At 45.1% G+C, this 72089-nt stretch overlaps 1 protein-coding gene across 1 annotated transcript; it reads left to right on the forward strand.

Annotated features, from left to right (window-relative positions):
- The first annotated feature begins 18020 nt into the window (after nucleotides 1-18020).
- Nucleotides 18021-34333, forward strand: LOC134934508 (gap junction alpha-1 protein-like). The gene is made up of 3 exons (XM_063929938.1): nucleotides 18021-18054; nucleotides 27584-28381; nucleotides 30314-34333. The coding sequence occupies exons 2-3, from the start codon at nucleotides 27600-27602 to the stop codon at nucleotides 30498-30500; spliced, it is 969 nt and encodes a 322-aa protein (XP_063786008.1). The 5' UTR covers nucleotides 18021-18054; nucleotides 27584-27599; the 3' UTR covers nucleotides 30501-34333.
- The last annotated feature ends 37756 nt before the right edge of the window (nucleotides 34334-72089 follow it).

Here is a 72089-nt window from a genome sequence, read left to right on the forward strand (position 1 = left end):
TGAGTGCTGATATCTGTGCCTATATTCCCTATCGACTATGTGTGTCATTACCTGAAGGTTGTAGAGATGAAGATAAGAAGCAATTATGGTAAATGCAGTGATAAACTATGTGAGTTTAATATACATTTGCCGATTGAGGTCTTGTCTTGTGTCTTGTCTTGTCTTGTTTCGATGTACATGTTGACTGTAGTCTCCTTAGGCTTTTGCCAACAATGCAAGCAAAAGCTTTCTCAATGTCCATAGACTTACAAAAAATGTTGGGCTAGCGTAAAATTAAAGGTACTAGGGATATGGGGGGTCTATGGCATAGTCCATCAGTTGTCTGTGTAAAAGGTTGTCAAATTCTTCTTCCAAGCGGATGTCTTTGTACCTTGGAGGAAAACAAAGGAGAAACGGGTGAAGGAAACGGACCGTGGAATCACATTTTCATCACAACATTGTCTCTATCGTTGGGTCATAAACCAAATCAGTCGTTGTTATTACAGTATCTTCACTTCTTAAACTCATCACTCGGGCGCTACGTTTACACTTTGTTAAAACCCGAACGCATCTAAATATCAGACCGACCAATATGATGATACCCAGAATACACAAAAGAAATTTCCCTACATCCATGATAATTCCTTGAGTCCTTTCTCCTAAACCAGAGAACCAATTTCGTGGGTTCAACCATGACACCCAACTGGTCAGCTCATTACCCACAGCGGCAAGGGTGAGATTGTGTTTCCTTCGGAACTCCCATTTTAATTGCAAAATGTCATCCATCTTTTGGTCTATGACCTCGGCCGGGTCCTCGGTGCTGTTTGTAATATATGTGCAGCACTTTATTCCATACTGAGTCGCTAGGGTAACACAATACCCGCCTGTCACAGCTGTGAGATAATTGAGAATCATCCTATGCTGAACCAGTTCTGTTTTATAAGCTTGGAGCTCCCTTCCGGTATACCTGAATGTGTCATCATACATTTCAGTGATATTGTCTAATAAATTTGCAAGCGCAGATATATATTTATAATTTATCACTCCTCTGGCGGTACGAGTGATATCTAACGCGATTAGGAATTGAATCCCGGTGGATTCATGGATCAGGTCAGAGGCCGGATGCTCTGTTCTTTCTATCAGGTGCCGTTTAACGATGTGCTCGTAATGAGTGTGAGTATAAGGAGCTTGGGCACTGCAGTGAATATCCTTCATTTTAGTGTGGGATACGGTCATTACTTCAGGCAGTACTTTTCCAATATAACACAACCCTTCTGAGTTTGGGGCAAGCCACTTATACGCCTTCCTCCCGCATATGAAATATGTATCATCGGGGAGAACATATGGGACGGAGTAGGACATTACCATATTACACACTTTCCATATGAAATCTCCTAACCCTAATTCTCCCATCTGTTTAGTACACGTATCAGTTTGTACGATATGTGCACAGTATCCTGGTGATACCTCTCCAACTCTCATGGTCCTACTTCCTAGGGTATACCTATATCGGAAATATTTTCCGCTACCGGCTATGTGGCGTATAAGTTCTGTATCTGTAGGCATTCTATCGGCTCTGTATGAAAAGGTCATGGTTTGGTTATTCCATGACACTTCCCAATTTCCCGGCTTTCGGGGATTGGAAATGTTAAAACATACTAGGGATCTATCCACATGATATTGGTGGAGCTTCAAACTAGGAGGACTGGAGATATTAAACCTCCTGTCCACCGGCCTCCCACCACTTAGCTCAAGTACCTCCCATATAGTTAAAGGGAAGGGCACTAATCCTGATTTGCTATGGCCTTGAGGTACTTGAGAGCATACCCAACAATCTGTCTGATTTAACACTTTACCCACTAAGGAGTGATAGTCACTCAATGGATGCCGGTCCATGTGGATATTAAAACTGGATTGGCATTTCTTGATACACCCATCCTCAACTACACTGTCACAGAGTCTACAGATACAGTTCTCTTCAGCTAACAATCCTTCACAATTTCTTCTATTGTCAATGCTACCAGATCGTTTTCTGATACTCGCCTTTACTCGGTGATTATGTTGTTCTTGGAAATCTACGCCTCCATCTCTGTCATCAGAACCCATTCCAGAACCTCTCTCGACCTCCATGGTACTCTCGCCGGAACAGACTGCTCTGGTCAACATCATGGTCAACAGGAAAATCCGGATCACAGTCTTTTGGGGCAAGTCCATCTTATAGGAGGAAATGGAGAAGAATGAGAAGGGGGAAAGAAACAATTGAGGGAGATGGGATGGGAAGTGAAGAAAAACAATAAAAGGGAACAGGGAATCGACAACTGCCTCCGATCTTATTATTCTCAATGCTCAGGTGCCGTCTCAGTCCTCCTGAAACAGACACTCCAGTGATACAACTTCCTCTACCGTCTGTTCCTTATCACGGGACCTCTCTGGATCAGCAACCTTCTTACAATGGGACGAATGAACCCAAGTCTCTCTCTCGGCAACCTTCAATGCTGTCGTGCTAATCAATAAGACTTGGTATGGTCCTTCCCATCTGTCAATAAGGCAACCTGAGCGTAGAAAATTCCGTATCATTACATAATCCCCAGGTTCAATGTCATGACAATTACTATCTGGCAGATCAGGAATCACTAACTTCAAATTATCATTCTGATTCTTTAGCTGTTTACTCATCTTAACCAAATACTTTACAGTCACTTCATTGTTACACTTTAAATCATCCTGAGGGTTAATCATGACATGTGGTTGTCGACCAAACAGAATTTCAAAAGGGGACAGATTAAGAGGGGACCTGGGAGTGGTTCTGATGCTGTATAATACAATGGGTAAAGCTTCTGGCCATGTTAATCCTGTTTCCGCCATAACTTTGCTCAATTTATTTTTAATAGTGCTGTTCACTCTTTCTACTTTCGCACTCGCCTGGGGGCGGTACGGAGTGTGCAGCTTACTATCAATTCCCATCAACTTACACATTCCTTGAAAGACATCACCTGTAAAATGGGTACCCCTATCACTTTTAATTATTCTAGGGATACCGTATCTACACACAAATTCCTGTACAATTTTCTTAGCAGTAAACATTGCGGTATTTGTGGCCGCAGGAAATGCTTCGACCCAATTTGAAAACACATCTATACAAACTAGTACATACTTCAAATTTCGACAAGGGGGTAATTGTATGAAATCAATCTGTATTACCTGGAAAGGACCGCCTGTAGGTGGGATATGAGATGGTTCTGTTGGTATTGCCTTTCCGATATTCTTCCTCAAGCAGGTGAGGCATGACATTGCTCTCTTTCCCGCATGGGAAGAAAATCCTGGGGCGCACCAATATGCTCTTACCAACTTGCACATCCCTTCCTTGCCTAGATGAGTCAGCCCATGTGCTGCTTCAGCCAAACTTGGAAGGTATGCTCTGGGTGCCACTGGTTTACCCTGTCCATCTGTCCAGAGTCCTGAGGACTCCTGGCTATATCCCTTTGCCCTCCAAACTGCCTTTTCCTGTGTGGAACACAAATTTTGCATTTCACACAATTTCTGTGTGTTGACGGTATTAAATACCATCAGTTGTGTGGTGTCTGTCTGTCTGGGGGTACCAGCTGCTAACTTAGCAGCCTCGTCTGCTCGGCTGTTACCAAGTGATATTGGGTCTTGGCTATATGTATGTGCTTTACACTTGATAACAGCCACTCTGTCGGGTTCCTGTATCGCTGTTAGAAGCCTTTTGATGTGAGCTGCATGCGCTACCGGTGTACCAGCTGCCGTCATGAAATTTCTGAGACGCCATAGGGCTCCGAAATCATGGACTACCCCGAAGGCGTATCTAGAATCAGTGTAGATATTGGCTGACTTGCCCTTAGCCAATTCACATGCTCTGGTCAGGGCAACCAGTTCAGCAACCTGGGCTGAGTGAGGTGGGCCTAGCGGTTCTGCTTCTATGGTGCCTTGGTCATCTACGACTGCGTATCCAGTACACAAGTCTCCCGAGTCCGTCTGTCTGTGACAACTACCGTCAGTGTAGAAAGTAAGATCTACATCTTCCAGTGGGTTGTCACTGATGTCAGGCCTTGCCGTGAAATTTTGGGTCAAATACTCCATACAATCATGCATGTCATCTCCTGTATAAATCCTCCTTCCCCATCACTCTCATCCTCCACCCTTTGTGCCTGTCCAGGCACACCTGGGAGATACGTTGCAGGATTTAATGCACTGCATCTCTTTATGGTGATGTTTACGGGGGCCATTAATGCCAATTCCCATCTTGTAAACCGCGCTGATGAGACGTGCCTGGTTTGGGCAGAATTCAGCAAGGCTGACACTGCATGTGGTGTATGGATTGTGAGGTTGTGTCCTAGCACTACATCTTCGCTTTTTGTAACTAGCAATGCTATCGCTGCAACACTTCGCAAGCATGTGGGGAGGGATCGCGCTACCGTATCTAGCTGAGCGCTGTAGTATGCTACCGGCCTGCTGGCATCACCGTGCTTTTGGGTTAGGACGCCTGCCGCGCAACCAGCACTTTCTGTTCCGTACAGCTCAAAGGGTTTCCCATAGTCTGGCATACCTAATGCTGGTGCCTGCATTAGGCACTGTTTAAGTCTCTCAAATGCCATCTCGGATTCGTCTGTATGCGAAATCCGATCAGGTTTGTTTGATGAGACCATCTCCTGCAAAGGTAATGCTAGAATGGAAAAACCTGGGATCCAGTTACGGCAATACCAACACATTCCTAGAAATGTTCTGATCTGTTGCTGGGTTTGTGGCAGAGTCATGTCTCGAATTGCTTGAATTCTATCAGCGGTCAGGTGTCTCAGTCCTTGTGTCAGACAATGTCCCAGATATTTTACTTTAGTCTGGCATAATTGCAACTTGTCTTTGGAAACCTTGTGTCCTGTGTCTGAAAGATGAAACAGGAGCTGTTTCGTATCTTTCAGGGACGCTTCCAGTGAATCTGAACATAGTAGTAAATCATCCACATATTGGATCAATACTGATCCACTCTCTGGTTGGAAAGACTGTAAACAATCATGCAAAGCCTGTGAAAATATACTTGGGCTGTCTATGAAACCTTGTGGTAATCGAGTCCATGTGTATTGGACTCCTCTGTATGTGAATGCAAACAAATATTGGCTGTCAGGGTGTAGAGGTACCGAGAAGAAGGCGGAGCAGAGGTCAATAACAGTGAAAAATTTCGCAGTGGGAGGGATTTGCATAAGGATGACAGCTGGATTTGGCACTACGGGGAACTGACTCTCAACTATTTTATTAATCCCCCTTAGATCCTGCACTAGCCTGTAACCCCTCCCCCCACTCTTTTTCACAGGGAAGATGGGACTATTGGCAGTGCTGGATGTTCTTACCAGAATGCCCTGTTGTAGCAAGCGCTCTATTACGGGGTATACTCCTAACTCCACCTCTGGCTTCAGAGGGTATTGTGGGATTTTTGGAGCTATCCTACCATCTTTTACTTGCACAACTACTGGAGCTACGTTTGCCATTAATCCAGTGTCTTGTCCATCTTTAGTCCAAAGTGACTCTGGTATTTGGGATGTCATTTCTTCTACCTGGGATGAACTCCTATTTATCATAACGGTCTGTGACATTAATTTTGATGGGGAGTCTAGCATGTCTCGCACTTCCTGAGCGTGATTCTCAGGTATGTCTAAGAATACACCTTCAGGAGTACAATAAATGACACACCCCATTTTACACAATAAATCTCTTCCCAGGAGATTAGTCGGTGCCGATGCAGCCAGCAAAAAGGAATGCTTGGTATGCAAAGGCCCTATTGTAATCTCTGCTGGTTTGCTAACAGGGTAGTGTTGTACTACTCCCGTTACTCCCATGGCTGGAATTGTTTTACCAGTGGTTCTCATGCCCACTGTCGAATTTATCACTGATTTGGCCGCCCCCGTATCTACAAGGAAATTTAATGATTTACCAGCTACATCAATTGTGATCTCGGGTTCACTTCCAAGACTTGCAATCAATTTCACTGGCTGCAGATTACAGGTGTGGCCACACCCCTATTGGGTATGGTGACCTCCCTGAATCGCGCTGACAGCAATTACTTGTGGTGGGGGTAGATGGGAACTATCAGAGATTTGCCAGTCTCTTCTTGGGGGATACCTTTTTGTTTCCCCTGCATGTGGCTCATAGCTCCGCCCCTTCGGTCCTTGATCCCAATGTCTCGTGTCAGATCGTTATCTAGGGGATTGATATGAATTTTGTATTTGTCTTGTTTTACAATCACGTGCTATGTGTCCCTCTCTGTGGCAATAATAACATTTTATACCTGTTGACTTACCCACAGGGGTCACAGTTCTGGGCTGAGGTGGCCGGGTAGTGAGGGCCTGTATGCTTACAGCCATTAACTTATCACTCTGTGACTCCCTGTGTCTGATGATATTCCGATCATGCCCAGCAGCAGCCTCTCCCAATGCATCCACCGACATACCTCTCCAATCAGGCCTAGTGGTTTGTATTCTATTCCTTAAAACCTCTTTTAGACCGTCCATTAATACTGAAACAGCTACTTCCCTGTGGTGTACATTTGTTTTAATGTCATCTATACCAGTGTACCTAGCCATATCCTGCAGAGCCCGGTGAAAATACTCTGGTGTGGATTCACCTTCTTTTTGTTTTATTGTAAAGATTTTATTCCACTTTACTACTGCAGAAAAATATACCCCTAACTGTAAGTTGATTCTCTTTACATTATCCTGATTATACTCGTCTGTTAGTGGTACTTCCTCATCTAACTTGCAATCAGCGATAAACTTTAACGGATCAACACTGGGGGGTAAACATGCCCTCAAAACTGTCCTCCAATCTTTGTTATTTGGCTCTGCAGAATTTCCTAGTTCCCTAATATACTTTTGACATGCAACTAAGTCTTTCCTAGGATCAGGGAATTCAGACATCATTGACCTTAATTCCGTTCGGGAAAAGGGACAGTGCATGGCGATGTTCCTGACAGGAGTTGCTCCTGAAGCTTCAGTTTTCCCATTTGGCACTGCTATTACCCTAACGGGATTAAGTCCAATAACATCATTCTGAGTAGATTCTACAACATGTGGTGAAATGGTTTCAGCATAGTGTATGGTGCCGTACTTACCAGTCGATACGACCTCACCTGTCCCTCCGCTAGGGGCCTTTGATACTAATCTTACGGGTTGAGTCGTGCCTACTGCTGTTTCTGATATGGTGGCTGCTAGGGAGAGTGCTGATATTGTTGTGGGCTCATCCTCTTGGTCACAATCCTGGGGAAAGTTCAAAACAGGGTACAACTTGCACGGATTAGTGTTAGCATTAATTACTTTGGTTACATTATCCTTAACTTCTACACATTTAACATGACCCTGAGTGCCATTCTCTGCAACCAATTTCTCTCCAGGTATGTATGGTGGTGGGGGAGCAGTGGCTATCAGTTTCCTGATAGGGTTAGATCCAGTGGCTTGCGCCAACCCCCTTTGTATTTCACCTTCCTGTTGCCACAATGTTAAATAATCATAATGTCTAATACGCCTTTTTGAAGACTTAATCAGACAAACTCTTCTCCTTAAATTCTGTAACACTTCTGGGTTAAAACTACCTACCCGGGGAAACTTTTCCCCGTCATGCACAGTCATCCTTTCCCATTCATTGCACAACATTTCTGTGTGATGACCATATTTCTCACACATGATATACCTTGCCGACCCGATTGGTCGGTTTACGAAATCAACCTGAACCTGGGTTGATCGCCCCTTACCTGAACAAGTGGCCCCCATCTCTGCAGGCGTTGCTTTCACTACCTCTGACTTCCAATCAGGGTCTCCGGCAACCCTCACAGAAAACCAAAATGTCCGGGGTAAGGCTGTGGTGGGGGTTTTGCCTTGAGGTCCGCCCACTTAACTCCGCCCACGCTGGCCAATACGGCGACCAAAGTTCCCAGAGGTTCCGTACCCAACCTAGGGCCCCTAAGTACGTCTACTTGCTCGGGCATGTGGGAGTGTCTTACCCTCCCCAGCAAGTGTCAGTCGCTGGAATGTCCCCGAGTGATCAGGCTACTTCCCTTAAAATAAAAAAAATTACACAAATCACGTTAACAATGTGCAAGTAGCGTTCTTTTGAATTTAAGACACGCTAATGCACACAATCACATGCGGTACAATCGTATCTGCACATAAGCAACTAATCTTATGTGCGGAACGATCAGTGGAATCGAAAATTTCGGCTGCGAATTCCTTCAGCAATGAGCTTCTTTGGCCTATATGGGTCTAGCACCAACCCTCTTCGGTTGTGCTTCTCTACTTCTAGTCTGCTGTACCTGAACCTCCTGTTCTGTGACCTCCTGGTCTGTGACCTCCTGGTCTGTTATGTACAGCAGACTCTACTGCTCATAAATGTGTCGAGTCTAACAAGGGACGCCTCCCAAGCCACCCCACGATATCACTCTCGCTGGTGTATCTCTTTCTACTGGCCTATGGTTCCCACTTCCGTAATAAAAGATAAATCTTATATATACACACACTCTTACCACATGTACACTTTAATTTTTATTTCTGCGCAGAAATCCTTTCATTCAGTAATAGTCTAACCCAGAAGAATTGCAACAGAGAAAGTCTTTTTCTTTTAACTTTTAAACTTTTGGATTTGAGATAAATTTGTGTTATTTTTCGCGTTAATTCCTTATCGCTTACTAAACAATACTATCGTGCGGTTTGTATCATGTGGGCGTATCCGTACGCTCCGTTGCGTAATACACGCTCCGTGCGTCGACCCTTGCTGCGTACGCCCTGCCCTTGTAAGGACACGTGTACACAGACCAAGTACGTCCACAGTTACACACTACACGTTTATCAATGTGAATGATCTTTAACAGTAATCCTTCACTGACCACCACTCAAATCTCCCTTGTATTCTAGGCGAGATTGTGTGCGTGCCTTTTACAATTATTCCCTTAAATATTACTTTTAACTATTAATAACAACAAATGTCTCAACACACGTGGCAATCAGGAGAATGAGGCACGAAAACAATACTAAACAAGAAATACAGATGTGTATGCTTATTGCTTACGTTCGCAAAACAGAAACTAAACAGGTTTTAAAAGACAATAACGTACTGTTCCTACCTTTTGGTTCCGGATTCCTTCAGCACCCTTTACTAAGCGAAGCAGACGCTTATCTGGTCAGCACTACGAGGAATATTACCTCCCGCCTTTTGCTGACCGATAATGTCTGCTGGAATTACCTAGTGCAGATATGTGAAGAGCGGGCGAGTCCCCAATTGACAATACCTATTCTATACCTTGTATAAAACACTCTAAAAGGTTAAAGAACACAGTACGCAATTGGCGTATGGAATACCGTATGAGTACGCACGTAGCGTAACGAACGCTTAGCCATGGACGAGACGCACGAGCGTCGCGTTTGCTCACGGCTTAGAGCGTAAAGGCAAGCACGCTATAGGCTGCCGACTAACGTAATGATACGCTATCAACGTAGCGGACGCTCAAGACCAAGAGGAGATCACAAGCGGCGCTGACGCTCACAGAGTTAAACCTTTAAAACAATACCATAAACAAACTACTTATACTGTAAACCCTTGTGCAGTGATAAGGTGTAAATGCAACACAGTGTAACCTTGTTAGTTAGAAAGCTGTATGAGCGATTCTTACGCTCTGAGAACCCCTTAGCAATATAATAAACACTCAAATACCGGTCTAAGGGTCTAACGCCTTTTAAGGAAATGAATGAACGTTCAATCGCAAAAAGAATAATACAATACAAGTTATACACTACCAAGATAACATAAAATACCTAACCAAATCACTACACATAAAATACAATAAAGATACAATTACATTTAAGGGGGGAAGGAGAGAGAGAATGGCTTATAACATTAAATAAGAGACAATATGGTTGCAGACAACTTACGCACCAGGGGAAACAATCGCGAGCGCCTTTCTGGATATCCAGCTCCCGATTATCAGCAATGAGAACCGTTGAAGAGAGTAGAGAGCTGGCCCAGATCGGCTTGTCTTTATATACACTTACACACAGTACAGTACAATGGTCCCTACATTCTTATTGTTCATTGGACACAGGAATTCGTCTCTGCATTATAACAAAAGGTCATAGGTTGGTTCATACAGGTGGGCTGTGACTATTTCAAACTGCTCAGGTGGGAGGGAAACTGGGTTTCCCGCCGCATGGGTAATAAAGTGCAAATATAGTAAATGTCCATAAACTTCTTATGTCCATAACTATACGCACGAGCGAGTAATCCGCTTCAAACCAACACCGGAATATTGCTAATTATATTCTCTTCCGATGGATACTAAACACCACTGTGTAACCCCTGTCTGACCCTTCGTATCAAACAAAGAGGAATCTCTTTGTCCCCGAACATGCTATATTAACTAAACTTTCAGATTCTATCAAAGGGACCATAATCTACAAAATACATTATATGACTAAAATATGTTACGATTGAGTCGCCCGCTAGACGCACATAAACTCTACCGTAAATGCGCATACCGTGCGCCTGCGGGTGCACGCTACTGTGAGTATGCGCACGCACGGGAGACCTCATGCACACGCAGCAGGCACTCGCATGAGGTGCATATATGGCAGTGTGTAGCGTGATATTTTTCTGACTTTGACAATTGCTACCGCATTGGACCCTAGATTCAAGGACCTCAAGTGTATACCCAGAGCTGAGAGGGGTGAGGTGTGGGCCTTAGTCACCAACTTACTAAAGGAACAGAGGTTTGTTGCAGAGAAACCTGTGGAAGCAACATCAGAGCCACCAACTACGGGTGGGGTTGGGAAGGAGGGACATGTAAAAATCTATAGTTTTCGGGGATGCGGTGATAAATAGTGACACTCCCGATGCTGTTTAAGTCCAGTTCAGCCCCGGGGTGAGCAGGGGTGAAAAATAAAATGTCAAAATGACTGACATTAGTGTCAAAGTATTCTGACACTGTAGGCATCAAACTGACAAGTATATATCCCAGAGGCCCATTACATAGTGACCCCTGGGGGAACAGCTCCCGCGTAGACTACACCCGGCTCGGGTGATGAAACAATGACAGCAGTCGGCAGTGTGTGCAGGGCCTGAGGGTGAGGGACGGGGCAGCCCTGCTGCTGCTGCTGCGTCCATGCTTACCCACATCAACAGACTCTCACACAGATCCACCCGGTCCAGACTCTCCACGTTTAACATCCTCCTTCTGCTCCGCTACTCGCTTTCCGCCAACTGATCTACAGCAGCGCGATGCGGCTCCATCCCCGGCTACACAGCGGCAGCGATGATAAATCACATCAGGGTCATTACTCCCTGTGACCACCCCCCGGCACAGCCGCTGCTGCTATAACTATTACTATCACTGTACAGGCCACTGACACTGGTGGGCACGGCGGCCCCCCTCCTGGGTAATGCAGATGTCACCCCGTCGGTGTACCTGGTGCTGGCTGCTGTGTCCGGCTTGGGGAGAGGGTGATCCCGGGAGGTTCCCAGCAGCAGGCATCTCCTCCATCTCTGGGCTGCTCCCTCCGGGTACTGCTGGCTACTGCCTTGCTGTGGGATGGGTGGTCTTAGTTTACCAGGAAGTCCTTCAAAATGAAAGTTATACACACGGAAATACTTGAAGTTCCATAGCGAAGCACGGGTATTCAGCTAGTGTAAAATATTCATCATTAGATGGCACTACTGTCTTTGTAAAATGAGTTCCGCTGAGCAATAACAGACATACATGCAAGAGAATCCACCGTGAGCACATAGGGCCTTATTTAGTAAGGATCTCTATTGAGACTGAAATTGCAATCGTCTGATACTGCTAAAAATCGCACGTGAAGAACCACCCTGAATGGTAAAAGACGCCCACCAATACAATCACAAATCTGCGTATGCATCTGCAGAATTGCGATCCATACGCAGAAACTGAGTACCATCGACAGTTGAGGTTGACCCGGGGCTACTCAGGATTATGCGGATGCAGTCGAATCAGCACCATGTTTTTAATCTCAAGGATTGCAACTGACGTCAGATACACGCCCAGAAAACAGCCATGACCTGACTGCGTTTTTCCAACCACTCCCCACAAATGCCATGTTAACACCAACGAATGGTCACTTCCTGTCAATAAAATTGCAATCACTTTTCACTAAAGCTGCTAATAATAGCCCAATTTGCGATTTTGCAGTTTAGCATACACATTGGACGATTTAGTGCATACACATTGCAAGATTTAGACGATTTGACGTTCCAATCTGTAGGAATTGGCTAAATCGACAAAAATATAATCTAGTGTGAACCCAGATTAATTGCGGGGAGCTAGCTGCGGGGACCTGGGCCTGGAGAGGGCTGCACAGGTCTGTGTGGGGTACGGGGAGGTCTGTCTTACCCCACTAGAGAGGCACAGCACTGGTGAGTAGGTGTGCCACAGTGTATGGCTGCAGTACATACATGGTGCCTGCTGGTTATACTGCCCTTCTGGGTCTCTTCTTATCCCCATACAGCCTGTAATCACTATATACCCCTATATACCTTCTATCTATATACATACACCTCTCCTGAGGCTTTGCTTATCCCCACAGAGCCTGTGACTGCCATTACCCCCTATATACAGAGGCAGAACTCTGGGAGGCAACGGAGTCAACTGCCGCCAGGCTCCTGCTTTGAAGGGGGGCACTTCTCCGGTTCTGTGTGTTCAGCGTCATTAATCAATTAATTTAATTGACAGCAGCTGGTATCTTTTCCATAGCCGACTTCCCCTCTAGTCACTACACCTTACAAATCACACCCTCTTTATTATAGATATACTGGAAGCAGACACCTTACCGATGAAGCTATTTGCTCCTATAAAGGAAGCATGAGAATTCTAACTATATGAAGTTATTTCTCTGACAATTACAAGTAACTTCATATAGAATTCTCATATTTCCTATGCAAGAGCAAATATCTCCACCAGTGTAATGGGTTGTGGGTTCTAATCCTGGATATGACACTTGCAAATTAATTGTCAGAGAAATAATCAGCATTGTGAGTGACTGAGCAGATCTATGTAGTGTGTGGCTGGACCCCTACAAAGATCTGCCTAGTTGCAACGGTTTTGTAGTAGCTTCATATAGTTAGAATCTGCAGGCTTGCTATGCAGGAGCAAATACATACCTCCCAACTGTCCCGATTTCGGCGGGACAGTCCCGTTTTTCACGGTCTGTCCCGCTGTCCCACCCGCGGGTCGCAGTGTCCCGCGGGTGGGGGGGGGCAGTTGGAAGATCCCCCCCTGTCACTCGCTGCTCTGAGCAGAGCAGCGGTGAATAGATGCTGTGCGCATGCGCACAGCGTCTATTCACGGCAGAGAGGGAGAGGGGGCATGACCAGCAGCTCTCACAGTGCTGTTCATGCCCCCATAATGCCGAAAACGGGGGCGTGGCTTGCGATCGCGGCACTTGCCGTGAGGCCACGCCCCTTTACGTTAGGCCACGCCCCCTAAAATCACCTGCGCACCTTCGGCGCGCAAAAGTGTCCCTCCTCAGATGAGAAAAAAGTTGGGAGGTATGCAAATATATATATAACACACCTCTCCTGGGCCTTTTGTTCCTGTCTACTAGATAGGAAAAAACAGACTCCCAACAATTGAATACCCCTAGTCTCTTTCTCATAAACAAGTTATGTGACTAGTTCTTGGGAAGTTGGATCCTGTCCGGCCCTGTCAGCAGGCTTAACGTATCAATACAGACAGAAGCATCTCTCTGGTTAGGTTTGTTACAGTGCCCCAGAACAAACATCAGGTGCTTGGTTTTTTATTAGCACAGCTATAACGTCCATAGTCCAATCCTGATACCTAACGGTTTCGTAAATCAAGCAGAAACCTCTTAAAGGTAAATTGACACACTTACTGAGAATGATTTCAAATTGGAAAACAGTTCATTAGGAGAATACCAGAAATTCATAATTATATAAGGAGACAATACAGATAGTGGGTGGGGTGTAATGCCATCCGAGTTTGCCAAAGGTGCTGGATTCCAGCTGAACTCTGACTTTTTTTTAAAGCGCCAGTCGTGTTCAAAGTATGGTTTGCCTTGCCTTGTAAATGACTGGAGCTTTAAAAAAACATCTGAGTTAGGCCGGCATCCCACACCTCCAGCAAACTCGGATGGCATTAAATCCCGATATATCTGCCTATCCAGGCCCAGTGCCACCCGCTCAGCAAAGGGATGCAGTGCATGGAGGTGCCAGGCTGGAGAGGCGCTCTCCCTGCTCTGCATCCCTGCTGCTGAGGCATCGGCGTCAGCAGCTTTGAGTGTCTTCTCCCCTCCCTTGCTGTGTGATTGTGCGCAGTATGCACTGTGCAGGATAACCCAAAAGGGGTGGAGCTACACATAACAGAGGGGCGGAGCTACACAGGACCGGCCACGCTGATCATGATGAGGAGGAACAGGAGGATGGACAGCCCCAGCCAGCCAGACTTCCTTTGGTAAGAAGATGTAAAGAGAGTGAGTGAGCTTGAGAAAGTGTGTGTGTGTGTGTATATGTGTGTGTGTATATGTGTGTGTGTGTAAGTGTGTATGTATGTGTATCTGTGTGTAGGTGTGACTGTGTGGGCAAAATGTGTGTAAGTGTCACTACTAAGGGGGCATTTTGTATAAGCGGCACTACTACAGGGGGGATGTTGTGTAAGTGGCACTACTACAGGGGGGATTTTGTGTAAGCGGCACTACTACAGGGGGGATTTTGTGTAAGCGACACTACTACAGGGGGGATTTTGTGTAAGCGACACTACTACAGGAGGGATTTTGTGTAAGCGACACTACTACAGGGGGGATTTTGTGTAAGCGACACTACTACAGGGGGGATTTTGTGTAAGCGACACTACTACAGGGGGGATTTTGTGTAAGCGACACTACTACAGGAGGGATTTTGTGTAAGCGACACTACTACAGGGGGGATTTTGTGTAAGCGACACTACTACAGGGGGGATTTTGTGTAAGCAACACTACTACAGGAGGGATTTTGTGTAAGCGACACTACTACAGGGGGGATTTTGTGTAAGCGCTACTACTATATGGGGCATGTTGTGTAAGCAGCACTACTGAGGAAGCATTTTGTATAAATGGCACTTCTACAGGGGGGATTTTGTTTAAGCGGCACTACTACAGGGGGGATTTTGTGTAAGCGACACTACTAAAGGAGGGATTTTGTGTAAGCGACACTACTACAGGGGGAATTTTGTGTAATCGGCACTACTACAGGGGGTATTTTGTGTAAGCAGCACTACTAAGGGGGCATTTTGTGTAAGTGGCACTACTACGGGGGGATTTTGTGTAAGCAGCACTACTACAGGGGGCATTTTGTATAAGCGGCACTACTACAGGGGGGATGTTGTGTAAGCGGCACTACTACAGGGGGGATTTTGTGTAAGCGGCACTACTACAGGGGGGATTTTGTGTAAGCGACACTACTACAGGAGGGATTTTGTGTAAGCGACACTACTACAGGGGGGATTTTGTGTAAGCGACACTACTACAGGGGGGATTTTGTGTAAGCGGCACTACTACAGGGGGGATTTTGTTTAAGCGGCACTACTACAGGGGGGATTTTGTGTAAGCGACACTACTACAGGAGGGATTTTGTGTAAGCGACACTACTACAAGGGGGATTTTGTGTAAGCGACACTACTACAAAGGGGATTTTGTGTAAGCGACACTACTACAGGGGGGATTTTGTGTAAGCGACACTACTACAGGGGGGATTTTGTGTAAGCAACACTACTACAGGAGGGATTTTGTGTAAGCGACACTACTACAGGGGGGATTTTGTGTAAGTGACAGTACTACAGGAGGGATTTTGTGTAAGCGACACTACTACAGGGGGGATTTTGTGTAAGCGCTACTACTATATGGGGCATGTTGTGTAAGCAGCACCACTGAGGGAGCATTTTGTATAAATGGCACTTCTACAGGGGGGATTTTGTTTAAGCGGCACTACTACATGGGGGATTTTGTGTAAGCGACACTACTACAGGAGGGATTTTGTGTAAGCGACACTACTACAGGGGGGATTTTGTGTAATCGGCACTACTACAGGGGGGATTTTGTGTAATCGGCACTACTAAAGGAGGGATTTTGTGTAAGCAGCACTACTAAGGGGGCATTTTGTGTAAGCGGCACTACTACGGGGGGATTTTGTGTAAGCAGCACTACTACAGGGGGGATTTTGTTTAAGCAGCACTACTACAGGGGGGATTTTGTGTAAGCGGCACTACTACAGGGGGGATTTTGTGTAAGCAGCACTACTACAGGGGGGATTTTGTGTAAGTGGCACTACTACGGGGGGATTTTGTGTAAGCAGCACTACTACAGGGGGGATTTTGTGTAAGCAGCACTACTACAGGGGGGATTTTGTGTAAGCAGCACGACTACAGGGGGATTTTGTGTAAGCGGCAGTACTACAGGGGGGATTTTGTGTAAGTGGCAGTACTACAGGGGGGATTTTGTGTAAGCGGTACTACTACAGTGGGGATTTTGTGTAAGCGGCACTACTACAGGGGGGATTTTGTTTAAGCGGCACTACTACAGGGGGGATTTTGTGTAAGCAGCACTACTACAGGGGGGATTTTGTTTAAGCGGTACTACTACAGTGGGGATTTTGTATAAGCGGCACTACTACAGGGGGGATTTTGTGTAAGTGGCACTTCTACAAGGAGCATTATGTGTTGTGTTATGTGAATAAGATTGTGCTACTTTGGCGTAATTTGAAATGGGAGTACTATTGTGTGGCCATGCCCCTACCTTGTAAGACCACACCATATTTTGGTGTGCACCAAAGGCGCATGCTGTCCCTTTGTAAAGTGTGGGAGGGCGTAAATTTATAGTTTGCAGGGGGGCACCAAACACCCTAGCACCGGCCCTGTATCTATCTATCTATCTATCTATCTATCTATCTATCTATCTATCTATCTATCTATCTATCATGTGGGGCACATAGAGTCACTAGTTACATGTGGGTCACACAGGGTCACTAGCTACATGTGGGGCACACAGGGTCACTAGTTACATGTGGGGCACACAGGGTCACTAGTTATAGAAGGAGGCACACAGCTACTCTGACCCTCTCTATGCAACATTAAAGTAAAGACCCCACCAACCCTGCACACACTACTGCACCCTTACCACATAACCCTGCACACACTACTGCACCCTTACCACATAACCCTGCACACACTACTGCACCCTTACCACATAACCCTGCACACACTACTGCACCCTTACCACATAACCCTGCACACACTACTGTACCCTTACCACATAACCCTGCACACACTACTGTACCCTTACCACATAACCCTGCACACACTACTGTACCCTTACCCCCCTAACACTGCACACAGTAATGTACCCTTACCACCTAACCCTGCACACAGTACTGCACCCTTACCACCTAACCCTGCACACAGTACTGCACCCTTACCACCTAACCCTGCACACACTACTGTACCCTTACCCCCCTAACCCTGCACACAGTACTGCACCCTTACCACCTAACCCTGCACACAGTACTGCACCCTTACCACCTAACCCTGCACACACTACTGTACCCCTGTACACATGTTGTACAACAGGGGAAATATTTATATGTGCACTAAATGTTTTAAGATTGGGGCAAGTCCTTTACCATGAAGGAGGTCCCTCTAAATAGTTCCATATTGAAAAAGCCTTTCATTTTTTATTAGTTAATTTTATGGCTGATAATATATGTCCCACTGTATTATAATTAACTTACTATAAACAATAATGATTATACATTGCACCACCAAACAGTTTATTTAGAACCTAAACAAAGCTATAAATGAACTTTTTCCTAGCTAAATGGATATCTAATACTGCCCATTAGCACCCACTAGTTGAAAGTCTGTAGCAAAACAGGGTGTTGTTTGGAGGTTATTAGGATTCATCATTTACCAGACCTGAAATATATATGATGTCACAGTGAGAGGGGGATAAATAGCCAGGTTCAGTCCTTTAGTTTATTCACCACCTGGTTACTGACCTGTACACTGGGGATTTGCCTCTATTTAAAGTAAGTTAAAAACATTATTTATAAATGTCACTCAGTACTCTGATGTTCTGCACTATGGCCCTCATTCCGAGTCGTTCGCTCGGTAATTTTCTTCGCATCGCAGTGAAATTCCGCTTAGTACGCATGCGCAATATTCGCACTGCGACTGCGCCAAGTAATTTTACAATGAAGATAGTATTTTTACTCACGGCTTTTTCTTCGCTCTGGCGAACGTAGTGTGATTGACAGGAAATGGGTGTTACTGGGCGGAAACACGGCGTTTTCGGGGCGTGTGGATAAAAACGCTACCGTTTCCGGAAAAAACGCAGGAGTGGCCGGAGAAACGGGGGAGTGTCTGGGCGAACGCTGGGTGTGTTTATGACGTCAAACCAGGAACGACAAGCACTGAACTGAACGCAGATGCCGAGTAAGTCTGAAGCTACTCTGAAACTGCTAAGTAGTTTGTAATCGCAATATTGCGAATACATCGGTCGCAATTTTAAGAAGCTAAGATACACTCCCAGTAGGCATAGGCTTAGCGTGAGCAACTCTGCTAAATTCGCCTTGCGAGCGATCAACTCGGAATGAGGGCCCATGTTTTGTATTTCTACAGATATAAGAATTTAAAAAATGTCAGTTTGCTATTAGTGACAATAACTTTTTGAAAATGCATTAATTAATTTAGTGTAACACACTAAACTAAGCCGTAATTCAAATAGATAACGGATAAAAAGCTTGTCTACCCACTATTCAGTAGGTTATATATTTTTTATATATATATATATATATATATATATATATATATATATACATACATGTTTGTTATATAAAATAAATGGAGGCACAGATAGTGAGGTATCGTTTAAAATCTGAATTGCTTTACTTAATAGTCGCACGTACATGCATTAAAACAATTCAAGACTTATCACAGTGTAGACCGTCTAAGTGGGGCACATCAGGTCTCACAGGGCACTATTATGGTGCCCATACACTTGTGCGATGCCCCGCAACGCGGCATCGCGGGGCATCGCACCGGCAGTTTATGTGCGACTAAATCGCACCTGAACTGCCAAAGTGATTACCATGCGATCATACGATAGATCGCATGGTAATCACGTGATGGGCACATCACCGCCAAGTGGGAGTGGCCTCCATCCGCTCCTGGCGGGTGCCCATCGCACATCGCAGTGCGATATATAGCATGTGTTTTTAAAAACACATGTGATCGCACTGCCATCCGATACATATTAAGTGCCGCACATACTATCTTGAGATGTGAGATTCGACTGGCGTGCCCGCGCATCGTGTCGAAAGGTACCTAAATGTGCATACAATCCTTCGATTTCTCTCACAGATGCGGTCGAAATCGAAGGTTAGCACCGATTATCTCACAAGTGTATGGGCACCATTAGTCCCAGACATCTTTGTCTCCAGTCTCCGGCTCTTTCCCTTGCTCGGCTCTTCGCTCTCATGTCTCGCCTCCCGGTCACTTCACCGCGATCATATAACACAGCACTGGTACTCTCATGTCACTCTCCCAGCAGCTTCAGTATGCATCTCCCAAACGTGTTTCGGCGCTAGCCTTCGTCAGTGGTGCCCCCTGTTCATTTTATTTTTCAGGAATACCAGTTACCCTTGAGGAAAGGGTTTATAGGGGAGCAGCGACGGCTGCAATCAAAGTGGATAACATTTGGATTTTTTATATGGACTTTATTAAAAGATTAAAATTTGCGCATGAGATTTCTGCGCTATACATGGTTGTTATATTTATATTTATATTGTTGGTGGGATATATAGTGTTCACAACACTATCTATTATATATATATATATATATATATATGTAAAAGGGGGGGTAGGGGTACTAGCGACTATCAATGTCTACACTTAAAGGATAAATATATGAAGAATGCTAAAATACGTATTTCTAAAAGGGGTATTTATTGTAAAACAGACAATTTAATAAAAGATATTTGAGAATAAAAAATAGGGGGGGGGGAATAAAAGGGTGGATTTAATCAATTAAGACATAAATTCAGGCTGACTAGCATATAAAAACACATCTGGAACAATAAAAACATAAAAATATATTTGAGATAAGAGAAAGGTGCTTATCTTTAAAATGGAAGGTCACTTGAGGTACATCCAACGCGTTTCGTCCGTCTGACTTCATCAAGGGGTAAAGGGCTACTGAGCAATGATTCTATTTATAGCCAAGGTAATTAGCAAGGTAACTATGACATCACTTCCTTCTAGGGCTACTTGGTAATACAGTTGAATACAACATTATAAAATTCAGATAAAAACAAATGTCAGGGGTAGGTGTTACATAGATAGTTTCACCAAGCTGAATCTGATATAAAAACGAGTAACAGAGCTTGCAGTAAAGGAAAAATAAGTCCGGGGGCGCATTTAGCATCACTTCCGCCCCGCTTCCTGTGTCCGCATTTGAACACTGCGCATGCGCACGGTGCCCCGCTTCCGGAATTAGCGTCCATGTTCAGGCGCGATGCTGCCCCACTTCCGGCTAGTTCTTTCTGTTAGGCATGCCACACTTCCTGTTGCGGCGGGGCGCGGCCTGGAGTTTCTATTGATAGGATGGATTATATTGTCAGTCATCCCGGCGGCCATCTTTTTGAAGCCATGAAGTGCTGGACACATTCCTATAGTGCAGTGGTTTCCAAACTTTTTTGAATCACGGCGCCCTAGAATATCAGAATTTTTTTCACGGCACCCCTAGGCCAAAAATTTCTTATTGAGAAATTTAGAAAGAGATATTACATTAAGTAGATTGCGTTTATAATGTCATCCTTAGGGTCAGTTGTGTGGTGAGGGACAAGATTTGCTTCTGTTTAGCCACATATTTTATGACTGGCAGCCACCAGCACTGGTTTTGCCTATTATATTGACCATGAATAATTTTAATTGGTCCTGGACCACCAACCCAGGGCACCCTTGCAAGTGTCCCGAGGCACCCCAGGGAGCCACGGCACACAGTTTGGGAACCTCTGCTATAGTGTCATATTCAGCTTACACGGAGATGCATACAAAAAACAGATATAAAACGAGGATTAATACCTTGAAAGTGTTTAGTTAGTTTATAAGTATATAGTTGGAGCAAAGGGGATAATTAAGGGAAAAGAGTTCATATTGCGAGGAAAATGACATTAAAAACAGATACTTATAAGTATCGTGAATTATGAAGCTGACTATCATGTTAAATAATTATTACTCAAAGGGGCGCATATTCTGTATATATAAACTATTTCTGTATCTCTTAAAAATATAATACATGAGGTAGCACCATACAATAAATGGTGCTAATTAGCGTATAAGAATATTTATCTCAGGCTATAAGACATCTTTGGAGTAGTTAGTGATAGCTTATGGTGTCTCTTTAAATATAAGTGTAGGACATGTGCTCATATTGGGGGTCATTCCGAGTTGTTCGCTCGTTATTTTTTTCTCGCAACGGAGCGATTAGTCGCTAATGCGCATGCGCAATGTCCGCAGTGCGACTGCGCCAAGTAAATTTGCTATGCAGTTAGGTATTTTACTCACGGCATTACAAGGTTTTTTCTTCGTTCTGGTGATCGTAATGTGATTGACAGGAAGTGGGTGTTTCTGGGCGGAAACTGGGCGTTTTATGGGTGTGTGCGAAAAAACGCTACCGTTTCTGGGAAAAACGCGGGAGTGGCTGGAGAAACGGAGGAGTGTCTGGGCGAACGCTGGGTGTGTTTGTGACGTCAAACCAGGAACGAAACTGACTGAACTGATCGCAGATGCCGAGTAAGTCTGGAGCTACTCAGAAACTGCTAAGAAGTGTCTATTCGCAATTCTGCTAACCTTTCGTTCGCAATTTTGATAAGCTAAGATTCACTCCCAGTAGGCGGCGGCTTAGCGTGTGCAAAGCTGCTAAAAGCAGCTTGCGAGCGAACAACTCGGAATGACCCCCATTGTCCATTCCATGTGCACATATTATTCATTTTAATACCAGTGAGGGATACGTATTAAATATACCGTGTGTACATGCAGTGCATGAGAGGTGAAAGGTGTGTGTATATGAGTGAGAGACTTAGTTTAATATAGTGACATATGAGGCATAATAAGTGGGGGAAGGAGTGCTATTTAGCAATATTCTATGGTACTATAGTTTGTCTATATAGTGTAGGTTGTTAGATCTTTGATTTAAGAAGGACTAACAGTGGCCAATTAGCCTATCCTTGTATTAATATTGTACATCGCAGGTATGCCATAAGTCTGCCGTATATATTCTTATTTTGTTTTATTAACCACTTGCCTGGCATGGCCACAGTGCCAGTTACATTGCCCCACAGTGCCAGATACAATGCCCCACAGTGCCAGATACAATGCCCCACAGTGCCAGTTACATTGCCCCACAGTGCCAGTTACATTGCCCCACAGTGCCAGTTACATTGCCCCCCAGTGCCAGATACAATGCCCCACAGTGCCGGATACATGCCCCACAGTGCCAGTTACATTGCCCCACAGTGCCAGATACAATGCCCTACAGTGCCGGATACATGCCCCACAGTGCCAGTTACATTGCCCCACAGTGCCAGTTACATTGCCCCACAGTACCAGATACATGCCCCACAGTGCCAATTGCATTGCCCCCCAGTGCCAGATACAATGCCCCACAGTGCCGGATACATGCCCCACAGTGCCAGTTACATTGCCCCACAGTGTCAGATACAATGCCCCACAGTGCCAGATACATGCCCCACAGTGCCAGTTACATTGTCCCACAGTGCCAGTTACATTGCCCCACAGTGCCAGATACAATGCCCCACAGTGCCGGATACATGCCCCACAGCGCCAGTTACATTGCCCCACAGTGCCAGTTACATTGCCCCACAGTACCGGATACATGCCCCACAGTGCCAATTGCATTGCCCCCCAGTGCCAGTTACATTGCCCCACAGTGCCAGATACAATGACCCACAGTGCCAGATACATGCCCCACAGTGCCAGTTACATTGTCCCACAGTGCCAGGTACAATGCCCCACAGTGCCAGTTACATTGCCCCACAGTGCCAGTTACATTGCCCCACAGTGCCAGATACAATGCCCCACAGTGCCAGATACATGCCCCACTGTGCCAGTTACATTGTCCCACAGTGCCAGATACAATGCCCCACAGTGCCAGTTACATTGCCCCACAGTGCCAGATACAGTGCCCCACAGTGCCAGTTACATTGCCCCACAGTGCCAGTTACATTGCCCCACAGTGCCAGTTACATTGCCCCACAGTGCCGGATACATGTCCCACAGTGCCAATTGCATTGCCCCCCAGTGTAGGATACAATGCCCCACAGTGCCGGATACATGCCCCACAGTGCCAGTTACATTGCCCCACAGTGCCAGATACAATGCCCCACAGTGCCAGATACATGCCCCACAGTGCCAGTTACATTGTCCCACAGTGCCAGATACAATGCCCCACAGTGCCGGATACATGCCCCACAGTATCAGTTACATTGCCCCACAGTGCCAGATACAATGCCCCACAGTGCCAGATACAATGCCCCACAGTGCCAGTTACATTGCCCCACAGTGCCAGATACAATGCCCCACAGTGCCAGTTACATTGCCCCCCAGTGCCAGATACAATGCCCCACAGTGCCGGATACATGCCCCACAGTGCCAGTTACATTGCCCCACAGTGCCAGTTACATTGCCCCACAGTGCCAGTTACATTGCCCCACAGTACCGGATACATGCCCCACAGTGCCAATTGCATTGCCCCCCAGTGCCAGATACAATGAGCCACAGTGCCGGATACATGCCCCACAGTGCCAGTTACATTGCCCCACAGTGCCAGATACAATGCCCCACAGTGCCAGATACATGCCCCACAGTGCCAGTTACATTGTCCCACAGTGCCAGATACAATGCCCCACAGTGCCAGTTACAATGCCCCACAGTGCCAGATACAATGCCCCACAGTGCCAGTTACATTGCCCCACAGTGCCAGATACAATGCCTCACAGTGCCAGATACATGCCCCACTGTGCTAGTTACATTGTCCCACAGTGCCAGATACAATGCCCCACAGTGCCAGTTACATTGCCCCACAGTGCCAGATACAATGCCCCACAGTGCCAGATACATGCCCCCACAGTGCCAGTTACATTGCCCCACAGTGCCAGATACAATGCCCCACAGTGCCAGATACATGCCCCACAGTGCCAGTTACATTGCCCCACAGTGCCAGTTACATTGCCCCACAGTGCCGGATACATGCCCCACAGTGCCGGATACATGCCCCACAGTGCCAATTGCATTGCGCCACAGTGCCGGATACATGCCCCACAGTGCCAGTTACATTGCCCCACAGTGCCAGATACAATGCCCCACAGTGCCAGATACAATGCCCCACAGTGCCAGTTACATTGTCCCACAGTGCCAGATACAATGCCCCACAGTGCCGGATACATGCCCCAAAGTGCCAGTTACATTGCCCCACAGTGCCAGATACAATGCCCCACAGTACCAGATACATGCCCCACAGTGCCAGTTACATTGTCCCACAGTGCCAGATACAATGCCCCACAGTGCCGGATACATGCCCCAAAGTGCCAGTTACATTGCCCCACAGTGCCAGATACAATGCCCCACAGTGCCAGATACAATGCCCCACAGTGCCAGTTACATTGCCCCACAGTGCCAGATACAATGCCCCACTTTGCCGGATACATGCCCCACAGTGCCAGTTACATTGTCCCACAGTGCCAGATACAATGCCCCACAGTGCCAGTTACATTGCCCCACAGTGCCGGATACATGCCCCACAGTGCCAGTTACATTGCCCCACAGTGCCAGATACAATGCCCCACAGTGCCAGATACATGCTCCACAGTGCCAGTTACACTGTCCCACAGTGCCGGATACAATGCCCCACAGTGCCAGTTACATTGCCCCACAGTGCCAGATACAATGCCCCACAGTGCCGGATACATGCCCCACAGTGCCAGTTACTTTGTCCCACAGTGCCAGTTACATTGCCCCACTGTGCCAGATACATGCACCACAGTGCCAGATACATGCCCCATAGTGCCAGTTACATTGTCCCACAGTGCCAGATACAATGCCCCACTGTGCCTGTTACATACCTCACTGTGCCAGATACATGCCCCACACTGTGCCTGATACATACCCCACTGTGCCAGTTACATGCCCCACTGTGCCAGTTACATGCCCCACTGTGCCAGTTTCATGCCCCACTGTATTTACTCAAATTAGGTTACACCAGGGGCTGATCCGGAAGAAAATGAAAGGGGGGGGGGGCACCATGATAGGGGAACGGTAATAGTTATATTTACATGTACCTAAGGCATGCGTGCCGGCGGGTCCTAGTGCCTGCCGGCTCTTTTATCAAATCTGGCTGATGAAATAGCAGTAGTGCTGCTGCTGTTCTCCTTTTGAAAATAAGAAGAAGTCAGAAACGACAGGGGGGGCACGGGCCCGAGTGCCTCCCCCCCCCCCCCCCCCCCCTGGATCCGCCTATGGGTTACACTATCTATTAATCCATTTAAATATTAAACACAGTATTAACATTGACTTTAAATCTGTTTTCTGTTCTCACTTGTGCCCCCACATGATTCTGAGTTTATTATAGTAAGCCAGTGACAGGTCTCTGACCCAGTCTTATGTTTGTTGATCATGACTCACATGACAGTTCATTCCACTGTTGCAAATAGAATAATGGACCATCAGCTATCAATATAAAAACCCTACATTTAAAACTCACTTTCACTACACATGTTTGTCAAAGATAATACGATGGTTTTGTTAGTAAAATGGAAAAATCATTTTTTGGGGGTTATTTGCAAAGACCTATGAGTTTATGTCAGGAACATTAAAGTGACAAAACTCTCCTAATCCTGACATGTAACTATTAAGGGATAAAAAAAATCTAAACACAAGGTTAAAAAGTTACATTGATGGGTCCGTGAGGGAATTTTGCTTTTGTAATACTATATCTGTCTGTCTTTAAACTAAAACATTAACAATAAGTTACAGAAATACCACTTTCAGACAGAAAACCGAATTACCGGGTGAAACACTTTTACCCAGTAATTTGCGGATCCATATGGTTTCTTTTTCTGTGTGAAAGGGTCAACCCAGATCAAAATTCCCGGGACTTTGACCCTGGTTTTTACCAGCTGAGATGCCCTGGGTCCTGGTGCCCTGCAGGTTTCTCTTCTGACATCACTGTATAAGGGAGGCAGGTTCAGCCAGGCTGGGAGTATACAGCCTAGTGCTTGGTACATAGCAAAGTAGGGACAATAAGTGACCAATATTCATCAGGGTCTCACCCCTAAAAAACACATACATTGCATCTAACATATCAGCATAGGCGTGCGCAGCACATTTTATTAGGGGGTGCACCGTCGAAGGGGTGTGTCTAGCACCGCTTTTTGGGCGTGTCTAGCACCATCTATTGATGGCCAACGCAATATAAAATATCCACCCTTATACCAATCCTAATAAAGCAGATACATTGTCAGATGTTGTGGTGTGCACCAAACAAACACCCCTGATGGCACTCACTGCAATTACACTGCTCCTCCTCAGCCTGGTCTGGCTCCCCCTCTCTTTCCCCTGCAAGCTGCAGCAGCTTACTTACAAGTCAGTCACTCACTGACACTGACAGTCGCAGACTAGTACTATTGCTGCTGCTGGAAAAACGAGTGACGTGTCAATGTTGCTGCCGACCGCCTGCCAGTATTGAATTTGTCTTCCTAAGAGGAACGCTGGCTGCATGCTGATCCTCATCAGTGGCTGGCGTTGGCATAGCATAGAAGGAGAGAGGTGGGCGTATGGCGGGTGGGCGTGCGAGCAGCATGATGTAATCACATCACATCATGCTGTTTTTGTACATAGAGATGGAGGCGGGAGTTTGAAAGCCGGTGTCAGTTGCACCCTTGATTAACCCAGGCGTCCAGTCAGTAATGCAGTCCTGACGGTGCAGCGCAGAGGGGACAGTAATCAGCCTGCTCATTGATCACTGCATCAGGCATGTGAGATCGGGGTGCCAGACATTAGGGGATGCCTGTGCGCACCAGGCACCCCCCCTGCGCACACCTATGCATATCAGTACCCTCCTTTGTGATGACATGCTATTTGCAGTGTCTTGAACAGGCCCTGTAATGTGTAATGGACCGAAATAATGACTGAGGTTTATACATGGTGATTATAATGTATAAATTCTGAACTTGTTTTTCTCAAGTCCAGTGAGCGCTCTCATTAATTCTATATTAGGAGTAGCTTGAAGATTTCTTATGAAATGCTATTTTGAGGTGGACCCCAGCAAATGTAACTAGTAGATGTAACAGTTTGACTTCATATGCATTTATATATTAGAAATGGGTATTTTGATTTTTTAATTGTTCTGCTTATATAATGAGCATAACATTGATATATTATATTTATTTGAAAGTTCTGTTTGGTTGAAATGTAAAACATTTGGACCTGTTAATTATCAGCAGTTTTAAATTGTAAATTAACAATGTATTTTTATTTTAGATAACACTTTCAAAATATGGGTGACTGGAGTGCCCTAGGAAGACTCCTTGACAAAGTGCAGGCTTATTCCACTGCTGGAGGAAAAGTGTGGTCATCGGTCCTGTTCATCTTTCGCATCCTCTTATTAGGGACAGCGGTGGAGTCAGCATGGAGAGATGAACAGTCAGCATTCAGTTGCAACACCGTACAAACTGGTTGTAAAAATGTCTGCTATGACAGGACATTTCCAATCTCTCACGTACGTTTATGGGTTCTCCAAATTATATTTGTCTCTATGCCGACAATCCTATATTTGGCTCATGTGTTTTACTTGATGCGTAAAGAAGAAAAACTGAACAGGAAAGAAGAACTTAAAATTATCCAGAATGATCAAGGTGATGAGGACATGCAACTTAAGCCAATTCAATTAAAAAAATTCAAATATGGCTTTGAAGAAGATGAAAAAGTCAAAATGCATGGTGGTCTATTTCGTATCTATGTGACCAGCATTCTATTCAAATGCCTTTTTGAAGTTGGTTTCCTAGTGATCCAGTGGTACATGTATGGGTTCAGTCTAAATGCTATCTACACTTGTGCAAGGAACCCCTGCCCACATAGAGTCGATTGCTTCCTTTCCCGTCCCACCGAGAAAACTATTTTTATTTGGTTTATGTTGGTGGCATCTTTGGTCTCACTAGCATTGAATATTATTGAGTTGTTCTATGTCAGTTTCAAAAGTATCAAGGAGCGCAGGGGTGTATCTAGTGGTCCGGGCACCCCTGGCAATGAAAGGGACTGGCGCCCCCCATATTTGAAATAGGGAAGATGCATGTGCAAAAAAGGGACATGATCTTGTGGGAAAGGGGCATGACCATACAATAGTTCAAATTATGCTACACAGTAGTAACCCTTATACACATTATGCCCACACAGTAGCAGGTCCCTTTACACATTATGCCCACACAGTAAATCTTATAACACTGAGAAGTGCCTGGCCTGGCTGAGGAGACAATGCCACCCAAAGCCAGGTAGTATAAACAAATAGTAGTGCAAAGAAGTGCAGTGCAGCGCACTACCCAGTGGTGTAAGTAGAAAACAAATCTTAGTGGTATTGTGTGCGTGTGCCTATGGCGCGTGCACGCCCAAAAAATGGTTGTGGCCACATGCCATATGGGGCGTGGCCAATGAAAATGGGGGCATTTTACACATATGACCCCAATAGTGCAGTGCCAGATACACATATGCCCCCACAGTGCCAGATACACACATGCCCCCACAGTGCCAGATACACACATGCCCCCACAGTGCCAGATATGCCCCCACAGTGCCAGATACATATATATTACCCCACAGTGCTAGATATGCCCCCACAGTGCTAGCTATGCCCCCACAGTTCCAGATACACATATGCCCCCACGGTGCCAGATATGCCCCCATGGTGCCAGATATGCCCCCACGGTGCCAGATATGCCCCCATGGTGCCAGATAAGCCCACACAGTCACATAGTCATAGTCCCCATCACCCTCCCAGCACATAGCCATAGTCCCCTCCCAGTAAATAGCCATAGCCCCCACCTCCCCAAGCAATATCCGTAGTCCCCACAGCACATAGTCGTAGTCTCCACCTCTCTCAACACAGTCATACAGTAGTCCCTACCCCCCTCCCATCACATAACAATAGTTCCCTGCTAGCATAGATAGCCATAGTCCCTCTCCCTGCACATAGCCCCTCACCTTCCCAAGCACATAGCCATAATCCCCATCCTCCTCCCAGCACATAGCTGTAGTCTGCCCTTAGCACATAGTAGTAGTCTCCCACACTCCCAGCACATACATAGCCTCCCCACACAGCACATAGCCCTAGTCCCCACCCCACAACATCCCAGCAGATAGCCGTAGCGTCTGGCAATACCTGCTGTGCCGAACTGCCTGGGATGGAGGGCGGAGGAACGCTCAGCAGGCAGGAGCTGGCACCGGTGTCAGGCACTGCACCAAACTACGTGAAAAACTGAAAATAAACTACAGCTCCCAGCAGCCCTTGCCGCCAGGAGCGCCCGACAGCAAGGGTTGCTGGGAGTTGTAGTTTATTTTCAGTTTCTTCCCTGTAGTGCATTGCGATGCCGGACACCAGCGCCAGCTGCTGCCTGCTGAGCGATCCTCCGCCCTCCATCCCAGGCAATGCACAGGCAGCTCGGCACAGCAGGTATTGCCAGATACTACGGCTTAAGGGATTCCACCCATTGGCTGAGGGTGGTACCGTCAGGCGGCGCCCCCTGCTCGGCTGGCGCCACTGGCGAGTGCCATCCTGGCCAATGGGTAGATACGCCCCTGAAGGAGGGCATAAAAAGAAGGAAAGATCCACATTCTAGAACAAATGATCCTGTTAATCCTGGTAGGAATTGTGGCTCGACTAAGGGGGATATCCTATTAGCTGCTGTGAATCACTGCGGTTAATGGATTCCCCTTGGGCTATCCAATTATTCCCGCTGCCGGCACTTATCAGGGATTATGAGGCACGCGAAGCATAATCCCACGATAACCAGCCCCAGTAGACCAATTTTTGCAGTGATACCCAGTTTTGTTCTATTACTGTTCCAATTGTAAAGCGCAACGGAATATGCTGCGCTATATAAGAAACTGTTAATAAATAAATAAATAAAACATGGGTCCGGGAACTTATCCTGGATCCCATGTGTTATCACCTGAAACAGATCATTTACTGCATGGCAAAAGCGGGCTATAATTGGATAGCCTGAGTTTGACCATCGGTCAAAAATCTAGGTATCAGACCATTTTTGAAGCAATAAGATACCCATCAGAATATGCTTATTTTAATGGCTGTTCTTCTCCAACTGCACCTATGTCACCACCAGATTACAAACTGTTATTGCAGACACAAATCCTTCTGCCTGATGTAATTACAACAACCAAATTCTAATGCCCAGTTATTTGCTTTTCTTGAGGAACATCAGAATGCAAGAAAATGGCCCTGGACAGGAAATGCAGTCTCTCAGTATATCAGACCATAGACCAGGAGTGAGCAACATGCAGCCCGCGGGCCGGATGCCGAACCGATCCTGCCTGGCCCGCTGACCAGTGCGCAATGACAAGCGGCCCGAGTGGCTGAGCTGCTTGTCATAGCGCTACAGCAGCTCACTCTCCTAGACGCGGCACCACTGAAGAAAGCCTGATTGCGTCACAGGGGAAGGCAGCTGGCCGGGATTTCCTCTCTGACGTCAGGCACTGGGTGGCATAGGGGCGGAGCCAAAGTAAAAGCAGTGATCCGGGCGGCACATTTCTGTTTTGAAGAAAGAAAACACCACCTAAGGTTGGTAGTACATGAATAGCTAGTGGCTGGCAGCTGGAGCTGCCAGGCGAGGTGAGCAGGGGTGCCAAGTATGCGGAGTAAGCTGCTGTCTGTGTCCAGGGAAGTAGGGAGGGAGTCAGATGATTAAAGGCTGCTAAATGTGCCCGAAGGTGGGGGCGGTGGAAGAAGAATGTAGTATCTGTGTCCAATGGCTGCGCAGGATCTTACTGTCTGTGCCTGGTGCACGAGACATCGGCAGGAAGGGTGCAGGCAGGAATCCGCTGTTGCTTGCTTCATCAGCGGCCGTGCCGTTTGTAGTGTCCATCCCCCGAAACGTTGACTTCGTTAAACACCATGTGGCTTCACTTTTAACCTGCTGTGCGCAAGTCTCTGAGTGCCGCCTTCGCTACTTGCATATATTGGGGCTGCACCACCCCTAGGAAAGCACCTGAGCGAATACCCCAATGGGGAGCCGGGAGTGTCGGACTGCTATTATACACAAACAAAAAGTTCAGCACTCACCAAAGCAAGCTCACTTATTTTCACAACATCAATAGATAAATGATGGGGCTTTAGTTAGTGAATTGGCCAATGCACGGAATCCTGCAAACCGCTCGCCAAGGTACCCATCTTCATGCAGGTCCTACACTATCACAGAGTCTCAAAAATTAAAACCTACCAACTGTATCACACATAATATAACTGCAAATATGCCTACTTGATTTAATGTGTATCTGCCAAATACACCATGGCTTTTAAAGGTACACTAGTCACCTGACAGTGGCTGATAAATTACTAAAGAACAGCTGACCCAAGTTTAAGATAATTGGGCTTGCATAGGGGTGCATGAACACAGTGATTATGTATTGTATATTGAAAATATTTTGTATGCGGCCCTCGAATATTCACTGAAAGTCTTAAGTGGCCCCCCAGCTGAAATAATTGCCCACCCCTGCCATAGACCATCAAGCAGAGATAGCGGTAGTGCAAGCAGCAGACCCAGAGCAGATCTAGCCCACTTTCCTACATAGATAGAAAGCAAACATTGTTGTGTGGAGGAGATACTTCACTGCAGATGATACTAAACTGTGTCGGGTAATAAATTCAGACATGGATGTTGAGTCTCTACAGAACGACTTATTTAAACTGGAAATTTAGGCAGTTAGATAGAGGATGAGTTTCAACATAGAAAAATGTAAAATTATGCACTTTGGGAGTAAAAATAAACATGCAACCTACAAATTAAATGGGGAAAATATAGGTGAAACGGTAGTTGAAAAAGATTTGAGTGTGCTCATTGATAATAGACTTAGTGGCAGCACCCAATGTCAAAGTGCAGCAACGAAGGCAAATAAGGTGTTAGCCTTTCATACCCAACGAAGGAAAAGGTTCTTCACAGTAAGAGCAGTAAGGATCTGGAATTCTCTGCCAGACAAGGTGGTAATGGTGGATTCAGTAACTAATTTTAAAAACGGATCAGATACATTTCTGAATGAAAAAGATATCCAAGGGTATAGTCTTTAAAATTGCATTTAAACTCTTTCTACACACAAAATAGTGTAAGACTTATAATACAGGTTGAACTCGATGGGCAATTTGTCTTTTTTCAACTATTTTTAACTATGTTACTATGTTACTGTCTCACAGAGAGATCAAGTAATAAACAGAAAGACTTTTGTTTTCATGATGTGTAAGGGACACATTGATATATAAGTAATTGGCTGCATCCTTTTCTATATCATTCAGACAATTAGCGTAACATAAGTTACATTCTTCAAAAGGAATGGGTTTGTTGGGTCGACCCTATTGAGGTCGACATTCATTAGGTCAGTAGGTCGACACCTGGAAAAAGTCGACATGGAAAAGAATCGGCATGAGGTTTTTTTTTCTGCTTTCTTGGTGTTGTTTTGTTCGTAAAGTGATGGGGAACCCCAATTAGTGTACCGTGTCCCCTTGCATGGCGAGCAAACTTCGGCCAAGGTTACTATTCCCAATCATAGTCCACATGGATCTTAAGTATGAAAAAGTAAAAAAAATGTGAAAAACTCATGTTGACATTTTTATGTGTCGACCTTCACCATGTCGACCTAATGCCCATGTCACCTACTGCATGTCGACCAATAGTGGTCATCCTAATCAGTGTCGACCTAAGTGAGGTCAATTTAAGGACCGTATCCCCTTCAAAACATGTCCACTATGTAGCACTGCATTTCATCTGACTATCCAGAGAGTAGAAATATTTATGTGGGTCTTTAACATTATTTTACTGAGTGCTGAATAGCATACTAAGATTAAGAAGAGGGATTTTGATGTCTGGAGAATGAAGTTTCCGTGTCATAGCTGCAGATTTTGACAACCGGCACCCAGAAAGACCTCCAATTTCACAAAACACTGTCAGGTGCCTAATTTCCAAATTCCGAGAAACTGGGACTGTGGCTGACAAGTCACGGAGTGGTCGTCCAAACAGTGCTACTTACGAGACAACCTCAACAATGGTTTTGACATACTTCGTGAAGAGCCCACAACGCAGCACACGATGTTTGACATCAAAATGACCTCAATTCTCTCTTCTTTTGTCAAAGCCATATTCAGTTACCTGCAACAAAAAAGTGTTGTAACTTTTGAACCATAACTGCTATTTCAAATCTGTTTTCAGCAATAAACTTTTCAGCAAATTCTGATGTTTGACATGTTACACGACCCCCTTTCCATTTGAAAAAACTGACTTAGATTCAAGATGGCTGATTTCAAGATGGTGCCCATGTTCAGTACATACCCACCTAACCCATACCTTACTGGAGTATTCAGTTTTCCCATTTCCTGCACAGTTATTGAAACAAAAGGGTCTACTGTGACTTTTGAATCAGCCTGCGCTATTACCTGATGTTAGTTTAGCTTTTTTTTAGGGGGGCACAGGCAAATTTACCCATTATTGGTGCCCTTTTCACTGTTGGCACCAATTTTCGCAGTAATCCCGTTTTAGCAAATTTGAAATTGAATAGGGCAAATCTTGGGAGCGCACATTCTGTATTTTTGCGGCCACAAAGACGCAAATTCAGCGAAAATGGCAATTGCAATAAATTACCATGATTTCACGGGCTAATTGAATTTGCCCCTTAGCCACTGGATTCAACCAATTTAATATATTTGCACTTGGGATATATTTAGAGTACAAGAGTGTCTGAAAATAGTCCTGTTCATTAATACACCTAGAGCCAATTTATTTGAAATATTGCATATGTTAAATTTGCTGAATGCACATATTTTATGTGTCAGGGGTTAAACATCTCTTCCTAATATTCACAGCACCATTATCTTCATCCTGCGAAAAATGTTTTAGATGTGTATAACATGTATGACTTCTAAAATATGAGAGAAAGACGGTTACAACAGTAATTGTAAGTGATATTTTCCATAAACTACTGTTATGCTCAGCTTTATCTTATGTATGTAGTCATGGTTCAGTAGCAAATGTTTCTAAGGTGATTCCTTTAGACAATAAAGTTCTACTGTAGTATTATCTGTAGTTTTATTTATTTTACATTCGATCATTGAAGAATAAAATTCTTGCAGTGTGTTATGCTAATTTTTTTATCATTATTTTTTCCTCTAAACAGGTTCACCTTAAATAATTATGTATGTGATGTAGTCACCATGGAAACATCACACTGCTTTTTATCATTATTTATTATTATTATTATTATTATTATTATTATTATTATTATTATAATGCCACTAGGGGTCCGCAGTTCCATACTGTGAAAAGAACACAATCACACACACATGAAATAAATGTATACAGTAGGATAACTATATACACTGTGACAAAACGAAGGACAATGAATGAGTAGGAAGAGGTCCCTGCCCATGAGGGGATTACAGTTTAAGAAATGTAACAAGGAGGGTGAACTGGGAGTGAGGGTAGGTGGGTTTTAAATGCTCCTCTTACATTCACCCTCCACTCCTCCCTCATAATCTTCCTTTACACAAGATCCTTCTTTTATTTCCCTCTCAAGTAACCCAATGCTAGGATCACATCAGAAAGTGAGTCATATGTACAGGTCTAGCACTGCGTAGCTTATCCAACTCCAATTAAGCATGGGACGCCAATGCTGGCTTTTATACAGGGTGCACTGCACAGGAGAGTATATTGTGCAGAGCTGAACTCTTGGTAGGATACAAACGTACATCTGTTTGATTGATTTGTTAAGGCACACTTGACTAGGTACAAAACATGTGTTTGTAAGCAATAAGCTTGTCTGAATGTCACCGGTTACAGTGGCGCAGCCTGGGTGATTTTCTGAGTACCCAGAAATCACCCCCAACCCCGACATATGCCACAAGGGGGAGAGGCCTAATGACATGGTGCCCAGCCCTACCCCCATGAACAGCCTGTGGCTGCTGCATGGTAAGTGTTAGTGCTTAATGTATGTGTGCCATATATATATATATATATATATATATATATATACAGGACAAGGATAGGCGGCACTCACGGACTTTTCAGAAGCTAAATGACCACAGAAGCCTTCTAGCGCTATATATATATATATATATATATATAAAACCAGCACGTCCAGATTGTTTAGTGCAGAAATCTTTATCATTCGTTTTTCACCAGCAATAAGTATAAAGTACAAGTGCAAAACCAGCTGAGGATGGAAATAAATTGTAGATACTCATCATAAATTCATAGCAGAGTTTGGTCACATCCTCAGCAAATTGTCAGCCTTGGTCGACAGCTGTTTCGGCGCACAGCATGCACCTTGACAATGAGCATGAGACCCCTGGCAACAAGCATGGAACCCAGAGCATAAAACCCCTGGCAATGAGCATGAGACCCCTGGCAACAAGCATGGAACCCAGAGCATGAAACCCCTGGCAACGAGCATGAGACCCCTGACAATGATCAGGTCATTTAAATATAATTAGAAGCCTAACTGTGGGGCATTATTTGTAAGGGGCATTATTATGTGTTGGGCAAAACTGTGTGTGGCATATTGTGTAATGGACATTATGGCGTGTAGCATAATGTGCAATGGGCATTAAAGGAGTATGGCATATTGTGTGTAATGGGCGATCTGGTGTTTGGCAAATTGTGTAACGGGCATTATGGTGTGTCATTATGTAATGGGCATTATGGTGTGTGACAGAATTTGTAATGGGCATTACAGTGTGTGGCATAATGTGTAATGGGCATTATGGTGTGTGGCATAATGTGTAATGGACATTACGTTGTGTGGCATTACTATAAGAATGAGAAAATGACAAATAATGTAAGGGGCATGAATCAGGATTTTTATTTTTCCTGTGGTGGCCAATAGGGTGGCCAATCCCGGGCCATTTTTTCAATCAAGGGAATCGGGATTCAAAAATGATCAATCCCAGAAATCCAGGGATTGCGGGGATTGTCTGTTTTTCAATGTGTCCCACCTCTTGCCCTGATCATCCAGATAACTCACCCTAATCTGAACGGTAGGGAAGGTGGGCCACTTACTGTGAGGTCCGGTGGGAGGGTGGGCTGTGCAGGGCGGTGGTCAGGTCCAGCAGGCGGGAGGCTGGCTGCGCTGCATGACCTCTGACCACGTTACACTGAGCAGTGTGCACAGCCGGGACGAGGGGGAGCTGAGCAGCGGGAGCCATGCAGCGTCTAAGCCTGCTGAGGACGTTCAACACTGCCCGGCATAGAAAAGTGGTAGCCAATCCCGAAAATCCCCGGGATTGGAAGCTCCAGTCCTGGGATTGGAAGCTCCAATCCCGGGATTGAAAGCTCCAATCCCGGGATTGAAAGCTCCAATCCCGGGATTGAAAGCTCCAATCCTGGGATTGAATCCCGGCCAATTTTAGGCCGGAATCAAGGAATCCCTAGTAGCCAATGACTGGGCGTGCAGGTTGCTAAACTGGGGTATGAGGAATTCTTTTCCTGCAAGGCCAAGCCCCTTACAGTGCGGCCACACCCCTTTTTGTTATTCTTACATAGGAAAAGTCTTTATTCTCACAAAGTTGCCTCACCCACTGTAGCTCCTCCCATATTACCCACCGCTCCGCCCACCAATGCCCACTCCTGGGAGTTCCTGAATCTATTTTTTTACAAAAAAACATGGATCACTATGCCAGCGCCGGGATCCGGAATGAAAGTAAGCTGGGCTGCTTAGGGTCAGACTGCGGGGGGATAGGTTAGGTTTAGGCTGTGTGGAGGAGGAGTTAAGGTTAGGCACCACGGAGGAGGAGTTAAGGTTAGGCTGTGGGTAGGGATAGGGAAGGTTAGGATTAGCTGGGTTGGGGATTAGGGCTAGCATATTTACCTAGTAGGGGTCGGGATCCTGAGCTTCGGAATGCCTCTGTCCGTATTATGACCGCTGACATCCCAAGTGCTGGGATCCCCATACCAACTTGATGTAAAATGTCTCTGGACTGACATCTGTATATAAAGAGGGAGAGATCTATGTCTTGATTTCCTTGTAGTAGGAGGGAGAGTTTGCTGTTGTATATTACACAATATTTACAAACATGTCTTATAATGATCTGATCAATTTTGTGTCTGAATAATTTTGATTGCCTAGTATCCTGCTTGGAAATGCCTGTTCTGATGTTCATAAGTGATGAAGCATTCATAAATCTTATAATGAGGGGACTGTGCATTACAGGGTCTGCTCATGTCTGCATATTAGGAAAGGCCATATAATTCTGTTTTATAAGGTAAGCGTTCTGAAGTGTTATTTACTGGTATCCTATCAGAATATCGACACCAGGTTCTGAAAGTCAAGAGTCAAAGTGTAACATTTAACATGTCACCAACAGAATCTAACCAGTACATTTTTGTGTGATTTTTAAAGTTAGAGTTAGGATTAGGGTTAGGGTCAGAGTTAGAGTTAGGATCAGGGCTAGAGCTAAGGTTAGAGTTAGGGTTTGAGCTAGAGTGAGGGTTAGGGTCAGGGTTAGACCAACGGTCAGAGCTAGAGCTAGGCTCAGAGCTAGGGTTAATGGTAGGGTCAGGGTTAGAGCAAGGTTCAGAGCTAGGGTTAATGGTAGGGTCAGGGTTAGAGTAAAAATTTGAGTTAGGGTTAGGGCTAGTGTTAGAACTAGGGTTAGAAGTAGGGTCAGGGTTAAAGGTAGGGTCAGGGTTAGAGCTAGGGTTAGAGTTAGGATTAGGGTTAGAGCTAGGGTTAGAGTTAGGATTAGGGTTAGAGATAGGGTTAGAGTTAGGATTAGGGTTAGAGATAGGGTTAAAGGTAGGGTCAGGGTTAGAGCTAGGGTTAGAGTTAGGATTAGGGTTAGAGCTAGGGTTCGAGTTAGGATTAGGGTTAGAGATAGGGTTAGAGTTAGGATTAGGGTTAGAGATAGGGTTAAAGGTAGGGTCAGGGTTAGAGCTAGGGTTAGAGTTAGGATTAGGGTTAGAGCTAGGGTTAGAGTTAGGATTAGGGTTAGAGCTAGGGTTAGAGTTAGGATTAGGGTTAGAGATAGGGTTAGAGTTATTGATAGAATTAGGCTAACATATGCAAAATAAACTGTAGGTCAACATTCTGGTGTCGGCACGTAAAATGTCGATATTATGAAGATGTTGGCATTTTAACCATGTTGCTTTTTTGACCCAAATGTTTATGTAGACATTCTGACTGTCAACCTTTCAGACTTCATCCTTATTTACTAAAACTGTGCCTCCTCCATCTTGTCCAATCAGGTGAGAGCAGAACCCTCCAGTCTTCTCCATGGCTCCACACTTGATTGAATGGATATAAATTCACATGTGTTAGTAAATTACCCTTGGTGCTCTTATGTTAGTGTACAAGAATGGCATACTAGGCATACTTCATATTAGAAGATGAATCATGATACCTGCATCGTTGGGGATGTAGGGTTCTGTATTTTGCATCAGTAAGTGAGAGGAGAATGATTTATACATCACCCTCTTCTCTGCACTTATCCCTTTTCTATCACATTATCAGTCAGGGTATTACTGAGCAGGTAATTATCTTTATCTCACTAATCACTCGGCTTCTACTGTTCACAAGTCCTGGTATAGGAAGTAATTGGCCTTTAACACAACAAAGGGATCATCAGAAGACAAACTGGTCACTTTCCTACCTGTCCACTCTCCGGCTTCACCTGGGACAGGTAGAAAGGTAAACAAATCTCCAGACATGCTGGCTCCCTCTGCCTCATCCATTCTGCCCCTCATCTCCTTCTGCCTCATACATTCAGCCGCTGATCTCATTCCCTAATGTATAGTCTGGGCCAGAGAGAGCCAACTGGGCACAGGAAGGACGGTATTTTAACCCCTCGTGGGAACAGCACACTAAGATGTAGCCCATACACATTACATTTACATGTCTGTACTGTAATGTAACTGTTCCTTCTGTTCATGTGTAATCTAATGTGTAGTACATTGTGCTTAAAGATCATTTCAACAAATATATAATGAATATATCTAATAATAAATTCAATACAATTAATAATACATACAGTATAATAGGAATAGAGCCAGAAAGAAACATATTAAAGAAAAATATTATCCATAGAGCGTAACTGCTTCAAAGATTTCCTGGGGTTCATCTACGGTTAATAAACAGACATTGGGTGGGCATATCGGGGTGAGAGTCATGTTGACTTGGATGTAAAGTACGTCTTGCTCTGTACAATATGCTGGTGCATGCATAGAAATCGCTTTGTGGCCATGTGAACAGTCAGTGCTATCTTGCATTTATGGTTGCTTGTGGCCCGCCGAAACAGCACTGTGCTCGTGCGTAAGCGTTGTCGCAACTCAGCGGGGAGTTGTTGGAGCGACTCTTTCTAAGGTACGTATAAAACGCTTTTTAGAAAGATCACTCAAGAAAAAATAGTAAGACTATAAAAATAAAATAAGAAAGCTTTGGGCTGCTAAAACCAGCAGCCCTCTCACCATGGTCCGGCTCCTGCCGCACCAAATAAAAAATTGATTTGCCTGAGCCAGGAGGCAGGGACATATGGACATGCCCGCTGTATACTGGGAGGCCAAAAAGCTTTGACCGATTGGTGCAAATCCACTGTCGCTTCATGATATCCCAATGTTATCCAGTGGATAACCTGTGGACCCTGCCAGAGAAAGTACAGTAAGGGCAATGACACCTATGAAGACTGAGATAGTGGGGATGATTCAGACCTGATCGTAGATGAGCTAACTTTAGCAAATCTACGATCAGTTTCTCTGACATGCGGGGGGACGCACAGCACAGGGCTTGCCCACCCTGCTTGTCAGGCCCTGCCCCTCCCAGGTACGAATGCATCTCACGGCAGCAATGCTTTCGCACCCACCAAGTAGCTCCCTACCGGCACAGCCTAGCTGCACTGGCAAGGGGCTACCAGTCGCGTTCTGGGTCGTAGCGGCCCGCCACCCACCACCATCGGCATTCTAATGTCGTAGGCATGCCCCCTCCCACCCCGCGACCGCCTCTGCCTGTCAATCACAGTCTCACAGGATGCGCACGCGCAGCGGCCGCACTGTGCGTGCGCATCCTGTGAGACCCAGTGAGATGCTTTCGCACTCGCCAAGTTGCTCCCATGCGGGGAGGGGGCAGGGCCTGACATGTGGGGTGGACTAGCCCTGTGCTGGGCATCCCCCCGCATGTCAGAGAAACTGATCGTAGATGTGCTAAATTTAGCACATTTACGATCAGGTCTTAATTACCCTCTGAGTTAGGCCCATAGACACATACAGTAAGGCGTCTGCCAGTGGACAGAACATGTTTGGATGCTCAAACCCTTGTGCAAGTTACTAAATGATGATGACGCTAAGCCGACATGACTGAAGAGGCTTATATGCTACTGATAAAGAGCTCACCATGGGGGTCATTCTGAGTTGATCGCTCGCTAGCAGTTTTTAGCAGCCGTGCAAACGCTATGCCGCCGCCCTCTGGGAGTGTATTTTAGCTTAGCAGAAGTGCAAACGTTTTACATTTTACGCCTGTAAAAATTTTTTGTGTAGTTTCAGAGTAGCTCAAAACCTACTCAGCGCTTGCGATCACTTCAGACTATTCAGTTCCGGATTTGAGGTCACACACCCGTCCAGCGTTCACCCAGCCATGCCTGTGTTTTCCCTGGCACGCCTGCGTTTTTCCGAACACTCCCTGAAAACGGTTAGTTGACACCCAGAAACGCCCTCTTCATGTCAATCACTCTGCGGCAACCAGTGTGACTGAAATGCATCGGTAGACCCTGTGCAAAACTGCATTGTTCGTTGTGCCCGTATGTCGCGTGTGCGCATTGCGCCACATACACATGTGCAGAACTGACGTTTTTTAGCCTGATCGCTGCGCTGTGAACAAATGCAGCTAGCGATCAACTCGGAATGACCACCCATATCTTATCATTTTGCAGAATAGGTAAATTTCCACATGGTGCCAAATAGGAGCCATTTGTAAATGAGATAGTATGGATATCTCTAACAGCAGCCACAGAGGTGGGATTGCCAACAGGTTCAAAAACAGTATAGATGTACTGTATGTAATATGAGTTTTTCTGTATAAAAGCAAATATTTTGAATTACTGTACAAACCATTTCAGTCATTTAGGTTCTAATACTTTCTATGAAGGCTGAATGAGCAGAGGAACAAAGTATTACTCATTACTCATTTCAGTTCAGTGATCAAAAAACACAGCGGTGAAGTGAGCGACCTGACTAGATTATGCCTGCATGCAGGCCAATCTAGTGTCAGCGATAGTGACGGGCAATCCTGCGCATCGCTATCGCTATGGGTCATAAACACGGAGAGATCTAGTCAGATTGCTCAGAAACTACACAAAAATGGCTCCGTGTGTTCCCCCTTTAAGTCAGGCAGAACCCAAAATATCTGGCTGGGAAGAGCAATTAACAGGCTTGGATGGGGACCACTGCTTTGAAGTCGGATATCTCTGGTTCCACAGGGTCGATTTTCAAAAAATCTGGTACCCCTGGAAAAAGGGGCCCCTCAGCTATCAGCCTAGGCCCCGTATACTCCTTTGGCCTTGAGAAACTACCGATTGTGCCCATATGAACAGACGGCCCTGTTAATCCTATCCCTAAATCTAATTCTAACCCTAATTGCAGTCTGACGACATATTTTGCAAACATTTTTTGTCATTATTCCCTTTATGAATGTCTATATTATGTACGTATAGCACAATTTGTACAGGTCAGTATGTCCATAGATTGTAAGCTTGTGAGCAGGGCCTTCCTACCTCTATGTCTGTCTGTTTTTACCCAGTTTTGTTCTATTACTGTTGTTCTAATTGTAAAGCGCAACGGAATATGCTGCGCTATATAAGAAAATGTTAAATAAATAATAAATAAATAAAATACAGTATAATAATTACCTGTAAGGCCCTACAAATCAAACAAACAACAAATAATACATAAAACCAGAACACGCTTATACACAGTGGATGGAGAACGTTCAGACACGAGACAGCAGGTATAAGGGGCCTTGCTGGTGAGAGCTCACAATTAGAAGGAGATTAATAATACACTCTCGTGTGACTAAAGCGTGTATAGACTTGACACTCAGGTATCCAGATCTGTTAGGGCTTTCAGGAAATTATACATCTTTTCTATGGCTCTGACATCTGACCATCAATTCCACCAGGATTATCAAAAGAGCCTCCAACAATTCCACAGATACACTGTAGTCAATTCCTGAAGCATTTTGTTTCATTTTAGCGGTATAACTATGGAAAAACAAGTGTCCAGTGAAAAGGTCAGTCAGACACTTATCTCTACACTTTATTACTGATCAATGGAGATAGTGCGCCAGACAAATGAATCAGAACGTCACCTCTTGTTTGATGTCTTTCCTCAATGCTCCAGTTGGGATCTCTCCTGTCAGTTATTAGCATACATTTCCTGTGACCATCAAATAATTATATGTAACCTAAGCCAGGCAAACACAGGTGACATCTGCACTTCTGTGTTTAATCTATGGAACAATAAAGGAAGATCTAACAGTGCATGTTTTCCAGGTATCCTCATAAAATCACAGTAAAATCATCATTACCACCTGTGGATCTTTTAAAATGTGTCAGTCAGTAATGAATACACCGACGCTCCAGCAAAAGATATATAAAACAGGCACTGTTGAGGCTCCCTTAAGACTGTAAGGGGTATATTTACTAAAGTGCGGGTTTACAGAGATGCATAGCAACCAATCAGATTCTAGCTATTATCTTCTAGAAGGTGCTAGATAAATGATAAGTAGAATCTGGTTGCTATGGGTAAAATCTCCACTTCTGGAAACCCACACTTTAGTAAATATACCCCTAAGTTTTCATGAGCAGAGCCCTTCTTACCTTTTGCTTCATATCTGCCCTATCTTCCACAACCTCCTTTGGCTTGCTCTGCTTCAGAAATTCAATTAGGTGTGAGTCTGCAAAAGGCAAACTCACCTTGATGAAACTATTTAGTTAGAAATGACAATACTCAAGAGCCAGTGTCCCATGTTAGAAGATGAGACTTTTCTTCAGATACACTTTGAGTTCTCACGGCATCTAAACAGTGCTGGGAGGTGAGTCTGGGGGATGCCCTACTGCCTGGGGTCTCACTGGGCACGCCTCTATAGTGATGCAAATGGGGGACTACCGTAAGGCCACTCCCCAATTCACTGAGGCTGTGCCCCATCCACCCGAGGCCTCGCCCCTTATTAATTGCACGTATGCGAGGGTTCCAATTTCCTGGCAATATTTGTTGGGAGGTACTATGCTTAGGGCTCCCCATGAAACATGTTAAAGACCCATATATATGTGAAATATAAAACTATTCAGTAGTCTGATGAGATCAAGGGTTACATTTTCTGAAGCTTCTGAACCAGACAAGTGATGGTGTTGCCTACAGCAGCAACCAATCATATTCTAACCATTATTTCTCAATTCTCCATTCTAGAAAAATGATAGACAGAATGTGATTGATTGCTATGGGCAACACCACAAATTGTCTGTTTTAGAAGCTTTAGTAAATATACCACAGAGAGTGAACTTTTTGGCCTCAATGCACTCTTCCTGGCAGCCAGGAGCACCACCCAGATTTCGGGAGCCTCCCAGCTGTTCTGGGAGAGTAGGCAAGTACTGTGTCATCAGTGTGTACTTGCACTAGACCTATACCTATAAGACCACACCATGCCCTTAGAACTCTTAGCCCAGTGGTTCTCAAATTGTGTGCCGTGGCACCCTGGGGTGCCGCGGGACACTTGCAGGGGTGCCCCGGGTTAGTGGTCCAGGACCAATGTAAATTATTTATGGTCAATACAGTAGACAAAACCTGTGCTGGTGGCTTCCAGTAATAAAATATGTGGACAAGCAGAAGTGACTCCTGCCACTAATGACATAATTGAACCTAAGGATGACATATAAACACAGTTTAATTATTTTATAATATTTTTTCAGAATTTCTGAGAAATTTTTGGCCTAGGTATGCTGTGAAAAAAAAATCTGATACTCTGTGTGGCCGTTATTCAGAAAAGCTTGTGAATATATATGTATGTATATGTATATTTATATTAGTGATGTGCACCGGATATTTTTCAGGTTTTGTGTTTTGGTTTTGGATTCGGTTCCGCGGCCGTGTTTTGGATTCGGACGCGTTTTGGCAAAACCTCCCTGAAAATTTTTTGTCGGATTCGGGTGTGTTTTGGATTCGGGTGTTTATTTTTACAAAATACCCTCAAAAACAGCTTAAATCATAGAATTTGGGGGTCATTTTGATCCCATAGTATTATTAACCTCAATAACCATAATTTCCACTCATTTTCAGTCTATTCTGAACACTGAACACCTCACAATATTATTTTTAGTCCTAAAATTTGCACCGAGGTCGCTGGATGACTAAGCTAAGCGACCCAAGTGGCCGACACAAACACCTGGCCCATCTAGGAGTGGCACTGCAGTGTCAGACAGGATGGCACTTCAAATAAATAGTCCCCAAAAAGCACATGATGCAAAGAAAAAAAGAGGCGCAATGAGGTAGCTGTGTGACTAAGCTAAGCGACCCAAGTGGCCGACACAAACACCTGGCCCATCTAGGAGTGGCACTGCAGTGTCATACAGGATGGCACTTCAAAAAAATAGTCCCCAAACAGCACATGAAGCAAAGAAAAAAAGAGGAGCAATGAGGTAGCTGTGTGACTAAGCTAAGCGACCCAAGTGGCCGACACAAACACCTGGCCCATCTAGGAGTGGCACTGTAGTGTCAGACAGGATGGCACTTCAAAAAAATAGTCCCCAAACAGCACATGATGCAAAGAAAAAAAGAGGCGCAATGAGGTAGCCGTGTGACTAAGCTAAGCGACCCAAGTGGCCGACACAAACACCTGGCCCATCTAGGAGTGGCACTGCAGTGTCAGACAGGATGGCACTTCAAAAAAATAGTCCCCAAACAGCACATGATGCAGAGAAAAAAAGAGGCGCAATGAGGTAGCCGTGTGACTAAGCTAAGCGACCCTAGTGGCCGACACAAACACCTGGCCCATCTAGGAGTGGCACTGCAGTGTCAGACAGGATGGCACTTCAAAAAAATAGTCCCCAAACAGCACATGATGCAAAGAAAAAAAGAGGCGCAATTAGGTAGCTGTGTGACTAAGCTCAGCGACCCAAGTGGCCGACACAAACACCTGGCCCATCTAGGAGTGGCACTGCAGTGTCAGACAGGATGGCACTTCAAAAAAATAATCCCCAAAACAGCACATGAAGCAAAGAAAAAAAGAGGCGCAATGAGGTAGCTGTGTGACTAAGCTAAGCGACCCAAGTGGCCGACACAAACACCTGGCCCATCTAGGAGTGGCACTGCAGTTTTCTAGTGAGAGGATGAGTGCTTCCATCCTCATGTGAAGCTGGGGTGTAGTATGGTATGCCGGCGCTCGGGCTCCCGGCAACCAGCATACCGGCGCCGGGAGCCCGACCGCCGGCATACCGACAGCGTGGCGAGCGCAAAGAAGCCCCTTGCGGGCTCGCTGCGCTCGCCACGCTACGGGCACACGCGTAGCGCGTGCCACACTATTTTATTCTCCCTCCAAGGGGGTCGTGGACCCCCACGAGGGAGAATAGTTGTCGGTATGCCGGGTGTCGGGATTCCGGCGCCGGTATACTGTGCGCCGGGATCCCGACATTCGGCATACAGAAGACCACCCGTGAAGCTGAACCACTAGCCATGAACATAGGCCAGGGCCTCAGCCGTTCCTTGCCACTCCGTGTCGTAAATGGCATATTGGCAAGTTTACACTTCTCCTCAGACACTTTTCATTTTGATTTTTGGGTCATTTTACTGAACTTTTGTTTTTGGGATTTTACATGCTCTCTACTATGACATTGGGCATCGGCCTTGGCAGACGACGTTGATGGCATTTCATCGTCTCGGCCATGACTAGTGGCAGCAGCTTCAGCACGAGGTGGAAGTGGATCTTGATCTTTCCCTATTTTACCCTCCACATTTTTGTTCTCCATTTTTTAATGTGTGGAATTATATGCCAATATCAATAGCAATGGCCTACTACTATATATACTGCGCACAACTGAAATGCACCACAGGTATGGATGGATAGTATACTTGACGATACAGAGGTAGGTAGAGCAGTGGCCTACTGTACCGTACTGCTATATATTATATACTGGTGGTCAGCAAACTGTGCAAAACTGAAATGCACCACAGGTATGGATGGATAGTGATAAAGCTAAATATTTATCGTATATAATACCCTTTATGAGGTCTAAGAACACTGTACGCTATCTACGTATGAAGTACCGTAAGGGTACGCTAGTTGCGTAACAATCGCTTTGCCGTGATCGAGACGCTCAAGCGTCACGTTCACTCACGGCCAAGAGATCACAGGCAGGCACGTTATTGGCTGTTGACTAAAGTAATGATTCGCTATAGCGTAGCGGACGCCCGGGACCACGAGGAGATCACCAGCGGCGCTGACGCTCACTATATTAAACCTTTGTACCTAAACCATAAACAGTGTACTCTGCAGTAAAACCTTAGTGTAATGTTAGAGTGTAAATGCAACACAGTATAACCTTATTACCTTTAAAACTGTTCGAGCGTCACCGACGCTCTGAGAATACTTAATACTATAAGAAACACACAGATACCGTGCTCAGGGTCCAACGCCTAAAATATATATTATGAATGCTATACTTGCAAAAGAGTTAAACACAATACAAGTCATACACTACAATATAACATAGACTACCTAACCAGATAACTACACAGGAAATACAATACAATACAATTTAAGGGAAAATGAGAGAGAAAGAGAAGGAGAGAGAGAGAGAGAGAAATTGAGAGAGATTGGCTCGGAATAACAAGAAGATCAATATGATTGCGGAGAAACACTTACGCACAAGGGGAAACGATCGCATGCGCCTCGATATCCAGCTCCCGATTATCAGCAATGAGAACCGTTGAAGAGAGTGCACTGGATATGGTCGGCCTGCCTATTTATGCCCCACACACAATACAATTCAATGGTCCCTACAATCTCATTGTTCATTGGACACAGGAATTCGGCTTCGCATTATAACAAAAGGTCATAGGTTGATTCATACAGGTGGGCTGTGACTGCTTCCAACTGTTCAGGTGGGTGGGATACTGAGTTTCCCGCCGCATGACTAAATAAGAACAAATAATAGTAAATGGACATAAACTTCTTATGTCCATAACTATTCGCACGAGCGATTAATCCGCTCCAAACCAACACCGGAATATTGCTATTTAAATACTCTTCCGACGGGTACCAAACACCACTGTATGACCCCTGTTAGACCCTTCGTACAATACAAAGAGGGATCTCTCTGTTCAGGAACATGCTATATTAACTAAACTTTCAGAATCTATCAAAGGGACCATGATCTACAAAATACATTATTGCTGAAAATATGTAACGATTGAGTCGCACGCTACGATCACATAAACTCTACCGTAAATACGCATACCGTGCGCCTGCGGGTGCCCGCGACTGTGAGTATGCGCACGCACGGGAGAGCGCACGCATGCGCAGCGCGGACCAGAATGAGGTGCAAATATGGTAGTGTGCATAGAGATATTTTTATGACTTTGACAGTCCACCCTTTGGCAGTCAATAATAACTGCCACCTTCTAAAACATTTCAAAAGAGAAAAATATATGTCAGGGGTTAATACATTTACATGGTTGGGTAGGGGAGGAGAGGAGAAGGTAGGAAAAGGGTATGACCTAGTGAGATAGCAGAAGCATGTGTGTATGAATCCGTGCTTGGGGGTCATGTATCATCGTGCCGTACGTGTTTTAAATCAAGCTTCGAGGTATTGCGAAGTATACATTTGAATTCCTTCTTATCCCGTGGTACGGGTCTGTGGATGGGCTGTCAAACTTTACCGAGCTCTTTTCGGCTTTGGTTGTAACAAAATGGGGGAGCACATTTTAGTTGATGATACATGAATGGGGGAGATATGTGATTGCTGATATCTGTGCCTGTATTCCCTATCGACTATGTGTGTCATTACCTGAGGGTTGTAGAAATGAAGAAAAGACATAATTACGGTAAATGCGGTGGTATTCTATGTCAGGTAAATGTACATTCGTCGATTGAGGTCTTGTTTGGTGTCGGTTGAATGCAGTCTTCTTTGTGCTTTTGCCCATAAGGTGCGAGCAAAAGCTGTCAATGTCCATAGATTTACAAAAGTGTTGGGCTAGCGTAATTTTAAAATTTCTAGGGAAACTGGGGATCCATGGCATAGTTCATCAAAAATCTGTGTATCAGGTTGTCAAAACTTCTTCTTTAATCCCTCTGTTGTCTGTATATCGGCTCATCAAATTCCTCGTCCAAGTGGGTCTTTTTACCTTGGAGAAAACGGAAAAACAGGTGAAAGAAACGGACCGTATAATCGCATTTTCATTACATCATTGTTTCTACCGTTGGGTCGTAAATCAAGTCCATTGGAATTACAGTTTCCTCACTCCTCAAACTCATTACCCTTGTACGGTGTTTGCACTTCATTAAAGCCTGACCGCATCTAAATATCAATCCAATCGATATGACAACACCTAAGATACATAGGAGAAACTTCCCAACATCCATTATGACTCCTTGAGCCCAGTCTCCTAAACCAGAAAACCAATTTCGCGGGTTCAACCATGACACCCAACCAGTCAGCTCATTACCTACAGCAGCAAGAGTGAGATTGTGTCTCCTGCGAAATTCCCACTTCAGTTGGAGAATATCGTCCATCTTTTGGTCTTTGACCTCGACCGGATCCTCGGTGCTATTCGTAATATATGTGCAACATTTCACGCCGTATTGTGTTGCCAGTGTGACACAATATCCGCCTGTCACTGCTGTGAGGTAATTGAGAACCATTCTATGCTGTACCAGTTCTGTTTTGTAAGCCTGAAGTTCTCTTCCAGTATACCTAAACGTGTCATCATACATTTCAGTGATATTATCTAACAAATTTGCGAGCGCCGATATGTATTTATAATTCAGCACTCCTCTAGTGGTGCGGGTGAAATCTAACGCGATTAAGAATTGAATCCCGGTGGATTCACTTATCAGATCAGAGGCCGGATGCTCTGTCTTCTCTATCAGGTGCCTTTTAACAACGTGCTCGTAATGGGTGTGAGTATAAGGAGCTTGGGCACCACGGTGTATGTCTTTCATTTTGTCATGTGATACAGTCATTACTTCAGGCAGTACTTTTCCAATATAACACAATCCTTCAGAGTTTGGGGCAAGCCACTTGTACGCCTTTCTCCCGCATATGAAATATGCATCATCGGGGAGAACATATGGGACGGAGTAGGACATAACCATATTACACACCTTCCATGTGAAATCTCCTAACCCTAATTCTTCCATCTGCTTAGTACACGTATCAGGTTGTACGATATGTGCACAGTATCCTGGTGATACCTCTCCAACTCTAGTAATCCTATTTCCTAAGGTATACCTATACCGGAAAGATTTTCCTCTACTGGCTATGTGGCGTACAAGCTCTGTATCTGTAGGCATTCTATCTGCTCTATGCGAAAAGGTCATGGTTTGGTTACTCCATGACACTTCCCAATTTCCCGGCTTTCGGGGATTGGAGATGTTGAAACATAATAGGGACCTATCCACATGGTATTGGTGGAGCTTCAAACTAGGAGGACTGGAGATATTAAACCTTCTGTCCACCGGTCTCCCACCACTTAACTCAAGTACCTCCCCTATCGTTAAAGGAAATGGTACTAGCCCTGATTTGCTATGACCTTGAGGTACTTGAGAGCATACCCAACAATCTGTTTTATTTAACACACTACCCACTAAGGAGTGATAGTCACTCAATGGATGCCGGTCCATATGGATATTAAAACTGGATTGGCATTTCTTTATGCACCCATCCTCAATGACATTGTTACAGAGCCGACAGATACAGTTTTCTTCAGCTAACAATCCTTCACAATTCCTTCTATGGTCAATGCTATCGGATCGTTTTCTGATACTCGCCTTTACTTGTTGGTTAAGTTGTTCTTGGAAAACTACGCCTCCATCTCTGTCATCAGAACCCATTCCAGAACCTCTCTCGACCTCCATGGTACTCTCGCCGGAATAGACTGCTCTGGTCAACATCATGGTCAACAGGAAAATCCGGATCACAGTCTCTTGGGGCAAGTCCATCTTGTAGGAGGAAACGGAGAAGAATGAGAAGGGGGAGAAAAAAATAATTTGAGGGAGATGGGATGGGGAGTTGGAGAAAAACAATAAAAGGGAACAGGGGATCGACAACTGCTTTTGGTCTTGTGATTTTCAATGCTCAGGTGCCGCCTCAATCTTCCTGGAACAGACACTCCAGTGATACAACCTCTACCGTCTGTTCCTTATCACGGGACCTCTCTGGATCAGCAACCTTTTTACAGTGGGACGAATGAACCCAAGTCTCTCTCTCAGCAACCTTCAATGCTGTAGTGCTAGTCAATAAGACCTGGTATGGTCCTTCCCATCTGTCAATAAGGCAACCTGAGCGTAGAAAATTCCGTATCATTACATAATCCCCAGGTTCAATGTCATGACAATTACTATCTGGTAAATCAGGAATCACTAACTTCAGATTATCATTTTGATTCCTTAACTGTTTACTCATGTTAATCAAGTATTTTACAGTCACTTCATTGTTACATTTCAAATCATCCTGAGGGTTAATCATGACATGCGGTTGTCGACCAAACAAGATTTCAAAGGGAGACAGATTAAGAGGGGACCTGGGAGTGGTTCTGATGCTGTACAGTACAATGGGTAAAGCTTCTGGCCATGTCAATCCTGTCTCTGCCATCACTTTACTCAGTTTATTTTTAATAGTGCTGTTCACTCTTTCCACTTTCGCAGTCGCCTGTGGACGGTATGGAGTGTGCAGCTTGCTATCAATTCCCATCAATTTACACATTCCTTGAAAGACATCACCTGTAAAATGGGTACCCCTATCACTTTCGATAATTCTAGGGATACCATATCTACATACAAATTCCTGCACAATTTTCTTAGCAGTAAACATAGCGGTATTTGTGGCCGCCGGAAATGCTTCGACCCAATTTGAAAAAACATCTGTACAAACAAGTACATATTTCAAATTTCGACAAGGGGGTAATTGAATGAAGTCAATCTGTATTACCTGGAAAGGGCCGCCGGCAGGTGGGATATGGGATGGTTCTGTAGGTATTGCCTTTCCAATATTCTTTCTCAAACAGGTAAGGCATGACATGGCTCTTTTACTCGCATGAGAGGAGAATCCTGGGGCGCACCAATATGCTCTTACCAACTTGCACATCCCTTCCTTGCCTAGATGAGTCAGCCCGTGAGCTGCTTCAGCCAAACATGGAAGGTATGCTCTGGGGGCCACTGGTTTACCATGTCCATCCGTCCAGAGTCCTGAGGACTCCTGGCCATATCCCTTTGCCTTCCAGACTGCCTTTTCCTGTGTGGAACACAAATTTTGCATTTCACACAACTTCTGTGTGTGGATGGTATTAAATACCATCAGTTGTGTGGTGTCTGTCTGTCTGGGGGTAGCAGCTGCTAATTTAGCAGCTTCGTCTGCTCGGCTGTTACCAAGTGATACTGGGTCTTGGCTATATGTATGTGCTTTACATTTGATAACAGCCACTCTGTCGGGTTCCTGTATCGCTGTTAGAAGCCTTTTTATGTGAGCTGCATGCGCTACCGGTGTACCAGCTGCCGTCATGAAATTTCTGAGGCGCCATAGGGCTCCGAAATCATGGACTACCCCAAATGCGTATCTAGAATCGGTGTAGATATTGGCTGATTTTCCCTTAGCCAATTCACATGCTCTGGTTAGGGCGACCAGTTCAGCAACCTGGGCTGAGTGAGGTGGGCCTAGCGGTTCCGCTTCTATGGTGCCTTGGTCATCTACGACTGCGTATCCAGTACACAAGTCTCCCGAGTCTGACTGTCTATGACAACTACCGTCCGTGTAGAACGTAAGTTCTACATCTTCCAGTGGGTTGTCACTGATGTCAGGCCTTGCGGTAAAATTTTGGGTCAAATATTCCATACAATCATGAGTGTCTTCCTTTGTATTAAATCCTCCTTCCCCAGTACTCTCATCCTCCACCCTTTGGGTCTGTCCAGACACACCTGGGAGATATGTTGCAGGATTTAATGCACTGCATCTCCTTATGGTGATGTTTACGGGGGCCATTAGTGCCAATTCCCATCTTGTAAACCGCGCTGATGAGACGTGTCTGGTTTGTGCAGAATTTAACAAGGCTGACACTGCATGTGGTGTATGAATTGTGAGGTTGTGACCTAGCACGACGTCTTTGCTTTTCGTTACTAGCAATGCTATCGCAGCAACGCTTCGCAAGCATGTGGGGAGGGATCGCGCTACCGTATCTAGCTGAGCGTTGTAATATGCTACTGGCCTGCTGGCATCACCGTGCTTTTGGGTTAGTACGCCTGCCGCGCAACCAGCACTTTCTATTCCGTATAGTTCAAAGGGTTTCCCATAGTCCGGCATACCTAATGCTGGTGCCTGCGTTAGGCACTGTTTAAGTCTCTCAAATGCTGTCTCAGACTCGTCTGTATGCGAAATCCGATCAGGTTTGTTTGAGGAGACCATCTCCTGCAAAGGTAACGCTAAAATGGAAAACCCTGGGATCCAATTACGGCAATACCCACACATTCCTAAAAATGTTCTGATCTGTTGCTGGGTTTGTGGCAGAGTCATGTCTCTAATTGCTTGAATTCTATCAGCGGTCTGGTGTCTCAGTCCTTGTGTTAAACAGTGTCCCAAATATTTTACCTTAGTTTGGCATAATTGCAACTTGTCTTTGGAAACCTTGTGTCCTGTGTCTGAAAGATGAAACAGGAGCTGTTTCGTATCCTTCAGGGATGCCTCCAATGAATCAGAACACAGTAGTAGATCATCCACGTACTGTATTAATACTGATCCACTCACTGGTTGGAAAGACTGTAAACAATCATGCAAAGCCTGAGAAAATATACTTGGGCTATCTATGAATCCTTGTGGTAATCGAGTCCATGTGTATTGGACTCCTCTGTATGTAAATGCAAACAAATATTGACTGTCAGGGTGCAGAGGTACCGAAAAGAAAGCGGAGCAGAGGTCAATAACAGTGAAAAATTTCGCAGTGGGAGGGATTTGCATTAGGATGACAGCTGGATTTGGCACTACGGGGAACTGACTCTCAACTATTTTGTTAATCCCCCTTAGATCCTGCACTAGCCTGTAACCCCTCCCCCCACTCTTTTTCACAGGGAAGATGGGACTATTAGCAGTGCTGGACGTTCTTACCAGAATGCCCTGTTGTAGCAAGCGCTCTATTACTGGGTAAACTCCTAACTCCACCTCTGGCTTCAGAGGGTACTGTGGGATTTTTGGAGCTATCCTACCATCTTTTACTTGTACAACTACCGGAGCTACGTTTGCCATTAATCCAGTGTCCTGTCCATCTTTAGTCCAAAGTGACTCTGGTATCTGAGATGTCATTTCTTCTACTTGGGAGGGAGTCCTATTTGTCATAATGGTATGTGACATTAATTTTGACGGGGAGTCTAACATGTCTCGCACTTCCTGAGCGTGATTCTCAGGTATGTCCAAGAATACACCTTCAGGAGTACAATAAATGACGCACCCCATTTTACACAGTAAGTCTCTTCCCAGGAGATTGGTCGGTGCCGATGCAGCCAGCAAAAAGGAATGCTTGGTATGTAAAGGCCCTATTGTAATCTCTGCTGGTTTGCTAACAGGGTAGTGCTGGACTACTCCCGTTACCCCTATGGCTGGAATTGTCTTACCAGTGGTTCTCATGCCCACTGTCGAATTTATCACTGATTTGGCCGCCCCTGTGTCTACAAGAAAGTTTAATGATTTACCAGCTACATTGATTGCAATTTCTGGTTCACTTCCAAGATTTGCAATCAATTTTACTGGCTGCAGATTACAGGTATGGCCACACCCCTATTGGGTATGGTGACCTCCCTGAATCCCGCTGGCAGCAACTACTTGTGATGGAGTTAATTGGGAACTACCAGAGGCCTGCCAGTCTCTGTTCGGGGGGTATCTTTTTGTTTCCCCTGCATGTGGCTCATAACTCCGTTTCTGCGGACCCTGATCCCAATGTCGTGTGTAGTGTCGTTGTCTAGGGGGTTGGTATGAGTTTCGTGAATTCTTCATTCTACAATCTCGTGCCATGTGTCCCTGTTTATGACAAGAATAACAAGTAACCACACTTGACTTACCCACAGGGTTTGGTGATACAAACAAAGGCTGCCTTGTGGTCAGGGCCTGTATACTTACTGCCATTAACTTATCACCTTGTTGTTCCCTGTGTCTGGTGATGTTCCTATCGTGATCAATAGCAGCCTCTCTCAAAGTAGCCACAGACAGACCTCGCCAACATGGTTGTGTGGTCTGTACCCTAGTCTTCAATTACTCTTTTAAACCATCCATCAGTACCGATACTGCTACTTCTCGATGGTTTGTGTTTGTTTTAATGTCCTCTATGCCTGTGTATTTTGTCATTTCTGATAATGCTCTGTGAAAATACTCTGCAGCTGTCTCTGACTCCTTCTGTTTAATGGAGAATATCTTGTTCCATCTGACTACCGCTGGGAAATACTCTTTTAACTGTAAGCTTATTCTTTTTACATTATCTTTGTTGTACACATCTGTAAGAGGTACATCCTGATCTAATCCGCAGTCAGCTAAAAATTGAGCTGCGTCAACATTGGAGGGTAAACATGCTCTCAGCAATATCTGCCAGTCTTTATTGTTGGGCTCTACAGTGTTACCTAAGTCTCTGATGTATTTTTGACTGGCAACTAAGTCTTTTCTAGGGTCAGGGAATTCAGACACTATGGTCCTTAATTCCATTCGGGAAAATGGGGTGTACATGGCAATGTTCCTAACAGGAGTGACTCCTGAAGTGTCTGTTTTCCCATTTGGAACTACTATTACCTTAACAGGATTAACTCTAACAACCTCATCCTGTGTAGATTCTACAGGCTGTGGTGAAATAGTTTCAGCATAGTGTATGGTGCCGTACTTACCCGTTGATACGACCTCACCTATCCCTCCGCTAGGGGCTTTCGTTACTAATCTCGGGGGTTGAGCTGTGCCTACTGTGGTCTCTGCTATGGTGGCTGCTAGAGAGAGCGCTGAAATTGTTGCCGATTCGTCCTCTTGATCACACTCCTGAGGGAAGTTCAAAACAGGGTACAACTTGCACGGGTTAATACTTGCATTGGTTAATTGGTTAACATTATCTTTAACATTTACACAGTTGCTAAGTGTTTGTTTGTTACACCTTAATGCGTCATTCTCCGCAACCAATTTTTCTCCTGATATATATGGTGGCGGTGGGGCCGTGGCTATCAGTTTTCTGATCGAGCCAGATCCCGCCGCTTGAGCCAATCCTCTCTGTATGTCACCTTCCTGTTGCCACAACTGCAAATAATCGTAATGTTTGATTCGTCTCTTTGTTGATTTAATGAGACATATCCTCCTCCTTAAATTTTGTAACACTTCTGAGCTGAAGCTACCTACTCTTGGGAATTTCTCCCCGTCATGTACTGTCATTCTCTCCCATTCATCACATAAAGCTTCTGTGTGACTTCCGTATTTCTCACACATTACATACCTTGCCGACCCAATTGGTCGGTTCACTGAATCAACCCGAACCGAGGTTGATCGCCCCCTACCTGAACAAGTGGCCCCCATAGTTCGAAAGTGTTGCTTTATCCAGCCAACCCTTACGCAAACCAAATGTCCAAAATAGGCTGACGGTGGCGGTTTACCGAGTACCCCACTCACTCGCCCACGCCGACCAATACAACCTGATCACACCGATATGGTGCTGGCGTACTCGACCTAGGGCCCCTGCGACCTGAACCTCTATTTACTGGAACCTGTGAGGGTGATCCGAAGAACACTTACTCTTTCCAGTAACTATTGGTTGCTGGATAGTTCCTGAGTGAGCAGCGAACTTCCCTTAAAATAAAAAAAATTACACAAATCACGTTAGAATGTACAAATAGCGTTTATGACCTTCGTACACAAATAGTACCGGTCAGGTTTACTAATGCACACAATTACGTGCAGTACAATCGTTTAGTACACAAGCAACTAATCTTATGTACTGAGCGACCAACGGAATCGAAAATTTCGGCTGCGAATTCCTTCAGCCAGAGCTTATATGGCCTATATGGGTGTTGCACCAACCCTTTCTTGGTGTTGTGCCTGTGGACTGTATAGCGGACTTCCTTGTCTGCTGTACCTGAACCTGCTGGTCTGTTATGACCTCCTGGTCTGTTACAGTATGACCTCCTGGTCTGCTACACTCTAATGCTCAAATTGTATATTTAACCAGGGATGCCTCCCTAGCCACCGTGTACGTCACTTACACGCATGTACCTCACGAGTACTCGACTTTTCTTGTGGTTCAACCTTTAAAATTGTAAAAACAAACACTCATTCACTGCATATACACTTTTGTTTCTATTTCTATTTCTGAGCAGAAATTTTTTTTCTTTAGACCAGATGTGTTACCAATTAGGAGAAGGATCTGTTAATTTAAATTTGGAATGTAAAAAAAAATAGATTTGCGCGATTTATCGCCTGGCGTTATTTACCGCGTGGCGCTACTTATCGCGTTGAGAGGAGAGAAAAAAAAACTTGTGATTTGAGTTACGTGGGCGTACCCGGACGCTCCGCTGCGTGGTATACGCTGCGTGCGTCGGCCTTTGGTTTGCGTACGCAAGTCTCAGTCTTTTGTTAGAGACACGTGTACGCAAAGCAAAGATCCACCGTAACACAATTTATACGTTTATCAATGTAGATGATCCTTTATCATCTACCGCGCACCACACTGACTTCGCCTTGTCTCTCAGGCACAGCTGTGTGTTTGTCTATACTTTAACTATATTACCTTTACTCTTAAACTATGAAATAGTGACAAATCTCTCTAAGCACGTTTATCAACTATAGAACTGGCAAACAGGAGAGTGACATACGAAAATACACCAATGAAAAGGAAATGCAGATATATATGTGTGCGTGCGTGTGTACGCAAGCCAGAAAAATAAACAGTTTTAAAAAGACACTATTGTTTTGTTCTTACCTCCGGTTCCCGGATTCCTTCAGCACCCTTTACTAAGAGAAGCAGACGCTTATCCCGACAGCACCACGAGGAATACAACCTCCCGCCCTTTGCTGATGGATAATGTCTGCTGTATCTACCTAGTGCAGATATGTGAAGGACAGGACGAGCCCGCAATTGATAAAGCTAAATATTTATCGTATATAATACCCTTTATGAGGTCTAAGAACACTGTACGCTATCTACGTATGAAGTACCGTAAGGGTACGCTAGTTGCGTAACAATCGCTTTGCCGTGATCGAGACGCTCAAGCGTCACGTTCACTCACGGCCAAGAGATCACAGGCAGGCACGTTATTGGCTGTTGACTAAAGTAATGATTCGCTATAGCGTAGCGGACGCCCGGGACCACGAGGAGATCACCAGCGGCGCTGACGCTCACTATATTAAACCTTTGTACCTAAACCATAAACAGTGTACTCTGCAGTAAAACCTTAGTGTAATGTTAGAGTGTAAATGCAACACAGTATAACCTTATTACCTTTAAAACTGTTCGAGCGTCACCGACGCTCTGAGAATACTTAATACTATAAGAAACACACAGATACCGTGCTCAGGGTCCAACGCCTAAAATATATATTATGAATGCTATACTTGCAAAAGAGTTAAACACAATACAAGTCATACACTACAATATAACATAGACTACCTAACCAGATAACTACACAGGAAATACAATACAATACAATTTAAGGGAAAATGAGAGAGAAAGAGAAGGAGAGAGAGAGAGAGAGAAATTGAGAGAGATTGGCTCGGAATAACAAGAAGATCAATATGATTGCGGAGAAACACTTACGCACAAGGGGAAACGATCGCATGCGCCTCGATATCCAGCTCCCGATTATCAGCAATGAGAACCGTTGAAGAGAGTGCACTGGATATGGTCGGCCTGCCTATTTATGCCCCACACACAATACAATTCAATGGTCCCTACAATCTCATTGTTCATTGGACACAGGAATTCGGCTTCGCATTATAACAAAAGGTCATAGGTTGATTCATACAGGTGGGCTGTGACTGCTTCCAACTGTTCAGGTGGGTGGGATACTGAGTTTCCCGCCGCATGACTAAATAAGAACAAATAATAGTAAATGGACATAAACTTCTTATGTCCATAACTATTCGCACGAGCGATTAATCCGCTCCAAACCAACACCGGAATATTGCTATTTAAATACTCTTCCGACGGGTACCAAACACCACTGTATGACCCCTGTTAGACCCTTCGTACAATACAAAGAGGGATCTCTCTGTTCAGGAACATGCTATATTAACTAAACTTTCAGAATCTATCAAAGGGACCATGATCTACAAAATACATTATTACTGAAAATATGTAACGATTGAGTCGCACGCTACGATCACATAAACTCTACCGTAAATACGCATACCGTGCGCCTGCGGGTGCCCGCGACTGTGAGTATGCGCACGCACGGGAGAGCGCACGCATGCGCAGCGCGGACCAGAATGAGGTGCAAATATGGTAGTGTGCATAGAGATATTTTTCTGACTTTGACAATAGTATACTTGACGACACAGAGGTAGGTAGAGCAGTGGCCTACTGTACCGTACTGCTATATATTATATACTGGTGGTCAGCAAAATTATGCACTGTACTCCTACTATATACTACAATGCAGCACAGATATGGAGCGTTTTTCAGGCAGAGAACGTATAATACTGGTGGTCACTGGTCAGCAAAACTCTGCACTGTACTCCTCCTATATAATACTGGTGGTACCCAGTCCCCACAATAAAGCAGTGTGAGCACAGATATATGCAGCACACTGAGCACAGATATGGAGCGTTTTTCAGGCAGAGAACGTATAATACTGGTGGTCACTGGTCAGCAAAACTCTGCACTGTACTCCTCCTATATAATACTGCTGGTCCCTAGTCCCCACAATAAAGCAGTGTGAGCACAGATATATGCAGCACACTGAGCACAGATATGGAGCGTTTTTCAGGCAGAGAACATATAATACTGGTGGTCACTGGTCAGCAAAACTCTGCACTGTACTCCTCCTATATAATACTGCTGGTCCCCAGTCCCCACAATAAAGCAATGTGAGCACAGATATATGCAGCACACTGAGCACAGATATGGAGCGTTTTTCAGGCAGAGAACGTATAATACTGGTGGTCACTGGTCAGCAAAACTCTGCACTGTGCTCCTCCTATATAATACTGGTGGTCCCCAGTCCCCACAATAAAGCAGTGAGCACAGATATTTGCAGCCACCTGAATAAAACTGAGAGGACGCCAGCCACGTCCTCTCACTATCATTTCCAATGCACGAGTGAAAAATGGCGGCGACGCGCGGCTCCTTATATAGAATCCGAATCTCGCGAGAATCCGACAGCGGGATGATGACGTTGGGGCGCGCTCGGGTTGACCGAGCAAGGCTGGAAGATTCGAATCTGCCTCGGAACCATGTAAAATGGGTGAAGTTCGGGGGGGGGTTCGGATTCCGACGAACCGAACCCGCTCATCACTAATTTATATATATATATATATATATATATATAAATACTTTTGGATTACTCTGACCAATTTAAGTCACTGGCAAACGGTCTTCTTGATGAATCCTTCTGCTGATAATTGCATGATTCTGCATTTGCTGTAATCGGAGCAAAGGTGAAATTTACCTTATCTGCTCATTTTGGCATAAACACATGTGGCTTAATATAAAATCTAGTCATTCAGCAATTACAGAAGACAGTTGGGCCTCTACAAACCGTCACATGTAGCAGCTTAAGAGCTATGATACAATATACCAATCACTTACATTTACAAGTGTGGGTTAAATGAAGTCTAGCTCAGATAGAAAATAATTTGTCTTCCTTTAAGTTGTATAATATCCGCTGCTTGACTGCATGTGCCTGCTGCTAAACACAAGTAATTAGAGCTACACAAACAGCCCCTAGGGCCAGCTACTGATCTGTGTCAAGCTTTACTTTGTTTGCAGGTTGTAATGGATAACCTTTCATGGGAACAAAGGATAAATAGCAAAATACTGTATGTTCTACAAAACACAGGGAACAGATAGAACCGGATTAACAAGGGGCTGTTGGAGTTCCGGTTCCAGGCATCTCTCCCAAAATAGGCCCAGAACATCATATATACAGTGCTTCTCTATTTGTGAGCCACACATTCATCTTCTGAGTCCTCCTCCCTTATCTCAAAAATAACCACTAACTTTGAAAATCAAAAGTGAAGACAATACAGTACTTGTCAATTATTCCTTGCAAAATTGTTCAACCTGTATCAGATGCAGCACATCCAATGAATGACGGGTGGAATGACGGATAGGAGGTACACACTAAACGATGTATACGATATATTGTTCCGATCCAGTTTGGAATAATATATAACACCAGAGTCTCCCAATCTCCAATTACAGTCCAGGTTTTAAGGATATCTGAGCTTGAGTTCAGATGGATAAATCAAATTGACTGAGGTACTAATGTAAGTCACCCTAACCTGGACTGTAATGGCGGAGTTTGGGAAACTCTGTTTTGGTGATAGATCATATGGTGTGTACCAGTGGCGTATCTACGTATAATGGGTCCAGGGTGTGCGGTACATGTGAGCCCCTGGGCCCACACACCATGCACTCATGTTCTCTAACATTTACCTCTCTGTCGTCCTGTGTTGGCACCAGAGGCGGATTGGCCATAGGGTTTACAGGGAAGATACCCGGTGGGCCGACGCACCCGTGGGGCCTGTTTTGTTTGAGGACATGTGGTCCTATTTATAGACATAATGAATAAGATGCAAAATAATTTGCATATATGAAAATTACTTTGCACTTAGCCTGTGATTGCAGATGATCTAGTGTATGCTCTGTCTGCCTGCTTGGCTGACATATAAGATTGAGTGAATAGTGATTGGGATACGGTTGGTGTAATAAGCAAGAAAATATATCTTTCTAAAGAATTATATAGTTTCCTAAATTCTAAAAGTGTATCATATAATGTGCTCATAATATTTAATTTTATTTCCTTTTAACTTCCCCCTTGATGCTGGACATGCCCACTATCTGGAAAGTTTTGGGGGAAGAGTGCTGCTGCCATGGCCCATGGCTAGACCTTACACCTCTGGTGCTGCCCATGTGGGGCCACTAGTACAAATTTTTCCAGGGCCGCTTTTTGTTCCCAATCCGCCCCTGGTTGGCAACAACAGTGCTGCAAATATCACCAGGAAAATGGCATGACGGCCATTTTACCGGAGATCTGTGCATGCGCAGTAGAAAAAAAAATCACCAGTAAAATGGCCACTGTGCCATTTTCCGAGACATTTGCTCACAGGCCCCCTCCTCACTTGTGTGTAAACAGCGAAACACTCGGAAACTGAATTTACATTTGCCTAAAGTTTTGTGTTTTATAACGGCAGGAAGAATTGTTTGCTTGTTAGAATATAGATGTCTTTCCATATTGCATGCAGCATATGTAAAAGCTTTTTAACAGAGTCCATTTTGTGAATGGAGGAGAGTAGGTGAGTGTCAATTCCATGGGGCCAGAACTAGAGATGAGCGGGTTCGGTTCCTCGCTAACCCAAGCGCGCCCGAACGTCATCATCCCGCTGTCGGATTCTCACGAGGCTCGTATTCTATCGCGAGACTCGGATTCTATATAAGGAGCCGCGCGTCGCCGCCATTTTCACACGTGCATTGAGATTGATAGGGAGAGGACGTGGCTGGCGTCCTCTCCGTTAGAATAGATAGAGACACTTGAGTTGATTACTTAGTAATTTTGGGGAGCATTAGGAGTACTCAGAGTGCAGAGTTTTGCTGATAGTTAGTTACTAGTGACTGACCACTTTATTATTTAATATAATCCGTTCTCTGCCTGAAAAAAAACGATACACAGTCACATACCATATCTGTGCTCAGCCTCAGTGTGCTGCATGATAATATCATCTATGTATATCTGACTGTGCTGAGTGCTCACTGCTCACACAGCTGAATTGTGGGGGAGACTGGGGTGCAGTTATAGCAGGAGTACAGTGCACACTTTTGCTGCCAGTGTGACTGACCAGTGACCACCAGTATATTGTCTGCCTGAAAAAGTTAAACACTCCTGTGGTGTTTTTTTATTTATTCTATAAACGCATTCTGCTGACAGTGTCCAGCAGGTCCGTCATTCATTATATTATATAAATATTTACCTGCAGTAGTGTTATATTTTTTTTGTTCATCTCTATCATCTTTATCATCTCTATATTAGCAGACGCAGTACGGTAGTCCACGGCTGTGGCTACCTCTGTGTCGTCAGTGCTCGTCCATAATTGTATACCTACCTGTGGTGGGGTTTTTTTTTCTATCTTCTTCATACTAGTAGTTTAGGAGTCTGCTGACAGTGTCCATCAGTGTCCGTCATTATATTATATATACCTGCAGTAGTGATATATATATATTTTTTATATCATTATCATCTCTATACTAGCAGACGCAGTACGGTAGTCCACGGCTGTAGCTACCTCTGTGTCGTCAGTGCTCGTCCATAATTGTATACCTACCTGTGGTGGGGTTTTTTTTCTATCTTCTTCATACTAGTAGTTTAGGAGTCTGCTGACAGTGTCCAGCAGGTCCGTCATTATATTATATATACCTGCAGTAGTGATATATATATATTTTTTATATCATTATCATCTCTATATTAGCAGACGCAGTACGGTAGTCCACGGCTGTGGCTACCTCTGTGTCGTCAGTGCTCGTCCATCATTGTATACCTACCTGTGGTGGGGTTTTTTTTTTCTATCTTCTTCATACTAGTAGTTTAGGAGTCTGCTGACAGTGTCCAGCAGGTCCGTCATTATATTATATATACCTGCAGTAGTGATATATATATATATTTTTTATATCATTATCATCTCTATATTAGCAGACGCAGTACGGTAGTCCACGGCTGTTGCTACCTCTGTGTCGTCAGTGCTCGTCCATCATTGTATACCTACCTGTGGTGGGGTTTTTTTTTCTATCTTCTTCATACTAGTAGTTTAGGAGTCTGCTGACAGTGTCCAGCAGGTCCGTCATTATATTATATATACCTGCAGTAGTGATATATATATATTTTTTATATCATTATCATCTCTATACTAGCAGACGCAGTACGGTAGTCCACGGCTGTAGCTACCTCTGTGTCGTCAGTCACTCGTCATCCATAAGTATACTAGTATCCATCCATCTCCATTGTTTACCTGAGGTGCCTTTTAGTTGTGCCTATTAAAATATGGAGAACAAAAATGTTGAGGTTCCAAAAATAGGGAAAGATCAAGATCCACTTCCACCTCGTGCTGAAGCTGCTGCCACTAGTCATGGCCGAGACGATGAAATTCCATCAACGTCGTCTGCCAAGGCCGATGCCCAATGTCATAGTACAGAGCATGTAAAATCCAAAACACAAAATATCAGTAAAAAAAGGACTCAAAAATCTAAAATAAAATCGTCGGAGGAGAAGCGTAAACTTGCCAATATGCCATTTACCACACGGAGTGGCAAGGAACGGCTGAGGCCCTGGCCTATGTTCATGGCTAGTGGTTCAGCTTCACATGAGGATGGAAGCACTCAGCCTCTCGCTAGAAAAATGAAAAGACTTAAGCTGGCAAAAGCACAGCAAAGAACTGTGCGTTCTTCGAAATCACAAATCCACAAGGAGAGTCCAATTGTGTCGGTTGCGATGCCTGACCTTCCCAACACTGGACGTGAAGAGCATGCGCCTTCCACCATTTGCACGCCCCCTGCAAGTGCTGGAAGGAGCACCCGCAGTCCAGTTCCTGATAGTCAGATTGAAGATGTCAGTGTTGAAGTACACCAGGATGAGGAGGATATGGGTGTTGCTGGCGCTGGGGAGGAAATTGACAAGGAGGATTCTGATGGTGAGGTGGATTGTTTAAGTCAGGCACCCGGGGAGACACCTGTTGTCCGTGGGAGGAATATGGCCATTGACATGCCTGGTGAAAATACCAAAAAAATCAGCTCTTCGGTGTGGAAGTATTTCAACAGAAATGCGGACAACAGGTGTCAAGCCATGTGTTGCCTTTGTCAAGCTGTAATAAGTAGGGGTAAGGACGTTAACCACCTCGGAACATCCTCCCTTATACGTCACCTGCAGCGCATTCATCATAAGTCAGTGACAAGTTCAAAAACTTTGGGCGACAGCGGAAGCAGTCCACTGACCAGTAAATCCCTTCCTCTTGTAACCAAGCTCACGCAAACCACCCCACCAACTCCCTCAGTGTCAATTTTCTCCTTCCCCAGGAATGCCAATAGTCCTGCAGGCCATGTCACTGGCAATTCTGACGAGTCCTCTCCTGCCTGGGATTCCTCCGATGCATCCTTGCGTGTAACGCCTACTGCAGCTGGCGCTGCTGTTGTTGCTGCTGGGAGTCGATGGTCATCCCAGAGGGGAAGTCGTAAGACGACTTTTACTACTTCCACCAAGCAATTGACTGTCCAACAGTCCTTTGCGAGGAAGATGAAATATCACAGCAGTCATCCTGCTGCAAAGCGGATAACTGAGGCCTTGGCATCCTGGGCGGTGAGAAACGTGGTTCCGGTATCCATCATTACTGCAGAGCCAACTATAGACTTGATTGAGGTACTGTGTCCCCGGTACCAAATACCATCTAGGTTCCATTTCTCTAGGCAGGCGATACCGAAAATGTACACAGACCTCAGAAAAAGACTCACCAGTGTCCTAAAAATGCAGTTGTACCCAATGTCCACTTAACCACGGACATGTGGACAAGTGGAGCAGGGCAGACTCAGGACTATATGACTGTGACAGCCCACTGGGTAGATGTATTGACTCCCGCCGCAAGAACAGCAGCGGCGGCACCAGTAGCAGCATCTCGCAAACGCCAACTCTTTCCTAGGCAGGCTACGCTTTGTATCACCGCTTTCCAGAATACGCACACAGCTAAAAACCTCTTACGGCAGAGGAAGATCATCGCAGAATGGCTTACCCCAATTGGACTCTCCTGTGGATTTGTGGCATCGGACAACGCCAGCAATATTGTGTGTGCATTAAATCTGGGCAAATTCCAGCACGTCCCATGTTTTGCACATACCTTGAATTTGGTGGTGCAGAATTATTTAAAAAACGAGAGGGGCGTGCAAGAGATGCTGTCGGTGGCCAGAAGAATTGCGGGACACTTTCGGCGTACAGGCACCACGTACAGAAGACTGGAGCAACACCAAAAACGCCTGAACCTGCCCTGCCATCATCTGAAGCAAGAAGTGGTAACGAGGTGGAATTCAACCCTCTATATGCTTCAGAGGTTGGAGGAGCAGCAAAAGGCCATTCAAGCCTATACAACTGACCACGATATAGGAGGTGGAATGCACCTGTCTCAAGCGCAGTGGAGAATGATTTCAACGTTGTGCAAGGTTCTGCAACCTTTTGAACTTGCCACACGTGAAGTCAGTTCAGACACTGCCAGCCTGAGTCAGGTCATTCCCCTCATCAGGCTTTTGCAGAAGAAACTGGAGACATTGAAGGAGGAGCTAACACTGAGCGATTCCGCTAGGCATGTGGGACTTGTGGATGGAGCCCTTAATTCGCTTAACAAGGATTCACGGGTGGTCAATCTGTTGAAATCAGAGCACTACATTTTGGCCACCGTGCTCGATCCTAGATTTAAAGCCTACCTTGGATCTCTCTTTCCGGCAGACACAGGTCTGCTGGGGTTGAAAGACCTGCTGGTGAGAAAATTGTCAAGTCAAGCGGAACGCGACCTGTCAACATCTCCTCCTTCACATTCTCCCGCAACTGGGGGTGCAAGGAAAAGGCTCAGAATTCCGAGCCCACCCGCTGGCGGTGATGCAGGGCAGTCTGGAGCGACTGCTGATGCTGACATCTGGTCCGGACTGAAGGACCTGACAACGATTACGGACATGTCGTCTACTGTCACTGCATATGATTCTCTCACCATTGAAAGAATTGTGGAGGATTATATGAGTGACCGCATCCAAGTAGGCACGTCAGACAGTCCGTACGTATACTGGCAGGAAAAAGAGGCAATTTGGAGGCCCTTGCACAAACTGGCTTTATTCTACCTAAGTTGCCCTCCCACAAGTGTGTACTCCGAAAGAGTGTTTAGTGCCGCCGCTCACCTTGTCAGCAATCGGCGTACGAGGTTACTTCCAGAAAATGTGGAGAAGATGATGTTCATTAAAATGAATTATAATCAATTCCTCCATGGAGACATTCACCAGCAGCAATTGCCTCCACAAAGTACACAGGGAGCTGTGATGGTGGATTCCAGTGGGGACGAATTGATAATCTGTGAGGAGGGGGATGTACACGGTGATGAATCGGAGGATGATGATGAGGTGGACATCTTGCCTCTGTAGAGCCAGTTTGTGCAAGGAGAGATTAATTGCTTCTTTTTTGGTGGGGGTCCAAACCAACCCGTCATTTCAGTCACAGTCGTGTGGCAGACCCTGTCACTGAAATGATGGGTTGGTTAAAGTGTGCATGTCCTGTTTATACAACATAAGGGTGGGTGGGAGGGCCCAAGGACAATTCCATCTTGCACCTCTTTTTTCTTTCATTTTTCTTTGCGTCATGTGCTGTTTGGGGAGTGTTTTTTGGAAGGGCCATCCTGCGTGACACTGCAGTGCCACTCCTAGATGGGCCAGGTGTTTGTGTCGGCCACTAGGGTCGCTTATCTTAGTCACACAGCTACCTCATTGCGCCTCTTTTTTTTCTTCTTTGTGTCATGTGCTGTTTGGGGAGTATTTTTTGGAAGGGCCATCCTGCGTGACACTGCAGTGCCACTCCTAGATGGGCCAGGTGTTTGTGTCGGCCACTAGGGTCACTTATCTTAGTCACACAGCTACCTCATTGCGCCTCTTTTTTTTCTTCTTTGCGTCATGTGCTGTTTGGGGAGTATTTTTTGGAAGGGCCATGCGGCCTGACACTGCAGTGCCACTCCTAGATGGGCCAGGTGTTTGTGTCGGCCACTAGGGTCGCTTAGCTTACTCACACAGCTACCTCATTGCGCCTCTTTTTTTCTTTGCGTCATGTGCTGTTTGGGGAGTGTTTTTTGGAAGGGCCATCCTGCGTGACACTGCAGTGCCACTCCTAGATGGGCCAGGTGTTTGTGTCGGCCACTAGGGTCGCTGAGCTTAGTCACACAGCTACCTCATTGCGCCTCTTTTTTTCTTTGCGTCATGTGCTGTTTGGGGAGTGTTTTTTGGAAGGGCCATCCTGCGTGACACTGCAGTGCCACTCCTAGATGGGCCAGGTGTTTGTGTCGGCCACTTGGGTCGCTGAGCTTAGTCATCCAGCGACCTCGGTGCAAATTTTAGGACTAAAAATAATATTGTGAGGTGTGAGGTGTTCAGAATAGACTGAAAATGAGTGGAAATTATGGTTATTGAGGTTAATAATACTTTGGGATCAAAATGACCCCCAAATTCTATGATTTAAGCTGTTTTTTAGGGTTTTTTGAAAAAAACACCCGAATCCAAAACACACCCGAATCCGACAAAAAAAATTCGGTGAGGTTTTGCCAAAACGCGTTCGAACCCAAAACATGGCCACGGAACCGAACCCAAAACCAAAACACAAAACCCGAAAAATTTCCGGTGCACATCTCTAGCCAGAACTAGATTATTGGCTTCTTGGTCACATACTGTAATAGCCTGTTAGAAAACACATGGGTTCAGTTGGTTGCATTTTATAGTAAGTGGGACTGGACACAATGCAAGTGGAGCAAACATACCACGTTTTCGACTTACATATGTACCGGGCATTAGGCCCTTCATGATAGAGAAGGACACTTATGTTTAGATATAAAGAAGACCGGCAGAGGCTTTGTTTTCTATTACATTGCCATTTAGTATGAACAATAAAGCTAGCTCTGGTCAAGGTGAACTATACTTCATACCCTCCAACATGACCCGCCCCACTAGGTACAAAATGCTCTGTTTCTGGACTTCCCTCTTAATTTATTATTGCCATCACGTGTGAAGAAACAGCTTTCTTATCATTTAACTAGTTCAACACAGGTGATGGAAATCATAAATTAAGAGGGAAGTCCAAGAACAGAGCATTCCAAGTTGATCGCAGCAGGATTTTTTTTAGCAATTGGGCAAAACCATGTGCACTGCAGGGGAGGCAGATATAACATGTGCAGAAAGAGTTAGATTTGAGTGGGTTATTTTGTTTCTGTGCAGGGTAAATAATGGCTGCTTTATTTTTACACTGCAAATTAGATTGCAGATTGAACACACCCCACCCAAATCTAAAGCTAGCCATACATCAGACCAACTTTTCTCCAACACTCCAATCTTCCAACCATCCAACTTGTCTGTTCAACTAAAACAGTGCCCCACACATCTCACCAACTTTTTACCAGTGCTCCACACATCTAACCAACTTTTCATCAGACCAACCAACCTTCCAACTTCTGTCCAACTTGTGATGTCACCGAAGTAGGCGGACAGTGCCTGCCTACAGTTCTTCAGTTTTGTTTTGTTTTTTCATTTCAAAACATGCAGAAGTGACTTTTTTTCAGTGAAACTGGGCTTTTCTTTCACCACCATACATTTATTAGATTTACTTATTTTTATACTGAACTATGGATACCAGCATGGTTGGGCTGCCAAGGCAAATAAATATATATATATATATATATATATATATATATATATATATATACCAGATGTAGATATTCGGCACTCCCAATGTAGTAAAATGTAGAGCTTGCCTGGTGCCCTCCTGAGCTTCAAAAAGCAAACATATCACAATCGATAGGCGGCACTCTAGGACTTTTCAAAAATCAAGAACATACGTGACCCTGTTCTGACAGCTTAACGTTTCGGTTTAATGTAACCGTCGTTTTTTGGTAATAGCGTATCTATTTATATTAGAAGGGATTAGGTACTTGGTTTGTCTTTTTTGGAGGCACAAGTATTATTTATATATTTTTAAAAAGATTATTATTATTATTATTATTTTTATTTTTTTAAATGGAATGGGAAAAACCCAAAAAAAAATTGCGTGGGGTCCCCCCTCCAAAGCATAACCAGCCTCGGGCTCTTCGAGCCGGTCCTGGTTCTAAAAATCCGGGGGGAAAACGGACAGGGGATCCCCCGTATTTTTAAAACCAGCACCGGGCTCTGCGCCTGGTGCTGGTGCAAAAAATATGGGGGACAAAAAGAGTAGGGGTCCCCCGTATTTTTTACACCAGCATCGGGCTCCACTAGCTGGACAGATAATGCCACAGCCGGGGGTCACTTTTATACAGTGCCCTGCGGCCGTGGCATTAAATATCCAACTAGTCACCCCTGGCCGGGGTACCCTGGGGGAGTGGGGACCCCTTCAATCAAGGGGTCCCCCCCAGCCACCCAAGGGCCAGGGGTGAAGCCCGAGGCTGTCCCCCCCATCCAAAGGCTGCGGATGGGGGGCTGATAGCCTTGAGAAAATTTTAAGAATATTGTTTTTTCCAGTAGTACTACAAGTCCCAGCAAGCCTCCCCCGCAAGCTGGTACTTAGAGAACCACAAGTACCAGCATGCGGGAGAAAAAGGGCTCGCTGGTACCTGTAGTTCTAATGGAAAAAAAATACCCAAATAAAAACAGGAGACACACACCGTGACAGTAAAACTTTATTTCACACATGTCGACACAAACATACTTACCTATGTTGACACGAAGCAGTCGGTCCTCTTCTCCAAGTAGAATCCACGGGTACCTGAAAATAAAAGATAATTATACTCACCTGATCCAGGGTCCAGATTATAATCCACGTACTTGGCAAAACAACAAACCGAACACCCGGACCAAACGGACTGAAAGGGGTCCCATGTTTACACATGGGACCTCTTCCCACGAATGCAAAGACACCCCCGTGACAGCTGTCACAGAAGTGTCTCTTCAGCCAATCAGGAAGCGCCACTCCGTGGCACTCACCTGATTGGCTCTGTGCGCGTCTGAAGTGACAGAAGCGCATCGCACAGCTCCCTCCATTAGTTTCAATGGTGGGAACTTTCCGGTCAGCGGTGGGGTTACCCGCGGTCAGCCGCTGACCGTGGGTGACCTCACCGCTGACCGGACAGTTCCCACCATTGAATATGTGTGTGTGTGTGTCAGTGTATGTGGGTGTGACAGTATGTGTGTATACCAGTGTATATGAGTGTGTCACAGTGTACATACATGTGTATCAAAGTGTATAATATGTGTGTGTATCACAGTTTACATATGTGTGTATCAGTTATATATGTGTGTGACAGTATACGTGAGTGTGTCAGTGTATATAGGTGTGTCTCAGTGTGTGTGTGTGTGTGTGTGTGACAGTGTGTATATATGTATATGTCAGTATGTGTGTGTATCTCACAGTGTATGAGTGTGTCACAGTGTCTATACAGTACGTGTCTATATGTGTGTCTATCACACTGTATATATGTGTGTATCAGTGTACATATGTGTCAGTGTATGTATATATATATATATATATATATATATATGTGTGTGTGTATATCAGTGTACATATATGTGTCAGTGTGTGTATATATATGTGTGTGTCAGTGTATATATGTGTGTCAGTGTGTATGCGTGTCACAGTGTATACATGTGCGTGTCACAGTGTGTATTCATGTGCGTGTCACAGTGTGTATACATGTGCGTGTCACAGTGTGTATACATGTGCGTGTCACAGTGTGTATACATGTGCGTGTCACAGTGTGTGTTTGCATCACAGTGTGCATGTGTGTGTGCGTGCGAGTCACAGTGTGTATGTGTACGTGCGTGTCACAGTGTGTGTGTGTGTGTGTGTGTGTGTGTGTGTGCATGTCACAGTGTGTGTGCGTGTCACAGTGTGTGTGCGTGCGTGTCACAGTAGGGGTGTGCACGTGCGTGTCAGTGTGTGCGTGCGTGTCACAGTGTGTGTGTGCTTGTCACAGTGTGCGTGCATGTCACAGTGTGCGTGCATGCGTGTCACAGTATGTGTGTGCACGTGCGTGTCAGTGTGTGCGTGCATGTCACAGTGTGTGTGCGTGCGTGTCACAGTGTGTGTGCGTGTCACAGTGTGTGTGCGTGCATGTCAGTGTGTCTGTGCGTGCATGCCAGTGTGTGTGCATGTCACAGTGTGTGTCTATCACCATGTGTATATATGTGTCTATCACAGTGTATGTTTGTATCACAGTGTACATGTGTGTCATATATGTGTGAGTCAGTATATGTGTGTATATCACAGTGTATATGTGTGTCATATGTGTGTGTCAGTATATGTGTGTATATCACAGTGTATATGTATGTGACAGTATATACGTGTGTGTCAGTGTATATATGTGTGTGTATCAGTATATGTGTGTGTGTGTGCATATCACAGGAGGATGGAGGCTGTGCCCTCTCTGCGGCCGATGGAGGCTGGAGGCTGGCAGCGCTGTAGCTGGAGCCGGTCCCAGCAACTGAACGCAGCGGCGGGATGGACGAGGCGGCGGTGAGGAGATCCCGAAGCAGGACAGAGGCTGGTGACCGGAGGGGGGAAAATGAACTGTGCGGGAGGCTGGAGGGATAGAGGCTGGCGGACGGTGCGTTGAGGGAGGCTGGAGGGATGGAGC

Source organism: Pseudophryne corroboree, chromosome 6 (genome assembly GCF_028390025.1).
Source record: "Pseudophryne corroboree isolate aPseCor3 chromosome 6, aPseCor3.hap2, whole genome shotgun sequence".
NCBI lineage: Eukaryota > Metazoa > Chordata > Amphibia > Anura > Myobatrachidae > Pseudophryne > Pseudophryne corroboree.

Bases quoted from the DNA above. Each gene is read 5' to 3' on its own strand.
- LOC134934508 (XM_063929938.1), top strand. From the start codon at position 27,600: ATGGGTGACTGGAGTGCCCTAGGAAGACTCCTTGACAAAGTGCAGGCT. The intron at 28,382-30,313 runs GGGAAGATGCAT...ATAATTGGATAG, and splicing joins CGCCCCCCATATTTGAAATA to CCTGAGTTTGACCATCGGTC.